At 49.8% G+C, this 56,810-nt stretch overlaps 3 protein-coding genes and 2 long non-coding RNA genes across 9 annotated transcripts; 4 read left to right on the forward strand and 1 right to left on the reverse strand.

Annotated features, from left to right (window-relative positions):
- Window positions 1–4,441: 4,441 nt before the first annotated feature.
- INPP5B (inositol polyphosphate-5-phosphatase B) lies at window positions 4,442–19,856 on the forward strand. 4 transcript variants are annotated; one of them, XM_048327152.1, is made up of 22 exons: window positions 4,442–4,863; window positions 5,281–5,360; window positions 5,755–5,852; window positions 6,228–6,257; window positions 6,733–6,843; window positions 9,672–9,765; window positions 11,143–11,313; window positions 12,020–12,121; window positions 12,500–12,614; window positions 13,225–13,341; window positions 13,658–13,845; window positions 14,375–14,486; window positions 14,648–14,757; window positions 15,628–15,763; window positions 16,266–16,376; window positions 17,010–17,172; window positions 17,317–17,552; window positions 17,743–17,856; window positions 18,216–18,300; window positions 18,648–18,775; window positions 19,026–19,137; window positions 19,435–19,856. In XM_048327152.1, the coding sequence occupies exons 1-22, from the start codon at window positions 4,807–4,809 to the stop codon at window positions 19,554–19,556; spliced, it is 2,592 nt and encodes an 863-aa protein (XP_048183109.1). In that variant the 5' UTR covers window positions 4,442–4,806; the 3' UTR covers window positions 19,557–19,856. The 4 variants fall into 4 exon arrangements, with proteins under 4 accessions (XP_048183109.1, XP_048183110.1, XP_048183111.1 ...); XM_048327153.1 differs by lacking the exon at window positions 6,228–6,257; XM_048327154.1 differs by lacking the exons at window positions 4,442–4,863; window positions 5,281–5,360; window positions 5,755–5,852; window positions 6,228–6,257; window positions 6,733–6,843 and adding an exon at window positions 6,850–7,018.
- Window positions 19,857–19,968: 112 nt separating this feature from the next.
- On the forward strand, window positions 19,969–37,234 carry MTF1 (metal regulatory transcription factor 1). 2 transcript variants are annotated; one of them, XM_048327096.1, is made up of 11 exons: window positions 19,969–20,050; window positions 20,385–20,849; window positions 25,772–26,010; window positions 26,439–26,570; window positions 27,114–27,187; window positions 27,728–27,861; window positions 28,386–28,463; window positions 29,112–29,214; window positions 29,771–30,330; window positions 31,140–31,206; window positions 31,305–37,234. In XM_048327096.1, exons 2-11 carry the CDS (start codon window positions 20,436–20,438, stop codon window positions 31,697–31,699), a joined length of 2,196 nt encoding a protein of 731 aa, XP_048183053.1. In that variant the 5' UTR covers window positions 19,969–20,050; window positions 20,385–20,435; the 3' UTR covers window positions 31,700–37,234. The 2 variants fall into 2 exon arrangements, with proteins under 2 accessions (XP_048183053.1, XP_048183054.1); XM_048327097.1 differs by having other exon boundaries at window positions 29,774–30,330.
- A 468-nt stretch (window positions 37,235–37,702) lies between these two features.
- LOC125337401 lies at window positions 37,703–38,248 on the reverse strand. Its single transcript, XR_007208033.1, has 2 exons — window positions 38,167–38,248; window positions 37,703–38,072 (listed from the first exon to the last, which is right to left on the reverse strand). It is a non-coding gene; the product is annotated as an uncharacterized LOC125337401 (long non-coding RNA).
- A 58-nt stretch (window positions 38,249–38,306) lies between these two features.
- On the forward strand, window positions 38,307–40,854 carry YRDC (yrdC N6-threonylcarbamoyltransferase domain containing). The gene is made up of 6 exons (XM_048326749.1): window positions 38,307–38,448; window positions 38,596–38,791; window positions 38,976–39,090; window positions 39,394–39,513; window positions 39,691–39,833; window positions 40,182–40,854. The coding sequence occupies exons 1-6, from the start codon at window positions 38,307–38,309 to the stop codon at window positions 40,243–40,245; spliced, it is 780 nt and encodes a 259-aa protein (XP_048182706.1). The 3' UTR covers window positions 40,246–40,854.
- A 4,145-nt stretch (window positions 40,855–44,999) lies between these two features.
- LOC125337456 lies at window positions 45,000–49,834 on the forward strand. Its single transcript, XR_007208054.1, has 3 exons — window positions 45,000–45,043; window positions 47,837–47,881; window positions 47,980–49,834. It is a non-coding gene; the product is annotated as an uncharacterized LOC125337456 (long non-coding RNA).
- The last annotated feature ends 6,976 nt before the right edge of the window (window positions 49,835–56,810 follow it).

Here is a 56,810-nt window from a genome sequence, read left to right on the forward strand (position 1 = left end):
TCCTTCTGTACTGTGCCATGGCTCAGAAAGGGATATGGGGCTCACTGAGCACGTTTTTCCTTGGTGTTTCCTTCACCAAGCAGGAGCTTTGTGTTTTTCAGAGCACAGCACAGCTGCCAACACCATGGTGATGGCTACCAAGAACACCTCGGTGGTGGCCACAGCCAACAAGAACACCTCAGTGCCCACAAAGAACGCCTCGGTAGGGGCGGAGACCACCAAGAAGGCCTCATTGGTGGCTGTGGCCACCAAGAACACTTCAGTGACCACCCAGAATGCTGCAGTCATGGTGGTCACCAAGAATGTCATGGTGATGGCCGCTACCAAGAATGCCGCAGTGGTGGCCACTGCCAGCAACACCTTGGTGGCCACCAAGAACACCTCGGTGGTAGACAAGGCCACCAACAATGTGTTGGCAGCCACCAAGAACACCTCAGTGGTGGCCACAGCCATGAAGAACACCTCAGCGGCCACCAAGAATGCCATAGTGCTGGCCTCCGCCAACAATGCCTCTTTGGTGGCCACCAACACCTCTATGAAGGGAGCAGAAGAGACAATGGTAAGGGAAGGAATGGAAAGAGGGGTATTGCTGGGCCATTGCAGCCCTATGGACAGTGTCACTTGCCCAGCTGGTCAGTCACAAGATCCAGGAGTGCCATGGGAGCACCTCCTGTGGTGGAAGGGAGCACAGCGGGTGGCCAGGTGGGGGTGGCCCCTTCAGACAGTGAGGCTGTGGCTGGGGACAGCCCTGCAGTGCTGTGCGAGGAGGCTTTGCTGCAAGGTAACACCCTGCTGTCTCTCCAGCAAACCTGCCAGAGCTTTCAGTGCTCCGGAGAGAGGTGTTACCAGGATGAAGCCCATGCCAATGGAACAATCACCTGCCATAATGAGACTTACTGCGAGGTATGGAGATGCAAGGGGGCTGCAACAGGGAAAGCCTTCCCTTTCTTTATCTCAGGAATCCACAGTGTTCCATTAAGTCTGTGTCCATCTCCATTTCCTATTTCTCTCTGACAGTCTGTCACTTATTTCTGCTCTTTTATGGTGGTACCTCTTCACATTCACTTTATCCTTTGACTCTGCCTGTTGCAGCTTTATCGTTTCTCCAGCACAAACTACACAGCCAGGTGCAGCAGCAGATGTGACGCGGAGCTGTGCAGGACCAACGCCAGTGTGAGCAGGCAGCAGTGTGCCCTGGAGTGCTGCGCTGGCCCGCTCTGCCTGAGGCTCAACGCCAGTGCCTACGGTACCGGCCGAGCTTTGTTCTGCGGCAGAGGTGGGAGATGGGTGGGCAGAACCCATCGTGGAGGGGCTGTGGCTGCACCACTGCATCTCTTCTGCCCTGGGGCTCACTCTGTCCTTGGAGCTGGGTGAGGGGCAGGGTGGCCCTGGCAGCTCTGACCACAGTATGAGCCATGCTGGTGAATCCGGCCCTATGTGACTGTGGAGGGCCCTGTGCAGGCTGTATGCTGGGTGCAGCCTCACAGGGCTCCTCATGTGTTTACAGGTGACCTGCCACCCACCACCGTGTCACTGACGACCACCAGCACCCCTTGGCCTTCCCCCCAAAACGTAGGTACCGCAGGAGCAGAGGCTGCTGCATCCATGGGTTCTGGGCTCTGTGGCTGCCGGGACAGCTGAGCTCCCACCTGAGCAGGGGACAGGAAAAGGTCTCACCTCCACTTGCTTTATGGCATAAAAAGCTGACTCTGGAAGGGCAACAAATCCTGAACAAGCACTGGAAGTAAGGAGTCCATAAGGAGCCCTATCCAGTGGGCCTTATCCCAGTCCATCAGGCCTGTTCCCCAGCCCAGCACTTGCATCAGCTCAGGTAGTTTGACCTGACCACGGGGATGAGCCTTCCTGCAGCTGCACGGAGGGTGCAGGACCCACTGGACTCTGCAGCCCTTTCCTGAGCCTAGTGGTGGGGAATGTGCTTATCTTTGCAGAGCCCTGTTAAGAGGAAGAAAAAAGAGGCTTGAAACTTGTGTGCTCTGCTAGTCTTTCAGTAGTTTCTTGCAGTTTTAGAGTACTCCTTTATCTCTGGATCTAAAATTCTTAAGAGAGCACAAATACCAGAAGAAAGGGGAGGGGGGGGGTGGGGAGGAGGAGGGTGGAGAGGAGCCCTCGGGAGTGAAGGGCTGTCTGAAATGCAGTTTTTGTCCTGGGAGTCTGATGGACATATGGTGTCTCCCTGGTTCTTTCTCTCATAGGGTAAAGTGTGTGCAGTGTTTTCCTGTCATGGGGACAAGTGTTTCAAAGGCAGGAAGACTGTCACTAGATGCATTTTGGGGCAGGACTTCTGTGAGGTATGGCCTGGGCTGCAGAGCACTGTGTTCCTGTAATGCGAATACTAAAGGCTTGGCATGAGCCCCAGGCTAATATCTCTCTCCTTCCAGATGAAGAAGATGGGCTTGAATTACATGGCAGGATGTAGCAAAGCCTGCAAGGCTGCCAAACCAGCCTGTGCTGGTGGGATGAAGGCTGCCTGTTACCAGGAGTGCTGCCTGGCCACCCCAAAAGTCAGCTGTCTGAAACTGGACGGCAAAGTTCACGTCAATAGCGCTGGGCAGGTGACATTGGTCCCACTCCTGAAGGTCATGTCGTGTGGGGTGGTCCTTCTCTTGAATTATGGGGTCTCCACTTCCCTCTGGAGTTAGGCAGCAGTTGGGAGGCTCTGCAGCCTCTCCTGCAGCAGAGCTCTGCAGAACTCAGTAGGATCCTGCTGCTCTCTGACTTTGGCCAAGTTTGCTAGCAAATTCCCTCTGTACTGTCCCTGTCCCACAAACAAGGTGTCTGGGGCCCTCTGCGTCTGCTCATGGGCAGCTGCACACCCTTCAGGGTCCTGTGCAGGGCCCCACTGCTGATCCTATACCCCAGCCTTAAGCTGCTCTCTGAATCCTACACCATCCCAGGATGGGTGAGTCCTGGCATTTCAGTAAATTTTAAATACTTGAAAACAAGATTCCCCCTGTGTATCCAGAGGAAAAGCACTTAATCTATGAACTCAGAAAGCTACGCCAAGGGATTCTGCCCTGTCCAAATCCTGTAGGTCTGAGAGACCTGCCAGCTAATTGTGGATCCTGGGAGTGGTGCAGTGTGTGCTTCTGTGCTGCTGGAATGGGAGACCTCAGGAGATGGAATGAGGGTATTAGTTCTCCTTAAAAACCAGAAAATTCTGCCTTGACTGAGGCACAGGGGCAGCTCTAATCAATGACCTAGTTGTGGCACAGTCTCCCTGCACCCCCTCTGACCTGTTAGTTCCAAAGTGCTCTGGCAACAAAATGCTTCTTGCCTGTGTAGGTAAAATAGTAGCTTTATGTTTCATCTCCCAGTCTTAGGCAGGGAAATGAGATTAAGCTAAAAGTGTCTCATAATTCTGCTTCGCATCTATGGTTCTCTACTGCTTAAGGCAGAGCCCAGAGGTGACCATTAGCCTGGGGCATGAACCACCCCTGGCGCTCCCCCAGCCTGTTCTTGCAGCACACAGAGCACGGGTGGAGCTGGTCAGGCAGAATTACCTGCAGTCAATGCGCTGCCGCTTGAGCACACACGCACGGTGCTGTTCCCTGCCAGCCCTGTCCTCTGCTGCCACTGGTTCCTTAGAGAAAAGATTGCAAAATATTAAAATCTTTGTGTCAGGCCCCTTTGGTGCTGGTGTTTTGAGTGTGGCTGAGCACAGTGTGACCTGTGGGAGGGAGGGAGAGCTGGGCTGGGCGGGTTTGAGCCCTTGGAGCCCTGCGTGCTTTCCCGGCAGGAAGGCTCTGCGGTGCTGGCCCTCATGGAGCACTGCCAGCCCTAACGGGGTGCTGCCGTGCGAGCAGCAGCGGGAGCGGATGTGGGGCTGCATGGAAAACGCGTCATTCTACCACAACCGGCCCTTCCCACGTTGCAGTGTCTGTTCTGGTACAACGAAACCGCAGTTCAGCTTTTGGGGCATGCGTTTAATTTGTTTCAGGCCAGTGTCAGCGTATCCATGTCAAGGGTTCCTCTGTCTCAAAAAACACAGCCCAGCACCACAATTCTTGTAAGGTTTGGTGCTTATAGCAGCTATTTCAGACTGTTCCCTTGTCCGTTGGTGAGCAGAGAGGGACTGGGGAAGTGGTGCAGAGCTGTCACTAGCCAAGACCACTCGGATTTTCCCTGTCTTTTGACCTACATCTCCTACATTTGTGGAAGGAGCTGATTTAGGCCAAACTCCGTCTCTACAGTGCAAAAGGCTCTGGTGATATTTTATAGCACCTACTCCCACACTCCGCATTAATTGATTTGCAGACTAACCCGGCTCCTGTGCTGGGTCGTCTTGAAATTAAAAAAAAAAAAAAAAATTTCAAGGTGCTACTGAAAGTAAGAGCATCTCGCGATTTTCCATGGAAATTAACCTTTCCCATGTCTGCCAACCCGAGAGGTTCCTCCTCTCCGTCTCCCTTTCCTTCCGGGAAGGGCCGACCGGAGGCGCGGGGTTCGGCCGCAGGAGTTGCCGCCGGGTAGGGCCGTGCCGTGCCGTGCCTCCCCCGTCGTTCGCATCCCGCCGTGCAGCATCCTCTCGGCTGCCGTCCCTCCCGGGCGCGACCGTTCCCGCCGGTGGTTCCTGTGGCGGCCCCGTTATTTCCGGCGGCTCCGTGCCCGTCCCGCGGCCGGAGCGGAGCGATAACGGAGCGGCAGCGGGGGCGGCCCTGCTGGGGGGAGCCGCCGCCGCCGCGTTGCATCGTGTCGCGACAGCCGCCCAGAGCGCGCAGCCGCTGCCGGGGAAGCCGCTGGGTGCCGGCCCCGGGGAGCGCCGTCCGGCGCGCTGCCGGGGCGGAGATGGACCAGTCGGTCGCCATCCAGGAGAGCCTAGCGAGGGGGGCGACCTGCCGGATCGTATCCTTTGATCGGCCCCGGTGGCGCGGAGCCGTGCGGGGTGGCGGGGCCCCTCTCCCCGCTCCCGCCCGTCCCCGCGGTGCCGCCGCGCTCCCGCCGGTCTGTCCCCGTCCCCTCCGATTTGTTCCCGATGCTCCCTCCCGTTGTCTCCGCCGCGCTCCCTCCGCTCCGTCCCCGCTCCCTCCGGTTTGTCCCTGCCCCTCCCCCCCGCTCCTTCCCGCCGATCTGTCCCCGTCCCCTCCGATTTGTTCCCGATGCTCCCTCCCGTTGTCCCCGCCGCGCTCCCTCCGCTCCGTCCCCGCTCCCTCCGGTTTGTCCCTGCCCCTCCCCCCCGCTCCTTCCCGCCGATCTTCGCTCCGTCCGCTCTGTCCCCGCTCCCTGCCGCTTGTCCCACCGTTCCTTGACCCGCAGCCGCAGGCGGTGCAGGGCCTGCTGGCGTCGGGGGAGAGTGTGGAGAGCCGGCTGCTGGGCCTGGTGGAGTGCCGCGGGCAGCACGCGTGGGTGCCGGACGGGAGCGCGGGGCGGGCGGGGAGAGCATCTGAGGGAACTCTCCGGGTCTCTCACGAGCCTCGACAGCCGCCTGAGAACCCCCTCCCATCACCAGGGTGCAGTCTTGTAGGGCAGCAGTTTGAGGGCATGGTGCCTTGATGTTATGGGTAGTCAGTGAGAAGCCCCAGGCCCATGAGCTGCTCTGCTCTGCCAGTAATGTGAACACATTATTTAAGCGATGGGGTGAGCAGGTGGGTGGGCACGTGGTTGAGGAGTTACTTTGGGATTTGCATGAGGCTGTGCTAGCAGGTGCTGCTGGGTGGGATGGGGTCTGTGCTTGTCTGTCTACAGACATGCCAGAATTGAGGAGGCTTTACCTCCAAGTCTGCTCTGTGCTTGCAGGATCTATGTGTACACTCACCGGCGGATGGCCATCACAGCTGAGGATGTCTCACTGGAGAGAGTGATCTCCATCAGCGATGGGTTTGCAGTGGAAGAAGGTACTGACACACTGTGGTGGCTCAGCGGCCAGTTCCAAAGAATGGGATGAAGGGGTTTGGAGTCCATATTTTGCTGTTCTACTTCCTGAAAATTGCAATCTATTCTGCCTTCACATTTTTTCTTCAGTTTGTTATCCTTGGTGAAACTTGTGCATCACACGGCATCTCTGGCAGGGCCCTGTGAGGACCAGAGTACCTATGTCCCATCAGGCCCCAGCCACAGCCCCTGCCCAGCAGGTTTGTTCTGCCTGCCTCTGTTCCTGCAAGGAACGTTTGGAGTTTGGAGAAGTTGCTGAGCTCACTAACCTCAAAGTATCAGCGTAGTCTGCAAATCTGTTGCTTAGCTTTCAACTGAACTTTGTCTTACTTTTGCAGTTGTACTTGACAGTGACCTTCATGTCATTGGTGAGTTCTGGGGTTGCTTTAGTGCCTGCATTACAGGTGCTCTGGGCCCTGTGCCAGCTGCACACAGTGGGGCAGGAGTGGAGGGCTCTTGGTCTGGGGGAGTTGACTGGGGAGGGGTTGTGCCCTGTGGCTCCTGGGGCAGTTGCCATGCTGTTGGCCATTGTTAGTTGGTGCTAATGAGCATCGTCACCCCCGTTCAACCAAGGGAACTAATTTTTCATATGCCTTTCAACTGCTGCTGGAAGATTAATTATTGTCACTGAACAAGCAGAATAAAAATTTTTATAAATTATTATTTTTATATTTTAAGTGGCATTCTCATGTAAACTTTTGGAAAGGAACATGGTAAGAAGGCATGGCAAAATGTTGCCAAAGGCTGAGTGCATGCACACACCCACCGTTGTAGAATGAAGAAACGCTGAGTTTGCGAAGGCTTGTCACGACCCACAGGAGCTCTTTCTCCCGATGTCCTCAGGCTCTGACGTGACTGTCCAGATCAGCTCAGCAGACGATCGACTGACAGTGCAGCTGCCCTTCGGCTCCCACACACGCACGTTCCTGCAGGAGGTCAGCAGGTGCAGCCCAGGTACGAGCTCCATGCGTGCGGATGTGACTGTGCATGTACGGGTCTGGCCGGGCAGGTGTTGCGACTGCTCGTCTCTCCTGCGTGTGGAAGAGCAGCGTTGACCTCTCTCTGCTGAAACTCGCCCAGCACTGTCGTGGGTCGCGATTCCCCGTCGTCAGGCAGCTCAGCAGCGATGGTCGGTGTTTTGGGGGGCAGAGGCGGATGCTCTGTGCCGCAGGCAGCGGCTGCTGTGCGGGCCCGAGGCCGAACGGGCGCGGGGCTGCGGCGTTGCGGCTCCCGGGGGCGGGCCGGGGCGGGCCGGGGCGGGCCCTGGGGCCGGGCTGAGGCCGGGGCGGCCGTGGCGCCGAGCTGCGGCGATGTCCGCGGGCGGGCGGGCCCGCCGAGGTGAGCGCGGGGACCCGCCGGGGCGGGTGGGGGGACCGTGCTGCCCGGCCGGCGTCTGTCCCGGGAAGTGAGGCCGGGGCTGGGGCGGGGCTGACCGCCCGCCCGGCGCTCCCGGAGCTCCGCGGCGCGGCGGCGGGCGGGAGGGAGGCGGAGAGGCAGCTCCGTCGCGGCTCCGGCTGCTCCGGCGGCGCTTCGGGGCCGCTCTGTCGCGGGCAGCGGGCGCGGAGCTGCTGCCGGGCGCTGGCTGCCGGGACTCCGGCGGCTTTGCCGCCCGGTGCTCACCCCGTGCGCCCGGGTCGCCTCTGCCGGGCAGGCCGCGCTCTCCCGCCGCCTCCTCCGTGGGTGGGCGCGGGCTGCACCGGCCCCGCCGCTCACGGTGCTTGGTGGCGTTTCCCGCTTTGAAGAGCGCGCGTGTGAGAAGATTCAGAGCTACAGCAGTTCCTGGAAGTCAGTGTGGGATTCAAAACCTGAATGTTGGCATTTTGCTGTACCCTGCTGCGTTTAGGCTGGGCTGCTCTCATTGCATGAAGGCTAATTTAATTCTCCCCTTTGCACGCTAAGCATGAATCCTGTTTTATCCAGGAGATATGATACATTTTCCTGCTGTAGAACAATACTATAATGTCACTGCACATTTTTAACATTAATGCCTTTATTACTGCTTGAATATCATTTAACTACAAATCCTGTGCAATTGAGACCTCCTGTAATCTCTGCATGTTCCTCTGTATTTCTGTGCTCAGTTCAATTATTGAACAAGGTCATTATTCCACTTCAGAGTGTTACCATATAGATTCCTCTGACTACAGAAATCTGTGGCTAGATATAAATTTATCTAAAGAAAACAGCCCTCTTCCAAAGCTAATCTCTTTCTTAGGAGGTTGCTACCTAAAGCTGATTTCCGCCCACGAGGCTAAAATGCATGATGTGATGTATAACTCCGATCTTTGGATCATGTAGCAGTTGTGTCAGCAGCAGGCTCACACGTCTTTCCATTCTGCAATAATGCCTTCTGCATACTGGCGAGTGGCATGGACCCATGTGGGTAATAAAGCCTGGGAATCTGCTCTTGGCACAAAAGTAACCAGTGTCCACTGAGGTGAAGATTCAGGTTGGTTCCTGTCACTCACTCTCAAGGGGATGTTGCATGGCTGTTATCGGGAGAGCTTGCAGAGGTCCAAGGAGTAGTAATTGAGTAATGCCCATGGAGAAACTGCTGTGTCCCAGGTCCCCAGGCCCATACTTCCCAGTGCATCTCTGTGTGCTCCTGGTCAATTCTGCTTGACTTGAGCTGTGTGATCTGCAGTGAGGTTTCAGTCACATGCTCTTCTGCATCCAGGCACTGATAAATCCTCTTACACAGTCTATTCTCAGAGGGCTCTTGGGCAGAGGAGGTTTTCCAGGCTGAGAATTTGGCCACTTCTTGCCAGCTGGTTTGTATCCCAAGGGCCGGGTGAACTACTGCAAGTTCTATTTCTGTTTTGCGCTCTTGTTCTGCAGAATGTTCTGTGACAGCAATAACATCTTAATTTTTTCTGGGCTGTGTTCACTGAAGAAGAAGCTCAGCTGAATGCCTAGAAACCAACAATCTTAACAATTTCTACCTCATCATTAGATTTGTGTGGTAAGGAGCATGATTTTAAGATTGCTGGTTTTGCATCTTAAACACAGAGACCTTCCCTGGAATCCTCTTTTTTAACTGTTATTTTGCAACTTGTAGGAGCAGAATATTGTAACTGAAACAAAATGCTGAAAGACTGGTCAAATTTTGCTAAGGTAGTGTGATGTGTTTAGTGTCACTCCTGTGGTTAGTTTGATTTGTGTGGTAGCAGCCCTGTTATTCTTTTAGGAGTGTGCAGTTTGCATTGAGGCAGGTGTTTCTGCTGAGGTTCAGTGGGTCCGTGGTGTGACTCTGTACGGCCCTTGAGGTGTCTTGAGGGGGGAGACACCTGTGCCTTGCTGGGTATTTACATATAGGTAGAAACCCTTTAAATGCTACTGTGTGGTGTGTTTGTTTCCCCTTTTTTCCCCTTTCTTTATACTTCCTGTCTTGCTTCAGAAAGGAAAAATCTGCTATTAACATACATTTTTCAGATTCCTGGGATAAAGCCCTGGATTTTGTGCTGCTAAGTCCTGCTTCAGCTTAGCTGTAAAGGAGAGCCAGCAGCAAGTGCTCCCACAGCAGACAGTGGTTCTGCTGCTCTCTGTGGCTCCTGTCATTTCTTCCTCTGCAGGGGAAGCTGCATCATCACAAAACAGTTGGGTCAGAGTAAGCTAAATCTGTCAGATAGCTGAAAGAGAGACTGTGGGGTACTTTGTTTTTCCACACAAATCTAAATTATTTTCTGCCCACAGATTTTTGCCAGTGTTTACATAAGCATGTTGATAAATTGAAGAACACTTTGTGGTTAAAGTGAAACTTTTTGTTTTTTTTTTTTTTCCAGAAGCGGTTGGCTCTGAAGGTGTCAAACAAAATGGAAGAAAAGCTGCAGTCAGTCAGAGCTGCAGCCACGACAGCAGTGATAGAAGCGCTCCCAGGTACAGCGTCTCTGTCGTGTTCAGGTTTGGTGCTGCAGCTGAAGTGAGCTGTGCACATCAGCAACTCCTTGTGGAAGGTCAAGTGAGGAGTAAAAGTGGTGGCCACATTTCTGTGCTGGTTTAGTTGTGCCTCCCTCCTCACAGGGTCTCAGTATAGTGACAGTAAACACAGAGACCACCAGCCTTCTGGATCCTGGGTGATTGTGTAAGGATGGAATGAACTGGGTTTGGTAAATGGTTGGTGCTTTGATGTCTAGAGAAAGAATCAGAATGTACAGAGAGCTCTTTGAGCTTCTTGGTGATATGGGTTTTTCTGGTGATGTGAGTTTCCTGGACACTGAGGGGAAGGGAAGGGAGTGTCCCTGGTGCCAGTGGGTGAGCTCTGCACTCACCCGCTACAGCAATCCTGTGGCCATGTTAGCAGTTCCATCTGCTGGTGGCCGTGGTGGGTCAGTGCACAGAGGTGAGGGGGTCAGAGCAGAAGCTGGCAACTTTTTGAGATGAGAATCTGCAGGTTCTAGTTAAGAGAGAAAAAAGTTCAGCATAAGCATACTGTCAAAACATTAGTGGAAATTTCATTCCACTCCCTCAGAGACAATACTGTCAGTCCCCTGTTTGGGCATATTTTGGCTGTTTAGTGGGACGGGACCTGCTAGCACTGTTTATTTTGAATTCAGAGAGCTTTGGCTTACAGCCACTGTGTCTCATAGATACACTCTTAAAATGTTACAGTTTCATTTTCCAGTTCCCAGGACTTTGTGGACCCTGATGCATATAATTCAGAGTCTGTCCATGTGCTGTCCTTGGCACTGGTATGCAGGTTGCTGACCTTAAATTTATACCATCCAATTGCTGGTGGGAATTCCCAAGCTGTGGCATTATTCCTTTGCAAAAGGAGTTTGCAGAGCCAGGAGACACAAAGTAAAACCACCTCTACCTCCACCCACTCTGGGCAGAGCTGGAAGATTTCCACCAGAAGGCTTTACAAACAAACACAGTTCTTCATTTTCTGGCTGAGGTCAGAAGGGCTGAGCAGAGGCAGAGGGAGATGAGATTTCCCTCTCCTTGCTCCAGTAAGCAGGGAAGATGTACAGGTTTTGTTTCATTTTCCAGGTGTGAGTAAGGCCTGCTCTGTGTCAACAGGCTGCAGCACGATGGTGAAAACCATTTGTTGTTTCAGTTAGTTAAACTGGTTTTGTCTGGAGATTTCAACCCTGCTAAGAAATGCTCTTTTCAGTCTTCTTGGCTTATCCCAAATGTTATCTGTCTTTAGTGAACAGACAGAAAAATTTGAATTAAGGCCTCAGTGGCAGAAATGTGCTAGTTAGGGTGTGGGGATAGCCTGGGCTTCATCTGCAGTTTTGCTTTCATTTGCAGGCAAAACAAACTCAAGCCTGAAGTGAGAACTGAACAGGTTCGGGCCTCCCGTGTCATGGCTTCGAACAAGGCCTCAATCTTATCAGAACCAAAGTTTGGACTGAGAGATACTATCATTAAATCTCAGCTTGTACAAATGGAGGACTCCTACACACACATCCGGAACTACAGGTAATGATCGTTCCTGAGAAGAACTTACTTTTGTGGGTTGTAACTTAGCATAGACTGTCAGAATAACTCATCTAGTCCATCCTGTGTCCCCACAAACAGGAATTTCTGTAGAAAAGTATGATCCATACTTTCCAGAATAGTTTTCCTTCCACGTTTAGGCATGAGCAGAGCAGAATTTCATTCATGTCTCTATCAAGACTTGCCTCATGGTTCTTGTGGAGGAAATGGCCTTTTGGAAATCACTTTTTTCTGTGCTTATTTGTGTCTGGAAATGCATCAGCTCTGCACACTCCAGCCTTCTCCCTCTCCATTTTTGTCCACTGCTTATCCATGTAGTTGTTCCAATAAGCTCGTAAGAAAGAGCTTGAGTGAAATATATAATTAGGACCAAAACTTTACTGTGTTTGAAATTGTTTTATGCATTTCATTCTGTGAATTTATAATTTCAAACTGCTACTGCACAGATACCGTCTTATTTTTGTTATTTCTTTAATACTTTGTGTATAACAATGTGTCCTTCTGTAAAAATGTGTCTGTAAAGGTGCAGCTGTAGCTAAATCATTTTAGGGACTTAAACTTTGTCACGTTTCTTAATTTTCCCTGGCAACAGGTTAGTTATATGGAACATTATTTACCTGGTTAATAGCAGTGCTATTTCCTGGGCTCTGCAGTTTGCAGCTCTGGGATTCTGTCACTGTCTTTGCAGGGTTTTTGTCGGGACATACAATGTGAATGGTCAGTCGCCCATGGAGAGCCTCCAGCCTTGGCTGAGGTGTGATGCTGACCCTCCTGACATTTACTGCGTGGGGTGAGTGTCTATCCCTGGCCCATCCTCACAAATCTGGACTGTGCTGGTGGATCTGTCCCACAGAGGAGTTCAGCCAGGACACCACAGGAATGTTGACACTGCTGTAGTGCATTGCACGGCTCCGGGGTGGGTGTGTCCACAGCTGGTAAGGGCTGGTGGTCTGGTAGCGTTTGGCCTCTCAGAGTTACAAAATCCTTAATGCCATTTGATGTAATAATGACAGTAGTTTAGCTTTACATTTAACATACATCTACAATCAATATAACTGAATTTGAGTTTTCAGGTATAAATTTAGTGAATATAAGCTGATTTAGTTCTTCAGGGGTTGGACAGTTACAAACAAATGCATGCATCCATGGGTTCCTTTCTCTAACACAGTTTCCAGGAGCTTGATCTGACTAAAGAAGCCTTCTTTTTCAATGACACACCGAAGGAAGAAGAATGGTTTAAAGCTGTAACTGATAGTCTTCACCCAGATGCCAAATATGCAAAGGTAAATGTGGCTTTTGGGGAGGTTTGAGTGTGGAGTAATTTTCCACTTGGGCCTCTTTTCCCTCTGCTTTCTCTTGTTGTCAGTGACTGTGTCTTCCAGAGGCTCTGCATGTTCTATAGGTAGTGTTTCTGTGCAGGGTGCTGAGGCAGGGGCAGGATGGGAAACAGAGCCAGGCTTCCCCACTCAAAGGGAGCTTCTGCTGTCTTGGGGAAGGAGAATAGGAAATTTTGTACCTTCTTCCATGCCTGCCTACGATGCATGGGGGAATGAATTGTGAAGGTATTTTGTTAGGAATACTGCTTATGTTTTAGCTCCTGCTCTACAGGTCTGCTTCATCTCTTGTCTCTGCTGTTGAAGGGAAGCTCCTTCCATGGGCTTATGCATGTGCTGTGGCTCTTGCTTTGGGCTTCAACTTCCTTTACTGATGTTGCTCCCAGGTCCTTCCTGGGCTGTGCTGCTGAGGGCCTGTGCACTGTGAGCCCTGCTGGTGCACTGGATGATCTTGAAACTTTCTTTTTGGTGACCCATGTTATGGATGGGGGGCAATGTGCCTTCTCTCAGCAAAACTTCTTCCATTACAGCATTGAATGGACCAGGGTCTGTTTTTCAGGTGAAACTTGTGCGTCTGGTGGGGATCATGCTCCTGTTGTATGTGAAGGCAGACCTTGCTTTGAACATCTCTGAGGTAGAAGCTGAGACTGTGGGAACTGGAATCATGGGGAGGATGGTAAGAATGGTAACTGCATGAGAAGGGGTGAGATTTGGAAGAGCCCCTCTCCTTGGATGCAACGGTTATTCCTCCAGCTAAGGCTGTGGCTGCCTCTAGAAGCAGATAGTCCTATCCCCATGCCAGCTCAGGGCACTGCAAGAGGGACTGCCAGGTGCTTGCTAATGTTCAATGCAGTAATCACTAATTAGGATTTTCAGCCTATTCCTTCCTCTGGAATAAACAGTCTGTCTCAAAGTCTTCTGGCTTGTCCAGTGCTCGTAACTCATCTGCAGTGTAGAAGCTTCTGACCAATGTCTTTGTCTTTATCTTTCAGGGTAACAAAGGTGGTGTTGCCATCAGGTTTAAATTCCATAACACCAGCATGTGCATTGTGAATTCTCACCTCGCAGCTCACACGGAGGAATATGAGCGGAGGAACCAGGACTTCAAAGACATCTGCTCTCGGATGCAGTTCTGCCAGTCGGATCCAAATTTGCCCCCTCTCACTATTGGCAAACACGAGTATGCTTCCCATCTGGCTGTGGGAATTATGGCATGTGCAAGGGAGCACCTTGTGAATGTGCCAGGGACGAGGAGGGGGGCTCAGTGGCATAACATCAGCTGGAAGAGCTGGAAATGCTTTACCTGGTTTGGACAGGGCTCACCCACATAGTTCTGACAGGTTGCTTGTCGCCTTATGCTCTCCCAAGCCTTGTTTTATTCTCAAGCCTGGAGTGGGAATGGGGCAGGAATAAGCACTGACTTCCCCAGCTGTGGAATTCAGTCACCATGGAATAATAACAGCGCCAGTTATTAAGAGATAGTGACAAACATGCAGAACAGTGATTAATAACATCAGAAATAGAAACGGTAGCTTCTCTTTCAAGTTTTCACTCTTGTTATTCCTGATAAGAGCAGCTATGGCTGCTCTCATCAGAGGGGTTGTGATGGGGAGAGCCCCAGAGCTGCATAGTGGAGCTGCTGCCCACGGCCAGCTGCACCCTGGGGCAGCTTCAGGCCTCTGCACATTCTGGTGTATGTTCTCTTTCAGTGTGATCCTATGGCTGGGGGACCTCAATTATCGGCTGGAGGAACTGGATGTGGCAAAAGTGAAGCAGCTTGTAGAGGAGAAAGCATTTCTAGAGCTTTGCCAGTATGACCAGGTACTGATGTCTCACCTACCTGCACATGGTGTTAAGGCTGCTTGGTACAAACCACACAACTCCTTGGCCTTTTCTGTGCTCAGTGTCTCCTTTTTACTCCATATGGAAATTGTGCTTGAGCTTCTCTAAAATTAAAGTTTTCATCTTTTCTTCTTTTGTAGCTGAAGAGGCAAATGAAGGCAAATGCAGCCTTTGAAGGCTTCACAGAGGGAGAGATCTCTTTCCAGCCAACATACAAGTATGATGCTGGCTGTGATGACTGGGACACAAGGTACAGTGATTGTCTCAGATGTGATGCTACAAATGGCTGGTCTTATCACTGAGGGAAGTAAAAACAAGGCTAAAAAAAATTGCAGGTCTAATGCTGTAAATAGGAACAGTTCTGAGATTATTTCTGGTTGTCTCCCTTCGCTCCAAAATTCATCTCCTGTTTTTGTCTATTTACGTTGTTTTTCTCCCACAACTATTTGTCAGATATTCCCAATATTTTTTTCCCAGTAATAATCCTATTAGGTTTCCTCTTAGAGGTGTACAAAGTTAATTAATCCTTTTAGCCAGTTAAATTCTCTTTTGTCTGGTTTGTTGGTTTTTTTCCCAAGCAAAATTTTTAGGATCTCATTTTTGCTGATCTCTCCTGTACCTGTTCAGGTGAGACCAGTCAGGGTTGACATGGAGTCAGCTGTGCTGTTCTTCAAAAGCCTACGAGAACCATCTTTCTTGTAATGCTCTATACACAGAGCAGCTCCTCTAGTCTTAGCAAACCAGGAACTTCAGTTGCAAGTGCAGAAATTAAATCTGTGCAGCTGTCAGTGAAAACAATAAATGCAAACTTTAAATGTAGAGCCTGAGTTTTTATTTTTCATGGCTCTTATGGTCAAAAATACCTGAGTATTGCTTTGTACGTTAATTGTATCTTGCACCTTTGAAGAAGTAGGAAGTAAAGCGTGCACTGGAGATACCTTATAGTAGAAACTCAAGCTTTTTATATCTATGTAAAGAAATTGTTAAAAACACACTTTGATAGAGAATGAGCTCCAGGCCATGGCAGGAAACCCTGATCTCTGGGCAAGCAGTGTTCTGCCCCGTGTTGTTACTGCACTTGAACTGTGCCTGGAAACGGTGATTTTTCCCTCTGTTTTAGTGAGAAGTGTCGTGTTCCAGCGTGGTGTGATCGAATACTCTGGAAAGGGCAGAACATTGCCCAGCTGAGCTATCGCAGCCACATGGCTCTGAAGCTCAGTGACCACAAGCCAGTGAGCTCTGTGTTTGATATTGGGGTAAGTATGTCAATGCTGGATGAAGTAACTCTGCTGACCTCATCCCCTGGGTGCTGATTTCTCTCTCCTGCTTTTATGGCATTCGCAGAAAACAATGGCTTGAAAGGTGGGCTGGATCATATATGGAGATGGGATTGTTGATCATAGTAAGCAAGGGTTGTGTAAATGATACTGCAGTTAAGATGGATGAGGCCTGAGTATCTGTTGGTGTTCTTTGGGAACACAGTAGTGTGTTGTCAAACTTCTGATTTCTTCTGAGGGGAAAAAATAAAAGGTTAATCTAGTACTGACTGAGTGACTCTTGCTGGTATGGCAAGGTCCTTTACTGTTGGATCATGAGAAGATCTTGGAGATTAGTGCTCCAAGCAGCTCTGCCCATTCCCTGTGTTGTATACTCCAGTGTGCTGCTAAAATCAAATTACTTCCCATGTTTCCAGCTGTGTTCCAGCTGTTCTGCAGAGGCACAACAAATGCTAGCTGTTGCAGTGTGTGTCCTTTTCAGGTGAAGGTTGTGAATGAGGAGCTCTATCGAAAAGCCTTTGAGGAAATAGTCCGCTCCCTGGATAAGCTGGAGAATGCCAACATTCCCTCGGTGACACTGTCCTGCAGAGAGGTAGGGCATGGTCATGTGCCAGCACTCCCTGAAGGAACTGAGAAACCCTAGACCCCAGCAGTAGAAGATGGATTCTAGGCCCTGGGGTCTGGTTCCAAAAAGTAGAATATTTTGACTTTCAGCTGCTCTCTGTTTGCAAGCCCCGGGAATCTTTGTTCCTGTTTAGATGCCAGTGAATTCCATTCACAGTCCAAGGCTGAAACACAGGGTGTGTCATTCCCTGAGGTGGGAAGAGAGAAAGTAAAAAGGTGGTTTGTGACCCTTGCTCTGACTTGTGCTTTCAAACATAGAATGTAAAATCATAAGGATCTGGAGAAGGTCACAAACCAGCGCTTGCTTTGTGTGTTGGGACTATAAAGATAAGCCTAGGAGACACTTGAGGCTACAGCTATCTTGTTCTCAATTTTATTGTAGTTATTTGAGGGGAGCATTTGTTTTAAAGGGCCCGCTGATGCAAAGGACTTCGGCATTCAGAGTAAGCAAGTGTGATCCAATGCAGTCCTGGAAGAGATGGGATGTGGGAGCAAGGGGTTAATCTAGTTGTCTTGCTGCTTAATAATTAAACCATAGGACAGGAATTGCTGCTCAGCAAGGTGGAATCGGCTGATGATGTTGACTGATATTTGTTTCTAGATCCATTTCAAGGATGTTAAATACATGCAGCTGCACGTAGAGAGGTTTACAATCCGCAATGGCCAAGTGCCCTGCCAGTTCGAATTTATCAGCAAACCAGATGAGGAAACCTACTGCAAGGAGTGGCTGACTGCTAATCCCAGTAAGGGCTTCTTGCTCTCAGGTGAGCTCCTCCTTGTTTGTCTCATGTTAATATTGTCCCCTTCTGGCTTAGTTTCCTCTACACTTCTGAGAGTGCTGTGCCTGTTTGCAGGCTGTTGGTTTAATACTGGTTGTAACTGAGTCTGGGTTTTTTATCATCTGGCAGATGCTGAGATCACAGTTGAGCTGGAGGTGTTTGTTAATAAATCAACAGCTACTCGCTTAAACTCTGGAGAGGAAAAACTTGAAGATATCTTAGTCTTACATCTTGTCAGAGGGAAAGATTATTTTCTCTCCATAACAGGCAACTATTTGCCAAGTTGCTTTGGGTCTCCCATCCATACACTGTGTTACATGAGGGAACCAATCCAGGACATGTCAGCAGAATCCATTCGGAAACTTGTGAGTTAAAGACAAGATTCCCTTCCAAACACACAAGAGCATTAAAACTAGATGCTAAGGCCTGCCTATTTTTATTAAAAAGTTTCAGTTCTCAGGTATAAGCTTTGTGAAGTATTTTTGCCAGGTTGAATAAGAACTTGGCTAGCTACGTTTTGTTTGTCTCCTTCCTGCCCACACTGCCCTCCCTCAGACCCTGATGCCAGTAGACATGAGTGATGATCCTGCCCAAGATGAAAAGCCTACAGACATCCCAAAAGAGCTGTGGATGATGGTGGATCACTTGAATCGCAACGCTTCCCAGCAGGTTGGCACTGGAAACACAGAATGAGATGTTAGCATTAGGTTAAGTTTTGAAGAAGATACTGGTAATACCAATCACTGCGAGCTGAGTGTGTTTGGTCAAAGGCCATGAGAGATAAGTGATCCCGATGCCCCAGGCTGTAGTGTTTGGTGCTGGTGACTGTGTCTATGTGTCCAGGCATCAGCAGTGTCCTCCTGCACTGCTCTCACTGCAGTGCCACAGCCTTCCTAGAGCTGTTTGTGCTGAAACTTGGGTGATAACCACCAATTTGGAAAGATTTTCCAGGCAGATTATAAGGACACTGTTCTATTTACTCAAAATTCTTCTATTTTCCTTGGACTGATAAAGGCTTGTCTTTGCAGGAGGACCTGTTTCAGCAGCCAGGCCTCAGATCCGAATTTGAGCAAATCCGAGACTGTTTGGACAAGGGAATGTATGATACTTTCCGTATCCTTTTAGACTGATGTCCAGGAGGGCTCACTATGCCAGAGTGACCAAAATTGAGAGAGGTTTTTAAGTTGCTGTCTCTCCTCCTGGGGTAACTGAGCTCTGCATTTCCTCGTGGCTTCGAGCCATCGCCCCGAAAGCCTCTGTTGAGTCCTGGCAATGTCAGTGAGTTACACAAGTGTCCGACTGCCAACAGCAACAGCTTGTCTGGAGGCCAGGGGATTAACCCAAAGCTGTGAGCTGTAGACAGAGTTCTGGGACACCTAACCAAAAGTTCATTCATTTTTCGGCAGAAATAGGACCAGCCTAGATCGTGCTGTGCTCTTCCTTAACCATGTTTGGATCAGTGGGCAGCAACCACTCAGTGGCAGAGGCCCTGCTACTCTTCCTGGAGAGCCTGCCCGAGCCTGTCATCTGCTGCAGGTTCTACAGCTCCTGTCTGGAGAGTGCCAGCAACTACGGGCTGAGCTGCCAGGTATTGCTGGCTTCCCTGAGGGACCAGCTCCAATTCCAGAGGGAGAGGAGGCAAACTGTCCTCTGCTAAACCCAGTCACTGGGTTTTGCTCTCAGTAACTTAATCATCTGTTGATAGAAAGGATCTGGAACTGGTGCTTCTGGGTTATGAAGAGCTGTGGGCACCTGCAGACAGGGGGATGTTGGGAGCAGGTGCAGCTGGAAGCCACTGCTGTGTCTGCAATATAAATGTTGGCGTTTTCCCTCCTCAGATTATCTCTGACCTACCAGTGTGCCATAAAAATGTATTTGAATATCTGATGGCATTTCTACGAGAACTACTGAAGAATTCAGGGAAAAACCATTTGGATGTGAATATTCTTGGTAAGGCAAGCAAAATAACCCTCTATTCAGGGGGCTGCACAGTTAGGGCAATAAAACACTTAATACCCGAGTGCAGTCATGGCTTGTACTGCTTTGAACCTTTTATTTTAAGTGAATAGTACATAGAAAAGCAGGAGCCTGGGAAAGTGACCCAGAGCTATGGGGATCATCAGCATTATTCTACCTCATTCCAAAGCCAGGCACCCTTTCCTGGGATTGGGGTTGGTGGAATGCCCCGTGATATCCTGCTGCTACCACTGGGCTCTCACTGTGTGTCTGTGTGGCTTTTCCCTGCAGCCAGTGTATTTGGTGGCTTGTTACTCCGACCTCCTCCTGGACATCCCACGCCTGACATAGCTGAGAAGAGGAAAGCTCAGCAATTTATCCATCAGTTCCTTGTGAGAGATGATTTACCATGAATATCAGATGCATTTAATCTGACTTTTAGACATTGAATTACTGTAAAAATATTTTTTGTACATTATACTGGCACTTTTTTTGATATCACAATATTTTATACAATCTATTGCTTTTGAAGGCAGAGATCAGGCATTTTGACACCTGATTACGCTGTAAAGTATATAAAGTTTCTCAATAAGCTGTATGTAGACAAGTAAAAAATATGACAGCTGATATTTACACTATATTTTATTTAACTTGCTAAAAAACCTGAGAATGTTTAAGTTCCTGCTCTATAAATAAAAACATCTGGAGCCTTTTCCCGGCCTCTGCCCGGTGTCGGTGGCGGCCGTCAGTCGCGTGCGGCCGCACGGGGGCGCTGTGCTCCGCCTCCTCCCGTGAGCTCCCGCGGCGGGCGCGGTGCTCCCGGCGGGCCGCGCGCGGCCGGAAGCGGAAGTGGGTCGCGGCGATCATGGTGCCGCTGGGGCGGGGAAGGAGCTGCCGCCGGCACCCGGTGAGCGGGGGGGGGGAGGGGGGGCGAGGGGGACAGGGGAAGGAGGAAGGACGGGCCGAGCCGAGCCGAGCCGAGCCGGACCAGGCCAGGCCAGGCCAGGCCAGGCCAGGCCAGGCCAGGCCATAGCAGACCAGTGAGGCTCGTGCAGCCACCAGTAGTGGCTCTCCGCGGGACCGGGCCGGGCGGGGGTAGTGCCGCGCTCGGGGCGGGACCACGGCGCTCGGCCCGGCCCGGCCCCGCCGCCACCGGCTACCCTGGGGCTGGGCCTGTGAGTGGAGCGGGGCCCGGGCCCGGCCGAGCCGCCTGACCCCCCCCGCCCGTCCTTGTGTTGCAGATGAGCCGTTCCGGCCGGAGCTCCCGGTAGCGCGGTGAGAGGCGCGGAGCCATGGGCGAGAACAGCCCCGAGGGCAACGTCATCTACTATGAAGTGGAGGAAGACGACTTAGCCCAAGATGACAATATGATGAGGTTTGCTGACAAAAACGGGCTGGTGTCCTCCTCGTCCGGGACGGTCTATGACAGGACAACTGTGCTCATAGAGCAGGACCACAGTGTGCTGGAAGATGAGGAGGATGAAGGACAGTGTGGTGATCACTTGCCTTTTTTACCAGAGGGTCATGAAGAAGGATTTCATTTAATAGCAGATCATGAAGGAATGTCACAGGGTTATGTGCAACATATTATTTCTCCAGATCAGATTCATCTAACAATAAATCCTGGTTCAACTCCCATGCCAAGAAACATCGAAGGAGCAACGCTCACTTTGCAGTCTGAGTGCCCAGAAACCAAGCGTAAGGAAGTGAGTAGCTAAACGTGATTGCGGGTTTTATGCACTCTTCTGACCTTAAAGGCATTGAAAATGTGCTTTGCCAAGGCTGTTTTTCAGGAGATGTGCAGTAGTTTTGCTTGTTTTCCAGGGGTTTTGTGTAACGTAGTGAATTGCCCTCCACTAAATCTGCTCTCCTCACCTCCAGCTTCGCTGTGTGCTGGGGAGAACCAAGTCCCAGCAGAGCTGCCAGGAGCATCCCTTTTCCCTCTGACACCACCTGCTGCCCTAGGAGCCTGCCAGAAGGCACTTTGTGGCACTGGATGGCAGGAGGGTGTGGCACTGTCACGTGTTTGTGCCAGTGACGTGTGTAATTTTAGCAATCTTCTGGTTTTCTTCTGGTTGGGTCATTATTCTGTGAGTTCAGAGGTAGCTGAAAACCTGAGCTGTTAACTCTGGGATTGGCCACATTCTCAAGAAAAGCACATTCAGGTCACAGTTAAGGTCCAGGCCACTGCTGGGAGCTGAAGATGCCAAACTTTAAATTACTTGTAGTTTTATTGTGTCACAGAGAAAATGTGAGAGAAGAGGGAAGCTTTAAGCTGCTATTTGATGTATTTTGAAAGCTCAGGTCAGCCTGCATGGTTAAAATTAAGGAGTTTACTCTTAATTCTGTTTCCCTGGTGAATTCTATCTGGACACACAGTGGAGAGGGCTTGTCCTGGGCCTCTTCTTCTTGGGTGCAAGAGCAAAGGGAAGTTGACTGTGACACCAGCTCAGGGACAGCTTAGTGCTCTTTTTTTGGCCCTCCTGAGTTATGTGAGGGGTGATGAGTCCAAGTGTCTGCACCAGTGTCAGCAGTAGCAGCATCAACTACTTGTGTAACTGAGAGGGAGAGCGCTGCAGCCCTGAGCCCTGGCTGTGACACTAAATCCTGTCCCTTGGCAGAGAACTGTCACCATCATGGCTGGGTGGGGGGAGCGGGGTGTCATCTCTGCAGCTGGGCAACTTCTGGACTAAAGTGTGTTCAGTGAGCCTGTTTGAGTCTCCTTTTGTCAGTTACTCATGTTAGCAGCTGCTGCAGCCTGTACCTGCTGAAGTAATTCACTTTTTCTGTCAGTCATGTATGTACTTTCTCTCTTCTTTGTGGGACCCTGAGCCGCTCCCAGAGCAGCGGGTGGGAGCTAAACAGGGTCAATGGCTGCACGTGCAATTAAACTGGAAAGGGCGCCTTTATTTTTCATCCTTGCTTTTTAGAGAAGGCTTGTGAGATGTGGAATTTCCTAATGAAATCCTTTATATGAATTTATTTTCCATTTCTGGAATTAATATCCCAGAGTAGAGGGCAATGATACCATAATGTGAAAGCAGCGGCGCTGAGACCTGAGCACGTGTGAAACTTCTATCTTGTGAAATGCCTTTTTGTCTGCTGTTTCAAAGGTCTGATAAGTTGTCTGGAGGTGGGGAAAGGAAAGTTCTAAAGCTCCCAAACATCTGGCTTATCTCTGAAAATCAGCAACTCCATTCTTTGGTACTTCCAAAATATCTGCAGCAGTTTTAACACTTGAGATAACGGTTTTAAAGTCTTAAATTTTCAAGTCAGTCTTAAGACATTTATGAAGCTAAAAAGGGGTTTTTGCACTTTAGTGACGTTTGGCTTTTTTTTGTTCTATTGTATGTCTCTCACTGTAATTGTGTTGGTAAGAACAAACATGATTACAGTATTTCAAATTCAGTTATTCTTTGTTCAGTGATGACACAGAAAAATTAGCCATTTAGGGGGAATATTGTAAGCTCAGGAGGAGTTAAAGGCAAATGGAGCAGTTACTTTAGACTTTGAACCAGGGTGTGAGGCTCCGCTTCCTCCAGCCCTGTTGGCTATTGCACAATGAGTTCCCGTTTCTGAGGTAAGTGCTGGATTACGGCTCTTCCAGCGTCCCCCTGGCAGAGGCAGCAGCTCACTGTCCCTGGCCAAAAGCCACAGTCTCGAAGCACCTGGGCCCTGTCCTGCCTGTCTGGGGCTTCGCCCCTGCTGCCTTGTTTGTTTTCTGTTGTGCTTGGGTGCTGTGGCAGCCTGGAGCTCTTGCTGCTGTACCTGTGAGGCTTTCAAATCAGTCTCTGATGGTTTTGTGTATATAAGCAGTGCTGTTTGTGTGTATAAGCAATGTGCAGTGTGTTGATGTGCTGATGTGAAAAGGGAATTAAATGCTGTGATGCTTCACAGAAAGATTTGTTTTGCTCAAAATGTGGTGGTGTTATTGCTGCTGTCTGTGGTGTGCTCAGAAGGATTTGTGAAATAAAGCTTTGACCTTTATTTGGCCTTTAGAGGGAACGGAGCACTGCAAGACGATTGTTAAGAGTTCAGGCCATTAAACTGATGTTGCTACTGCCACCCTCCCTTACACATAGGCAGTGACAGCTGGGAACCAAACAGCTTAATCTGTAATTAATAGTGTCCTTTTTCTTCTAGACCTACATGTAAACACCTAGAAAGCTTTACAGAACCCTCCCTTCATTTTCAGGTAGTTCCTGCCTGTGTCAGATCCCTTGTGTACCGTGGGAATTATTGGGGAGAATGTTCTGTAAAGTGTTAATTTCCAACTGCCTTAAAGCTGTAACAGGGAACATTTACTTCAGCACTGATACGCGAATTGTACTGGATCTGCTGACCCCAGGGGAGGATGAGGTACCCTCCTCATGTAATAAAATGTGCTTTCTGATGTTGGTGTGTTACTGGTCTGTGCTCCCACGTTGTGGCTGGCTCAGCACAACCAAACTTCCTAACTGCATTGTAACCATGCTGTAATTCTTGGGCATTTAGTGGTAACTTCTGCCTGATTTGAACTGTAAATTAAGGGCAAATTGCTTTAGAGTGAAATTACTGTTTCCTTCTCTGAGAATGCTGAGTGACTAGTTGAAAATGTGAAGGGATGAATTCCCTGCTTCCCCTGGCAGGCAGAAGCTCAGCCATGCCCAGGACAGCTGGGCTCCAGCAGGCCTAACAGAGACTGGGGAACACAAAATGTTTCCCCTTCCTCATCCTTCCCCAGCTCTCTATACTGAACATGACATCACATGGTCTGGGATATCCCTGGATCAGTCAGGGTCAGCTGTCCCAGCCGTGTCCCCTCCCCACTCCCTGTGTACCCTTAGCCCCTTACTGGTGGGGCAGAATGAGAAGCAGTAAAAAAATCCGTCTCTATATCATCAGCCCTGTGTTGAGCACAAATCCAGAACATGCCCCATATGTCTGAAGATGAACTCTACCACAGCCAAACCCAGCATATTATGGTATTTCTGTGCTCTGTGTAAAGGTTTCTTGTATATCTCACATGCTTTAATGTTCTCCAAATAGGAAGGTTTTATTGAGGCCAGGCGAAGGTGAATGCTAGCCTGTTGTGGGAGCAACAAGAGACCATGGATTGAGATACACAAAAGATCACTCAACTTTATAGAATTTTCTTAAAGAGGCCCTGCTGGCAGCTTTTTCCCCTGCAAAGCAGGTTGGAAGTAACCAAGAAACTATTTCTCTTTTGTTATGGAGAACTGTCTAGAACCTGATTTATAGCTGGTGTGACTTGCCAAGTCCTCTCTTGGGCTCTTCAATCATCTTTAGGTGTTGAGGTTTCTGAACTGTGACAGTCAAATGAAAGTCATCAGTTTGGTAGTTAATGGTAGAGGATAACTTTATTCAGGCAGATTAGGTGGTGTATTCCTTGTGCTTCACAAGAGAGGATGAGATTTCATTAGGTGTTACCACTTGCACACTGGAAGCTTCTAAACGATCCCTTGTGCCTGTTGCAGAAGTGGGGAAGGTACCAAATCTAATTCCATGTGAAATTGTCCTAGGGATCTCGATGGCTTACTGAGAAATCTGTGACACCTGTATTTGGATGTCCTTGTAACCTGATGTGATCCATTACACTTCAGGCACTGGCTGTTTCAGTAACCACAGAAGGAAAGAGCAAGGCTCAATGAAGGCTGCTTTGGGATAAAGTGAAGTAATGAATGGACTGGTGGTTAGACCATGGGAGATGGTAAAAACTATTTCGCTCAAGGTGTTGATGGGAATTCAGCACACAGGGCAGTGAATTTGAGCGTTGTGACTGCATTTTCCTTTGTCTCCCTGCTCCACAAGTAAGTAGCTCTGCTAGAAGCATTGGACTGAAGTGCAGGTGCTACACATGTGGGTAGTGGACAGGTTTTGATGCCTTAGGTTTTAACTTTTATATTTTTCAAATCCTGCACTGCCCAGTGTGTAACTCTGAAGTTTCTTGTAGCCTGTTAATTTCTGTTCTCTCGTGCTAGGTAGACATAACAAAGCCTCTCCGGGCCTGCTCTTCAAGGACACTCAGACCGTCCTAGACCCAAAAAGTATAAGCCAAAAGCCTCTAAAGGAGGGCAAGCTGAGGGGAATTACATCATTAAACTGAAGCTTTAATTGGAGAATTAACCCTGCTGTGCAAATGAACCAAACCTATAAAAGTGTGAAGAACTCGTGCCCTGCCGTCCACCTTGGGGTCCATCTTGGCAGTGGCCTCTGGCTCCCCAGGGGTACCTTTGAAGGCTTTTCAAATAAATACCTGCCTTTATTCCCTTACTCCTGTCTAGTCTCTGTTTCTAGGAGGCCTCTCAAAGCATCAGTTTGATGGCTCCTCAATGTTCTTTCCAACTGTTTTATCAGATTTTTAGCTAGAAAAATTTCGGATTATGTTTTTCCTTTTTCCCCTTCTGTTAGACTCCTGTTCTGCAAGGCCAACTGCTTTCTCATGTGCCACTCCTTCCTTGCAGAGTGCAGCAGAAATGTTGTCAGAGAATTAAGCGGCAGTAAATTTTTTTGGAGGCTTTGGGGTCAAAATCTGTTGCATTGTCTTTGATGTCTGACTGCAGTTCTACCCAGTCTGGATTCTAGAAATGATTAAAAGTTATTAAGCAGGCAGCATTTTGTCCCTTAGGTTAAGCGCTACCAGTGCACCTTCGAGGGCTGTCCCCGCACCTACAGCACCGCTGGCAACCTGCGCACGCACCAGAAAACCCACCGTGGGGAGTACACGTTCGTCTGCAACCAGGAGGGCTGTGGCAAGGCCTTCCTCACCTCCTACAGCCTCAAAATCCATGTGCGGGTGCATACCAAGGAGAAACCATTTGAGTGCGACGTGCAGGGCTGTGAGAAGGCGTTCAATACACTGTACAGGTGAGAAGGTGCTCACCACTGTATACGTGGGATGGCTCTGGCGAGTTTTCTTGTAGGTATGGCTGTTGCTGTTCTGCAAGTTGCATCTACTTTGTGTTTGTGTTTGAATACAATTGTTTTGCTTCTTCTGTGTACACCCCTCAAGTGTGGCAATGCTGTCCACAGGGTAGGATGACAGAACTGTGGTGACATGCTTAACTTCTTAATATTCCAATAGCATTGAAGGTGGTGAATAAGCACAAGCGTCTCTCGGACTTGTTGGAGGACTTTGGAACTGACAGCAGTTTCATGAGCTCATTACCTTCTGCTCAGGATATGTTAAGCCTTTGATCCTGTCCTGCACATTTGAAAGAATGGCTTGCTTGCCTCAGGCCAGGGCTTTCTTACCCTGCCAGTTCTAAGAGGGATTTTTTTGGCATGTTTTTTAGGTTGAAAGCACATCAAAGGCTTCACACAGGGAAAACATTTAACTGTGAATCAGAAGGCTGCAGCAAATACTTCACAACGCACAGTGACCTGAGGAAGCACATTCGAACACACACAGGAGAAAAGCCATTTCGGTGAGTTGCTGGGTGGCAGTTCTGGCTTCTGTGGCTCAGGTAATGAGGCACCTGTGCCAAAAAGCGGCTGTTATTGCTCTGAATGGAATGGTGTTCTCCTGAGAAATAAGTGAACGTGGCTGGCTGGCGTTGGAGCATGTTTGTTCTTGAGCTCCCACAGCAGCCTTTAACAGAGGGTGCAGTGATTGTCCTAAAAGACAAGAACAGTCAAGGTATTTTTTAAAACGTAAACCTGTGCCACGATGAGCATCTTTTAAAACACATTGCTGCTCTCTGCTGGGATGCAATGTGTATTCCATGAAGGAGGCTCCCCCAAATACTGCCTAATACTGCCTTCGTGCTTGGATTTTAAAGTCCTACTCAGAGCCCTGCTGCGATCTGTGTAGCATGCACAGCAGCTTCTGGGAGATATCTGGTTGCTAACAGAGCTTAGCTTTGGGCGTGCTTTTTAGAGTCCTGGGACTATTGCAAAGCATGATCTAAGGTTGTAGCTAATGCATCAAAGGGGGCTGATGCTGACTCTTCCTGTGATGCCTCATTCAGGTGTGAGCATGATGGCTGTGGGAAGGCTTTTGCTGCAAGCCACCACCTCAAAACACATGTTAGAACACATACTGGTAAGTTCTATGGGGTTTTTTCAAAATTTTCTTTAATTGAGCTTATGTAGTTTATACTAACTCTCAGAATCCTAGTGTGAACTTAGTTACATGTGATATGGGAGTGACACCAAGCTGAGTGGCTCAGGCAACACATGTGAGGGAGGGGATGGCATCCAGAGAGACCTTTGCAGGCTGGAGGAGTGTGCCCCTGTGAGCCTCATGAGTTTAAAAAGGCCAAGTGCAAACTCCTGCACCTACGTCAAGCCAGTCCACATTTTCCATTTACGCAGTTATATTTATGCTTGACCGGTCTTGAATTCAATGAATGTGTTTTCACAAATGTATCGGTAATGATGCATAACCATGAAATATTGTGTTGTGTGTCAGTTCCCATGGTGAAATGGAAGCATTCACCTGCGGGACTCCCAGGAATAGTGAATGCATGAAGGGGCATTAAACATCTTGTTTGTATGAAATACTGCTCTCCCATGTGCTTTAAAAGTGTGTGTCTGATAGTATGTTTTTAAGTCTGTTAAATGTGTTTTGTGCTGCCTCTAGGGGAGAAACCCTTCTTCTGTCCCAGCAATGGTTGTGAGAAGACTTTCAGTACCCAGTACAGTCTCAAGAGTCACATGAAAGGTCATGAGAAGGGACATACCTATAATGCACTTCCCAATAACAATGTGTCTGAGGTTAGTAGCGCTTCTGCCTAATGCTCCCCAACCATACCTTGGGGAAGAAATCATTTGGTTTGCAGCTTGTTCTTAAGGTGTAACATTTAAGACTGGGATTTTCAAAGGGAGTTGTAAGTGCTCACTTTGCCACGTGTGCATGTGGGCAGTTGTATCCATCAGGCTGCTTTCTTTGTGTGTGCTTCAGTCGGAATCACTACTGTGGGATAAACATGTGAAGTAAAATAGATACCAACTAAAAACACTAACTGTGAAGGTTTAATTTTTTAATTTTCTAAAAGTTGATTTGTTCCTATGCTAATTTAAAATTCTGGGTTTATATGACTTTGTGGAAGTACTTTGACAGAGATGTTAAGAATCCTTGATAGCTACTAAATATCCTTTGCTTAAAAATCTTGCTCCTTTGATTTTAGAACTGAGACCTGGGTCCCATATAAGCAGAGTGTGGACTCTAAAAGGTCATTTAAAACATTTATGACGTTATTCTTTTAATATATAATTCAAATTGTTTTTCTTTTTTACAGGATACAAGTCACTCACTTTGTCTTAGTGATTTAAGCCTCATATCAACAGATTCAGAATTGCGGGAGAGCTCTAATCCAGTGAGTTACTGTCCTGGAATTGCCTCATCCTCATTGGAGTTTTGATTTTGTCCTCCAAAATGTGTAGTGCTTAGTTCAACCTGCTGTTGAAGGCTCTGCATCTGATTTTACAATAACAATGTTGTTGCTTCTTGATAAGTGTTGACTGAGCTTAAATTTTACATAGAGGAAAATTAGATGCTGAGGAGACTGTGTTGTTCTTTGTGCTGTGGTGCCGGGAGCAGGGCGCAGCTTTTGTATATATTCTGCTCTTCGAGCAGTGTGGGTGACTAGAATTGCATAGTCCAGGATATAGTCTATATGGAGCTCCTTTTTTCTGCTCCAGAAAAGGTTCTGCAAGCATTAATGTCTGTTTCTGTTTCTGACTGAGTACTGCAAGAAATAAGGGTTAAACAAAGTATGGATGCAGAGGAATATATTTTACTTTTGAAGAAGTTACTTATTTTTGTAGGGATTTGCTCATTATGTTGGTAAATTTGATTACTGGTAATAAAACTAAGCATATAAGTAATATATGTTGCCATTCCTGAAGGTGGCTGGTTCATTGGAGGAGGTTTCTGACATGCACACGCTGCTTGACTGGGGTTTGTGCAGTTTGATACCTGAGAGCACTGTCTGATGTCTTCCTCTTTGTTTTCTGTTTGTCAGACTCATGGACAGGACCTCAGCACAATCTCACCAGCAAGCATCTTTGAGTCTATGTTTCAGAGCCCAGACCACACTGCAAATCAGGATGACTCTCAGCAGACAGGTACCAGTTGTATCTGCACTGCTATTAAAGACAACTTTGTGACAGCTCTGCATGCATGTACTGAGTTCAGCATTTCAGACTGAAGCTTAATGCCCAACGTAACTCCTAAGAAGCAAAAAGAACTTTACCTTCAGTGTTGAAATTCATTGATGTTGGGATGCATGGTGTGCACAGACCATGTGACACTCAGTGAGAGGGGAGGTGACCCAGCACACTGTCCTGCAGTACTGCCATTGGAGCTCTCAAGCAGTCCACATCATCCTGTTTTCAAGGTTCTCTCTTGAAGTTGCTGCACAACCTGGCTGATAAAAGGCTTATTAGAGAGAGCTGATGAGCCTGATCAGGCTCAGTGTAGAGCCCAGTGTTACCAACTTCCTGAATTTGCAGCTACTTTTAGATTTCACTGCCTAGGGTTGTTTTTGAGCACTAGTCTGAAGTTAGGAATGTGGTAATGCTTTACTTGGCAAAAATCCATCAGCTAGCTGGTAAGTTCATTGAAAAAGCAGTTTATTCAGACCTAATGAGAACTGATACATTTTTTCTGTTTCTTTTTCAGCAGCTGCCTTGATTGAAGGGTTTAATGGCGACACGGACTCGGTTGCTGCACTCCCGCCCCCAGCAGGAGACGCAACCTCATTGTCCCTCCCCCTGGTCCTGCAGCTTGGCCTCCCTGAGCCTGCGCAGGCAGCACTGCAAGCCTCAGCAGCACCTGCTGCTCCCTCTTCCATAGCACCCAGCTCACAGCCAGCTGCGTTTGGGAATCCTGCAACTGTTTTACAATCCCCAGAAGTGCCTGTTCCTCGCAGCACACCATTTGCAGCCAGTCACCAAGACTTCCTGCAGCACACCCAGCCTCCACCGCAGCCCATTGTACAGGGACTGTCAGTGGTTGCTGGGGCTCCTGCCCCGACAGCCCCGAGTGCCGCTGATCCCCTGCCAGCTGTAGTTCAGACTGTGCCTGTTGGTGCAAACCCTGTTTTGACCAGTAACCCCACTATAACCATTACTCCTTCTCCGAGCACCGCCATTCTGCAGTCCAGCATTGTCATGGGAGAGCAGAACTTACAATGGATCTTAAATGGTGCCACTGGTTCCCCACAAAGCCAAGAACAAATGGTCAGTACATCCAGTACAGGCTTTGGAACAGCTTGAACCATTCCTCCTAAAGCCCTTGCTTTTGAAAAGGGAGGGAGTTGAACCTGTAAGATAAACCCCAGGATGTAGTGTGGTATAATGCTTGTCATTTTAGTGTGTATACATGTCACCAGTGCAGCCCCTGGAATAGACAGGGAAGTAAATACAGCACAGAGAAATCCAGGGTGCAGAAAGATGTTGCTTTCTTCTTTCCACCAGTGGTGGACTTCTGCCAGCAGGTATCAGTGTGTTTATCCAGGATGGCACCACCAGGCCTGAGGATATACGTGGGCCTTAATCTATTACTTTTAATGCATAGAAGCACAAAAGACTTGTAAAGGCTGTGTTTAGGCATTTTGTAATCTTTGTCTCTGCCTAATTTAGACTGATAATGAAAAGAGTTTTTTTGAAAAGAGAATGTTTGTGGTTTTCCATTGAATCTGGATAGCTGAAGCTTCAAGAGTTTTCTCTTTGACAATATTGGTGCCACTTTAGGCTCTCAGCTGCAGGTGGACACGAGTGAGTGGCTGCAGGTACAGGCAGTGGGACCACACACAGCAGTGTTTAAGAATTCAGTCATTGAATTGTCAAAACCCACAAGCTGAGTTAGCCAACAAATAATGCAGGGGATATTATGCCCAATCTCTAGGACCACTGAAACAATACTTTGAGCCCAGTTTTCCTGTGTGTCTTTTTGGAATATGTGTATAGCTGTTTAGAATTTGAGCAATAGAAATTTGATTGGAGTCAATTCACACTTTTTTCTTGTTTGTTTGTTTTTTTCTTTAAAGCCACAAGTTCCAAAAGTAGTAGAAAAGGTGTTTTTTACCACTGCATTACCAGTAGCTGGTAGCACAGGTAAGCATGATGCTGAACTAATTTAACAAGGCTAATTTCTCTCTCCCTGCTGTGAAATTATGTAGCTCCATTGTGTTTTGTTTTTCTTTCACCTTCAGGAAACCCTGTTCAGCAGATTGGTCTCAGCGTTCCTGTTATTATTATAAAGCAGGAGGAGGCCTGCCAGTGCCAGTGTGCCTGCCGAGACTCTGCCAAGGACAAAGCCACCACCACCGTTAAGAAGGAATGTTCTTCACCTGATTCAAAAGCTTTGGAGCAGCCAGCTCCCCAGCTGCAGCCTCAGACCTTTCCTTCCTCCTCTGCTCCTCCTTCTTGTGGGCAGAGCAGTCAGATAGTTAACCCTTCAGACTCCCAGACTGAAACATTAAGTGCCATGGATGTATCGGACTTCCTGTCCCTCCAAAGTCCTGAAACCCCATCTAATATAATTCCAATCGAAGCACTACTGCAGGGTGAGGAAGAAATTGGTTTGAGTAGCAGCTTCTCTAAGTGAAGATGTTCCAGATTTTCCTTTGCACCTGGAGGGTATAAAACCTTCTCCTTAGAAGCAGAAACTGAAGGATCGATTCTTATTCCTTCCTCTTTGGAAATTTTGTGGCTTATTTCTGCTTCACAGATGTCATCTTAGTCACGTCCCAGGTACATCCACCTTTGATATTCTATCTAAAAAAGAAAAGGTAAAAAAAAAAAAGAAATAGCTAAGTTATATATGAACTGTTTTGGCTGCACTGTCTGTCACTTTTGCTTGTCATATGTGAACACAGAAATTAAGGTTACTTGTGTGCAAAAAGATTTTTAAAAGCAAAAGGGGGGTTACTTTGTCTCCAATTGCACATCACTTATGTTTGGGATTAAGGTACTGGCAGCAAGTGGGTCTTTGTTACAACTTCTTGGGTCTCTAATTTTCTCCTGTCTGTCATGTCTGTACTAACCATGCACTAAAGGGGAGCCCAGGAAAGGAGGCTGCGGGGGAAGGAAATGGCATAGCTGTAGGAGAGGATTTATCTGCAGTGTGATTTGGATGCGATTGTCACATACCTGATGAGGAGCATGTGGTGAGCACTGTGCCTGGTTTTGCTGTATACTAATGCTCTTAATAAAGCCTCCAGGAGCTTTGGGGGGGGTTTATTTCAGCAGGGCACAAGTACCTTGTGCCCCTGATAGATCTGTTCATTTAATTCCACTAGGACTCAAGTGTGTTGCAGACATTGTGTCACAACATGGAAGCACAGTCAGAGCCGCTGCTGGCTCTGGCTCCAGAATCTGTTTTCTTGGCCTCTCCGAAGGGTACAGTGAGTCCCAGGTGTGGTCAGGTTGGTGCCTGCTGCTCTTTCGATTTCTTAGGCTCTGTTCAGCAACAAGTCATCATCCTAACCCTGGGACTGTTGAATTGGGAGCATGGTGCCTTTGCTGGTTACTCTCATCTTTTGTGAAGAACAACTCTTACGAAAATTTTCAGAAAGATTCAACATAAATTCAGAATTTGAATTTGAATTCAGTGAGTCTGTCCTTCAGTTGTCCATACATGCTTCTTTTTTTTCCTGTGAGCTATATAATTTCTGCCTGACTCTGCCTCCAGCCTACTGCAATGCCAGCTTTTTGTGCACGGGGCTATTTCTTGACTAAAAGATGTTACGCAGCAGAGTAGTTTTTCATATCAAACTGAGAGTCTATATTCTAACCTACTCAGGGTAAATCAAATCCAAACCCCCCCCCTTCCACCAAAAAGCCTGTAATGTTGCAATAAATGCAGTCTCATTCTAAATGGTTTATTTATGCTGCATTATTTTGAAAGATGTAATTTTATAGTTTTTATCCATCTTTCTGGCTTTGGCTGTCAGTCTTCTTGTGTTAAAGGAAAGAATATTAAATAGTCTTTATTCAGTTTACAGTGTTGTCATTAGTGAGATACAAAGATATTGACTAAAGCCAATTAGTAGGGAGTGTCCCTGCACTCAGTTTAGAAATGCAAACTGTAGTGGATAGAGATCTTTTCACTTTTTATGTTTGATCAGAGCTGTTGTCTGTACCTCCAAGGAGGGGAGAACCCTGTGAGTGCTGCCTGGTGATCAGCAGGTGTTTAACCCTCCTGTGACATGCTCAGTGTAGCCTGACCAACACTGAGACTGGCTTCAGCGACCTCTCATGCTGTTCCCTTGAGAATGCGCTGCCCAGCCATGGATGGAAAGGGACTGAAGGGAACTGGTCTTCCCTTCTTGGACAGCTTGCTTTCAGTCAAGTGCAGAAGGGAAAAACAGTGTCCTGTGAGGGCAGATGGTTGTGCCAGGAATGCTCCGTGCCTGGGACACGCCATACGTCTGTGCCAGGGCAGAGAGCTCGGTGTTGACAGTTGCAGGGATGAACTTGAGGGCAGCACACATGCTGGTGTTGTTTCCTCTGGGTGTGTGGCAGGGCTGTGCAGGGCTGTTGTATAGCAGGGCTGCAAGTCCTGCAGCAACAGGGTTTGGAATCCACAAAACAGGTTAACAAAGCATTTCTTGTTTTGTTTTTGTAATGGCAATCCTTGGAGGGCAGCAAGGTGGTAGCCCCTTTGCTTTTCTCCTACAGCTTCATTTTGTGCTGCAGTTGGGTTGCATGGCAGCAAGAACTGCTTCAAACACAAACAAAATAGTCCCAAGCCTCCATGGCTAGGACTGTCCTCACAGAGGAGTCTCCTGCCAGCTATTCTGCATAGAGCTCTATTTGGGAGGGGATTGAGCACTGCCTGGAGCTGCTTGGAGGTCCCTCTGGTGCCTCTCACTGTGGCCTCGGGCATTTTCTTTGGCAAAGTGCAGCTGTGGTGTTTGAGTGTGAGTGGGTGTGGATGTGTGCCTGTGGGAGGCTGCTGATGCAGGAGTGTGAAGATTCCCCTGGAGTTGTGGAACCTCTTATGGGGACAAGGGTCCCAGATGTGGCCTGCACTGTGACAGCTGGGCAATTTAGCAACTGCTTTTGAGCCTTCACAGCCTTCAGGGAGGCTTTTTTACCTTTTGCTACTTATGACTCAGTCAACCTAAAACATGCTTCTGGTTGGACCAGAGAGCATCTTCAGAAATTTTTTTGTGACTGAAATGAGTAGAAGAAACTACCAAAGTCTCTGAACTGGGAGGCTCAATGTGGAGCCGTGGTGATGGGCAGCAGTGTCCAGGGTCGATCTGCTGTTTCTCTTCACAGCTACTGGGTTTGTTTAATGTGTTCCAGGAAAAACACTATGTCCTGTTGATTCTTTGGTGCACTGGGTTTGCCATTGCCCCCTTATATGTGCATCAGGCAGGCTGCAATTCAGGTGGGACTGGTAAGAGCTTGTACTGAGGCAGGAGTGTGTGATTCTGTGAGCACATGGGCTGTGCATCCACTGTGTTTTACAGGTGTGTGCTTTTGTTGTTTATCATTCATCTGCTTTCCCGAGTGTTTGTGTTGCGTGTGTCTGAGATGTTTTCACATTTGCGTCAACTCCAGTGCTGTGTGATCAGACTCTGCTCCAGGGCAGTCTGTGCCATGCTGGGATGGGAGGAGATCAAAGGGTAGCTGCAGCAAAGCTCTGAGATTCTGCAAGGCCAGGGATTTTCGTGTCCTTTCCTTGCTGCCCCAGCATTTAGCATATTCACTATTACATGGTTTATTAAAGGGAGAGTTTCTGCCCTTACAGATCTGGTGAGATGTTGGATTCCCAGAAAAGAGTTCATGTGCTGGAGCCTCTGGGAACAGCATGCCTGCCTCCACAAAGTCTGCATGAACCCTTTCAATTATCAGAGAGCAAAACTGCGCTGCTCTAGGTCACTTGTTTTGTGCTAGTGGGGGTTTACTTGTAGTTTCTAGATGAGTGTAGAAGCCTAAACATGTAGAGGGGGTCAAGTTACTGACTTTGGTAGCTCTGGTCACCAAGTAAAGGACCCAAACGAGCAGACCTGGCATGCAGCTGAAGGCTGGAGAAATTGCTTTTTGTGCTTGTAGGTTTGTAGGGGGGGTCAGGGGGAGAGAATCAGCACTGATTGAATGCTGGTACTGAAGTACATGGAACAAAGTACGAGTTGGACACTTGTGTAATGCTGAGTGTACCCAGGAAGACAAGTTTGCAGAACCTCATACTGGTATCTAAAATGCACTTTAGGTTATTTTATCTTTAACCCAATTGCTGCAATTTCTTTTGTATATACTTTCACAAAGTTTATTTTTGCTCTGAGTAAAAGTTAACAGGGGTGTGCAAAGATGAGCACTTAACTTGGTGCAATACCTGTAGCTAAAGATCCTTGTCCCGTGTGGTCCGTGTGTCTGTCTGACAGAACAGGTGTGGTGGGTGTTGTGCTGCCCTTCCCCCATGCCCCAGACAAATTATGCATTGTTAGCAAACGTCCAATCTATGCAAATAACCCTCTGAGAGCACTGTGCTTCAGCAGCCTTTTCTCTCACACTTTCTGGGGGCTGCTTGTCACCCTGTTGGACATGCTGTGTCTCTTGATGTGTGTCCTTCTTCCCCTGTCCTCGTTCTGTCACCCGCGTGGGAACACAAGTGACAAGCTGCTCTCAAACAGGCATGTTGCACCTTTGAAAATTGTCTTCAAGATGGTTTCTGATGTCCTGTTACTGCCTTATTTCTTGGGGGTGGCCGTAGCCATCCACAACATTGTCCTTGATCTGCATCAATGCTGTGAACTGTTTACAGCACTCCTACTCCAAGATAAACTGGGTTCAGAGCTGGAGCCAGCCAGGCCCTTGGTGTAGAGCTGCAGGGAGAGCTGAGCTGAGGGTAGCTGTCCTTGGAGATGATTGGAGATGAGCAGCTGTTCCTGGGTTGGTTCCTGAGCTGAGGCAGCCGAGTCAGTGGGGCAGAGGAGATGAGATCTGGTGTCACGTTCTCGCTTCCACCGCTGGCTGGGAGACACCGGGCAAGGCACAGAACCTCGCCGTGCCTCAGATCCTCCCCATGGAACAAGGACAGGGTGTTGTCTCTGTGAAATGATTTGAGATCTGTGGGTGAAAAGTTCTTGGCAGGAGTTATGTGAGCTAGCTGGGCAGAACTGTTGGAGTCAGTTTGGATTGTAAGGCAAAAAAGAAGAGCATGTCTTTAATAAACCCCTGAATTTCTGACTGCAGAGTTTTTAATTGTATACTATTTTTTCCGTAACATATTTTGGAAGCAATGTCAAATTTTTATAAATGTTATCTGTAGTCAATTCTCATGGACAGGGCTGAACTTTTAACTTTTTTGTGTCTTATCTTGATATCTATCACATGTTCTAGAAGGTGGATTCTGTGTCTGCACTGAGAAATGCAAATTAAACTGGATATTTATGTAGTAGTGTACATAGTCTGAGTGTGTGTGTTTTTGGAACTAGGTGAAACCCCACACCATGCTGCAGTGGTGTGCAAGCTGGCCAAAATTTGGTTCATTATGGAGTGTACACTTCCTCAAATAAATGCAGTTTCTACTTTTTCTTAAAGATTTTTTTCACATGACTTTTTCCAGCAGACTTGAGGGTGTGCTTGCAGTGCTGTAGTTGCAGTCGCTGGTGTTCCTGGTTTGTGACTCTGTTGTCCTCCTGCTGCTCGGGCTGACCCTGCTCTGTTCTGCCTCACCCAGCCGAGCGCTGGCAAACCCCAGCCTGGCTCCACACCGGGGGCAGCTCCAGCGGAGCTGTCGGGACTGGGGGGGCTGCACTGCCTGGGGCTTTGGAGACGGCTGAACTAAACCCCAGTTTCTCAAGAATGTGTGTATGGTAATAAAGGAATTTATTTAACTCTGAAACATGGGAACAAATGTGCTTACATTGAGCAATGTGAAGATGTTAGTTACAGGTACAGTACTTCCAAAGGAAGAGCATCTCCAAAACCCAAAAGAGTAAATATGCATTTGTATTTTTTGAAGAATGTGAAATAATGGTGTTTGCTTAATTGCTCATTTTGTATGAAGTTAATATTGTACTTTGAAATATCTGCAAAGAAGTGGAAATTAACCTTTTTGGAATTGAAAGCAATATTAATACTAATGGAATCCTAATTAAATGCTTATTTAAACATTGTGTTATAATAGTTTTTCCTGAGAGTATTCTGTGGCAGAGGAGTGTGAGCGTCCTGCCCTGTCCCCTTAGGAAGACGAATTCCAACCTTGAAAGGTGGCGTTCGCCTTTTCACCCTACTCCCTCTCCCATCACTGGCCCAATTTTGCCACTCTGGTGCCGTGGGGTGTAGGTGGGAGTTGAAACCCAGAACCGGGGCATCTCCCACCCCAGACCTCCAACCTCGTCCCGTAGCTGGTTCGTGCTCAGGTCATGCCTGACTCCAGGACTGGCTCTCGGCAGGAGTTGAGCAGGGGCCTTAGAACAACACAGGGTTTGTGCCTCTGCAGCCTCTCCAGCGTCGGCTCGGGTTGGTCCTGATCCCAGAGCAGCCAGGGAAGAATCAACCTGTGGAACACACGGGCGCTGGGGGCGGCTGTGCCTCCTCCTTACGAGCAGACGGCGAGGGTGTGGGGAGATACAAACCAAGCCCCTCTCACTTTATTTTGAAGTGTAAATTTAATGGGATAAAGCACAAGCGCAGGCAGACCAAGCGAGATCCAAGGCCACGGCGGGGGAGCCCGGCGGTGCCGTCGTCACCGGTCCCTGTGTTCCCTCGGTACCGACCGGGCGTTCCCGGAGCCCCAAGCGATCGCGCCCCTCCGTCCCTTCCGCGAGGCCCATCCTCGGTCCCGCCGCCGCTCCCGGGGCTCCTCAGGGCCTCGCGCTGCTCGCCGCCGGGCCGGGACTCAGCGCCGCCCGCAGCGCGGCCATCGCCGCCGTCAGCTCCTCGCAGGCGGCGATGCGGGACCTCAGGTGCCGCTGCCGGAGCTCCAGCAGCTCCCGCAGCCTCTGCGGGTCGTCTGGAACCTGCAGGGAGACGGCGGGGAGCGCGGTCACGGCCGGAGCCGCGGGTACCCCGGACCCCCCAATGCCCCTTGGCTGTCCCGTTCCCCCTCCGCACCCGCCGCTCCCGCTCCGTCTCCGGCCGGCCTGCGCGCGACTCCTGCGCGCCCCCGGTCGCCATGGGAACCAGCGAGCCGCCCCGCCCCGCCCCCCGGATGTTGTGTCATCGCTCGGCGCCGCGGGCGGAAGTCGCGCCGCATGGCGCGGGCGGCGAGGGCGCTGGCGCTGGCGCGGGCGGCGGAGGGAGCGGCGGGGCCGGGGCCGGGGCCGGGGCCGGGGCCGGGTCGCGCCCGCCTGGTGCTGCTGCCGCCCGGCGGCGGGGCCTGGCCCGACCCTCACGGTGCGCGCGGGGAACCAGCGGAGGGGGGAGGCTGGGCCGGCGGCGGGAGGCCCCCAGTCGAGCTGGGCTGGGCCGGACCGGAGGGTGGAGGCCCCGGCCGGCGAAGGCAGGTGCCCGGTCGCCCTGCTGACGCCTGGTGTCGCGCAGGTTGGAGGGAGGCGGTGGCGGCCGCGGCCAGTGCCTTGCAGGCAGGCGGGCTGGTGGCGGTGCCCACGGACACGGTGTACGGCGTGGCCTGCCTGGCCCAGGACTCGGCCGCCGTGCGCAGCATCTACAGCCTGAAGGGGCGGAACGGTGCGAAGCCGCTCGCCATCTGCCTCGGGGATGTGGAGCGGCTCTACAGGTGAGCGCGGCCGGGCCGTGGAGCCCGCGGGGCTGCCCGGAGATCCCGGCGGGCTGCAGCACCTCCTCTCGCGGACCCGGAGCCCCACGGAAGGGATGGGAGGGTATTGCTGGAGCTGCCTGAGGTCCAGTCGCCCGGCCGACACCGTGTGCACATCCTGATCCAGCTGTCTCTGGCCCTGCAGGTACTGCCACGTGAATGTTCCCGACGAGCTGCTGCGGGACTTGCTGCCGGGACCAGTGACCCTGGTCTTACAGCGTTCAGAAGAGCTAAATAAAGACTTGAATCCGTTCACATCAGTAAGTCTTGGCTACAGGATTGATCTCAGGGCTTCGGGGGCAGGGGGCTGGTTTTGTGTTGCTGCTGTAACATTTGTCCTTACTTGTCCCCAGAAGTGGTCCCTGTGTTGTCCTGCTCCCTGTGACTGACCTGGACATGGCATAAACCAGCATTAGGGCCTGATTTAAGTCTTGGGTTATTGCTGGTTCAGCAGATGTAGATCTGTCAGTTCTCTAGAGCTTCAGCTTTAAGTCAAGAGAACTTTAGGCAATGCAAATTAAAACCAGTTGCTGTGTGTAAAACCCTCCTCTCTTTCGCTGCAGCTGGTTGGTGTTCGCATTCCAAACCACCCCTTCATGAGAGACCTGGCACGTGCCTGCTCGGGACCGCTGGCTTTGACAAGCGCCAACATCAGCTCCCACGGCAGCACCCTGACCGTGTTGGTGAGGTTCTTTCATCCCTCAGGGACGTCACTGGGGCAGTTTGGCAGAGCCCCAGGCTCTCTCAGTTGAACTCAGCTTTAGCAATAAACCAAGAGTTGCTCTGTTGCTATATTTTTATTTTATTTAAATGATACTCACAAACCACTGTCAGGACTGTTACCCACAGCTCTCTTGCAGGAATTCCAGGACTTGTGGCCTCAGTTGTCCTTGGTCATTGATGGAGGCCCCATAGGAGACATCCAGAGCCCAGAGTGTCGCTTGGGGTCGACTGTGGTTGACTTATCTGTGTCGGGGAAATTCTCCATCATCCGGCCTGGCTGGTGAGTGTAGCTGGGGCTTTTCCCTTGCTTTAAATGAAACAAAGCTTTTGGATAGGGTTGGGTCATGCATTACTTTGCTTTGTTTTGTTCTGCTTTGTTTGCTTTGCTTTGCTTCCCACAGCAGTTCCACCTTTCCATTAATGTTAACTTAATTACGAGCACGTACAGAATTCCTCAAGAGCTCTCAAATTCCCCTTTCTCAAGGCTTCTATGTGAAGCCGTAGTTTCTGGAGTTCAGGCTCTCCTTAGTTCTAAGTGCAATCCTGTGTCTCACCAATTACTCTTCCCCAGAAAATGCAGTTTAATGCTCCAAACCCTTTGTTCTGATGGCTCTGTTTCTCCCTGCAGTGCACTAACACCCACAGTTGACATCTTGAAGAAGAAGTATGGCTTGCTACCAGAATCTTCCTAACCCTTGGGACTGGGAGCTGGTGGAGCTGGGCACTGTGTGCCTGTGCACTCAGGAGTGGGTGATCATGGCCTTGTTTAATAAGGTCAATGGGTTATGTCAAGGTAAATAAAAAAAAGTCTAGAAAACCCTTTCTGACCTCTTTGTGCTGCTGTATTGTTCCCAAATGTCTGTTCTGTTATCCTGATCAGGCTTTGTGAATACAGTGATTATGAAAGTTAAACTGTTGTCAGGATGGTGTGGGGAAGAACTGTGTGCCCCACCCACTTCTGAGTGCTCATCCCATGCCATCTGCACTGGAAGGAAAGCAAACATGGAGTAGAGGGGTTTGGAGCTTTGAGGGTGTTACAGCTGTGGTGTTCTCTGGCTGCTTTTCTCTGTTCTAAATGCAATTGAAACCTACTACTGAGATAAAACTGTCAGTGCTTCTGAAAATCCACAGTATTCAGAAAACCTAGGCTAGAGCTGCTCAGAGCAACCTGCTTCCTCCTAATGCAGAGAATGAAATAAGCTCTTGGCGTGATGATCTTCCTTTGTTTAAATGTAGAATTCTCTCTTGATTTTGCTCTAAAATGGTGCTAAGCTGAAGTAAACAGGGAATGGATGAAAGTGTCCACTGGTATTTGTCATTGATTGAAAAGTAAAGTTGTTGGGAAGCAGGGAGGGGGTGGCATGGGATGTGGAGTCAGGATCCTTTCCCTGGGTGGAACAGCTCCACTGGGGTCTCCAGCGCTGCCTGTGGGACGTGAGTGGGGCCTGTGCCAGGGCCACTCCCCTGCCTGCACCCAGCCCTTGCACAGCCTGTGCTGGGATGGTTTTTCTCAATGTCTTGAGGACCATGGAGGAGTTTTCTGTTGTTACTGCTCAGAAGCAGCTATTTCAGGCACTGCCAATGGATTGTACTACACACACAGCTGACCCCAGAGTCAGCATTGCCTGTCTGGAGCTTCTGCTATAAAATTCCCAAAGCACCAGGCTGGGTGAGTTACTGTCATTTGTAGAGCGAGAGCATGAGGGATCTCTGGCTGTTTCCCCTTCTCTGCATCTCTGCTCTTACCCTGCCTTTCCCAGTCAAGTATCCTCGGGCATGGAGGCGCTGAGGGAAATCAGAGGGGTCACTTCCTTTTGCGTGCGGAGGACCACTTGTTCTGCCCGCCTGTCCCTACAGTGCTGGCAGACACTGCTCTGAGCAGAGGGTCTGGTGTAGTAGAGGGGGCAGAGTGGGGCACTGAGAGTCCCTCTGTGGGCCCTGGTGGGTAGTAAATCTGGGCAGTGACTCTCCACATCCCTCAGTTCACACCGGCACTGAGCAGAGCCAGAACTGCTGCCCTTGTGCCCCCGTGCCTGTGGGGGTGTGTAAAGGCTGTTTGGGGGCTTGCTGTAACCTCCCACCACAGTGAGCAATTTCCCTGCTGGATTTGCACAGTGGGCAGCCCCTGCGTCATTCCTCAGCTCATCAGCTATTCATCCATCCTTGCTGGGCTACTCCAGTGCTCATCCATCACTCGCACCTGCCATCCACTTTCCAAATGTTTCTTATTTTCCCAGTGCTGTATTTCCCTGCTCAGACAAGCTGATCTTGCACCATCAATAACCAGGTGCAGCTGTGCCCCTGCCCTCTGTGCTTGCAGAGGCACACGGCTCTGCTGTGTGCCAGTGGAGCAGCTGAGCCATGGTCACCGATTGAACCATGCAGCTGAGGGGCCTCTAGGAGCCTGCTTCTCTGGCTGTGGGGGCTCTGCTGCAGCAAGGTCCTCCTCCTTCCCTTAGGGACTCGGAAACATGCAGGTGGAGCTGGTGCCCTCACAGCCAGGAAGGGCTCCTTTCCTACAGCTGGGTGGGGAGTGATGCTCCCCCAAGTGAGCCACAGCCTTAAGGAAGAGCAGGCTTGCCTGAATGGGACTGGCTCTGGCATCTGCTCTGGGATGCCTGGAGCACCTCATCTTGGCCACAACCTGATGTGGCATTTGCGAGTAGCCTTGGTGGGCAGAAAACTGGGGAAGTGTATCACCATCTCAGCTGCTGCCTCTGCTCATGGCTCATTCCCTGCTGCTGGTGTTCAGTGTCCCTGCAAGTGACAGCTTTATTTATACCACCAGCATCAAGAGGATGAGCCATGCATCAGGCATGGGTGAAAGGGCTAGTGCTGTCGTTCTCTTGCAGAAGCTGCAGGCACTATAAATTCCCTCTTTCCTCTGGCTTCTGGCTGTCTGTGGGGCACTGTGCTGTCAGCATGATGTGCTGGGCACCAGCTGAAGTGACAAGCCTGTATATCAGCATTGGGGCACTGTCAGCACCTCTGGAATGCACCAGCATGAAGCAAACCCGGGATTTGTTGCTTATTCACGTGTCCTTGGTACTTCCCAAACTGGGACCCTGCTGCTACACCGAGTGACTGCAGAGCCCTGTGTGCTGTGGGCAGGGGACATGGTAGTGGGTCCAGCAGCCATAGTGAGTCATCAGGACACAGTGACCTGTCTGCTGGGACATGGTGAAAATATACCCCAGCCCAGCCAGGACATGGGGATCAGACACAGCTTCTGCTGGAATGGGAAGGTACCTTTGGAAATCTGGTAGGTGGGACTATAAACACATTCATAAATGTACTCACAGACCAGGGTGTCCCTAGTGTTTGCAGCCCTTGTAGAAGTCACATTGGCGTGAGCACTCAGAGAAGAAGTTACATGGTTTGCATTTTAATTAGCACTTGCCCTGCAAACAAAAGTGCATCTGTAGAACCTCACTAGTGGAGCCAGTTCAAACTCGTGGAGCAATGGCTCAAACGAGCAACACCAGGCCAGGCTGCCTGGGCCAGGGTTGGATTGGAGGCGAAGCTGCTCGATGTCTGACCCTTTCCAGCCCTGTTGGAGCTATTGGGAATGCTGCTGTCTGAGGCATCCAAGAGCCCTAACCAGGGAGAGGTTTTACTCCATCACTGCAACCAGAGATCTGTAATGCTGCTGCTACTGCCCTCGTTCTGCTTCCCAATGAAATTAAAACTAGACTTGGGCTAATTAAGCTGGAAACACAAAATTGCAATTTGCAGCTGATTAAGTCTTTAAAAGAATATTTATGTTAATCTTCTTCTGATTTATTTTCTTGTAATGTCTTGACTAGGAGATAGCTTGGTAAGATGATTCTAGATGGAGCCCAGCCTGCCCTGCCAGATGCTGGGAGCTCAGAGTGGGGTTTTTTCACTCACTGTGGTTACAGGCAGGAAAAATGATCTTGTCTGTCTGGGCCAGGCCTGTATGCAGCAGGGTATGCTGAGTTGCAGCTCTTGGTTTTGCTGCAGGAGTGAGTCCATCTGTGTCAGGAGAGGGCTGTGAAACAGTGCGTGGAAAGGGGCATCCACTGGACAGCCAACTTTGGCTGGGGCAGTTCTGCCTCTCCTGCAGCTCCCAGACATGGCTTTGCTGTTGCACAAGGAGGCTGCTGTGAAATGCTCTTTTGAGTTTATCCTCCCAGACTACAAAGGCCTATTGTAAAAACCCAGTTTCCTTCTGCACACTGTGCGTGCATATCCACTTACACTGTCCTCCAGCTCCAGAGCTGGCAGAATGCTGGGCAAGTTTCCGCAGGATACCGGTTTAAGGAATTAGTCTGCAGAAGTGTAAATGATAAAGACAGAAGGGACCTTGAAGTCATCTGGAGAGTCTTTCTCAGACAGCATTCCTGCTTCCAGATCACCCCAGGTACATTAGTCAGATTTGCTCTCAGCTCCCTTTTCTGGAGGATGTTCTGCCTGACTGCTCTTCTTCCTATTTTCCGGTTCCTTAAAAAAAATATTTATTTGGACTGGAATTTTTCAGGGGCTTAAAGGTAACACGGTCTGAGTTCATCCACCTCTTCTCCATTTTTTTCCCTTTTCAGAATGGCTGTGGTTTACCCACCCTGGTCTTGACGCCTTGGGGATGGCTGCAGGGAGTCCCTGGGGAGGGGGCTCTGGGCAGCACAGGTTGAGGTGGGGAAGTGCTGGCATGCCATGGGATGTCACCGCTGCAGTCCCTGCGTGCAGGGAGAAGAGGTCCAGAGGTCAAGGGCTTTTCACTGTGGAATTGTTAAATTAACTATTAATTTAGTTTTGATTAAATTAAAACTTTTTTTTTTTACCAGCAAATGATTCTCTGCGTAATTAATGCTGGCTGAGACTGCTGATTCACTTGCTGCTGCTGTGGGACAGAGCATTCATTGCAGTCCAAGACATGCTGGGTTCCAGGGGCAGTCCTGTAGGAAAGCCATGTGCGGCCCTAGGGAGAACTTTGGTGCCCGGGACAGGGAAAGCACTGGATTAGATCCCCCATTGCAATGAAACTATTAATTTTTATTGGTGAGCCCACTCTCCCCAGGGTCTGGGGTGATGCTCCCCATTAACTCTGCCTACAGGGGCTGGGAGTGGCCCGGCTGCAGCTCTGTCAGGTGCAAGTTGTCATCAGCCACAGCTTGATTGGATGAGATTTCTGGGGAACGAGAAGCTCCCAAGCTTCTGGCAGTTACCTGCCCAATGTGAGCAGAGGAGAATTTTCAGGTTTTTTTCCTTGTTGTATAGCTGTACCCTCTAAACACCCTTCAAACGCTGATAGGCTTCCCAAGGTGTGGAGAGAGCGCTTCCCTGCCTCCACATGTCTGAAAGCAAAAGAAATGGTGAGTCACAGGGATTTGCAGTTTTAATAATGAAATATCATCTTTTAAAACCTGCAGTGAGCAGGGCAGTTGGTTTCATTATTCTGAGCATGTTTGGCCAAAATCCTCTGCTGGTTACCAGACATCCATTCCCCTCTGCTGTGTGGCTGCAGCTGTGGTGAGATGAGTGGTGGGGCAGGGATCAATGGTGGAGCAGCGATGGAGGTGGGATGGGGATCGCTGGCAGGGCAGTAACCACCACACCTGGCTGATGTGGGAGTCCCAGGGCTGGCAGAGAGAGCGGTCAGTGGGGCTCTGTGGTGCCTGGCTGAGGATGGCTGGGATTGCAGTAAAACTAAACTTAGCATCCAGGATGTTCCTGAGGGACACTGTCAAGGTGCCACTGGTGTTTGGAACAGGCTGGTCCTGCAGCCAGCTGGGAACGCTGGCGAGATGAACATTCAGTGCAGAGACCGTGTTTGCTCTACTTGTGCCCTCCCTGGTTAATGCTCTGCAAATAACTTGGCAATGACTACAGTTAGGCCAGGACATCTCCCTGTAATCTGGATCCCTGTTGTGCTGTCAGACTCAATTCAAATTTAATTTGCTAAAGGTGTATATCAGGCAGCTTTTTTTCCTTAACACAAAACTGAGGGGGAAGATAATATTGATGGAAAAATAATACAAGTTCATATTCTTCTAACCTTAAGGAAGGAAAAGAGATGCCAGAAAACTTGGCTAAATTTACATTTTAATGGGAAATGTTCTGACTGCCTGCTCTGAGAAACACAAATTGCTTTCCAGATGGGACCCTCACTTTATACCAAAGTGCAGGGAATTAAATCCAGCAGCCTCTGATGAGATGAAAGGGATATCTGGAGCCACAATCCCCACAATCAGCAAGTGGCAAGGACAAGCCAGGCTCTGGTGGTGAGGCCAGGCTGTTGTCCCACCAAGACCAGGGGCACAGGCCAGGCGGCTGCTGGGACTAAGGGACGTGGCTCCTGACTCCAGCGTCTGGAGGTGTCATGCCAGTGAGTGGAGGGCTGTTTGCTATGTGTTTCAAACCCTGGGTGACCATGACCCTGCCCCTGCTGGTGTACCCCAGCCCATTTTGGGGGCACTGACAGAGGGAGGGCTGGCTCAGAGGGGTCTGTCCTCATATGTGGCAAGGTGGGGTCTCAGTAGTGGTAACTGCACTGGCACAAGTGCCACTTCAGCCATTCTTACTGGCAGCTGCAGTGGGAGCCTCCCAAGAGCCTGTGCCCAAGGCAGCTGTGCTCTCTGGGGTGTCTCTGCCCTCTTGTCTGTTCCTTGCCAGAGCAGCTCAAACTTGCAGACAGGCTCCAGCAGTCTCTCTGTGGTGCCAGCCTGGTGTCTCGGACCCCCATACAGCCAAAAGCCATGCCCAGGACAAGCTGCCGTTAATTTCTTTGCATCTTAAAGCTCTTTGAAGATGAAAGCACGGCACAGTGCTGCATAGTCTTATCTCTGGCAGGGCCTGTCACCTGCAGACATTTCTGGCATATTCACGAGCACAGCAAAGACTCATCCCTGCTGGGACTGAGTTCCTGGCGTGTGTCCCCACCCCATATGGTCCTTTTCCAGTTGTCAGAGCAGTTGTGTGCAGTGGATGGGATGTAAATTCAGTGTCGTATGGCAAACGCATCACTCAGACAAGGAGACAACATGCTTATTGGGGATGCTTCCAATCCAATAAAATAAGCAAAATCATCCATGTTAGAGGCTCAGTCAGAGCAGATGCGCTGGCACCCACAAGGCTGCTTCCCTGGGGGAAACAGTGTCACTGTCTGGAAACCAAGGCAGTGATAAATCATAGGTGACCTTCAGTAATTTGTTACTGCCTTGTGCAAAACACTGCTGCTCCTCTGGGCCAGTCCTGGGTATCTGCCTGGGATCACAATGATTCCGATCTTTACTATCATAATGGGTTTGTCATGGGTTAGATAATGACAAAAGGCTGCGGATGCAGGAGAACACAGACGTGGAGCTGCTGCAAGCAGAGCACAGTGTGGACCAGTGGCAGGTACCACTGGTGTTTGCTGCTGTGGGAAGAGCCATCCCCAGCTGCTGGGTCTGCAGGGCTGAGCAGGGTTGCTCAGAGGCCCCGGTGGCTCTTGTGTGCTGGGACAGAGAGAGATGGTTTCTCATGTTTCCAGATTGCCAGGCATCAGCAGGCTCAGTCCTGCCTCACACTCCATTGGTAGCAGCAGGACTAATGCTGTTAGTGGAACCGTCGGGAGAATCGCAGAGCACTCGCAGTGTGTGTGGCATGGCAGATGTTCTGGTAAAGAGATGGAGCAGCTCAGGGCGAGTTCTGGAGATTTGGGGTTCGCAGTGATGTGCTGAACTCCTGCCCAAAAGTGGAGCCAAGCTGGAAGGTGGTGGGGTGGGAGCCTTGGAGTTTGTTGGCCACAGACAGGGGCTGTTGGGGTGAAACTGTGGGCTGGAGCTGCATACGGGGCTGTGGTGGAGGAGAGGGTGTTGGGCCCTTCAAAAACATCAGTGGGCACCTAGTTGGGCCCAAATGACAGGTTTCAGTGCTTCTCCTTGGAGAGGCAGTCTTGCACTGTTCTCCCTGGCAGCAGGGTGCTCTGCACCAAAATACAGTGGGGGCTGGGACCCCTCCTGCCACGCTGGTGTGAGTGGCTAGTGGTGCTCATGGGGTTGACTCGGGAGCCACACCAGTGTTGAAGAGAATTCTGAGGACTCCCTGCAATGACTCAGGCCAGACCCAGAAGCAGGTGCCTGAGTTTAACCAGCAAGTTTGTGTCACAAGGATTCTGTGGGCTTGGCTGGAGTGAATGTTATTTCCCCCCAAAAGTCACAGGGAGACAAAACACCTACTAAAAACAAAGCTTCCCTTGATACTTCAATTGCGAAGCAAAATTTATGTTTTGATTTTGGAAATCAATGGCAATTCACAAATTATTCTCCTGTGCTGCTACAGGTCACCCGTCAGCATTGGTCTCTGCTTGACAGGAGCTATTATGAGGTTTGTTTGTTTGTTTGTTTGATATTAGTGGTTCAGCTGCTCTCCAGGTTGGTATGGTAATGACAAATTACAGACTCATGGGCTTTTTTTCCAAACAGTTTTAGAAAATGCAGCTGGATGACATCATCACAGTGCCACTGAGCACACCAGCAGCAACACCTGGGATGAAGCAGTGTTGAGAAGGGCATGTCCCCATGCAGGTGAGCACCAGGTGAGTCTGGTGTGGGGCAGCAGGCTGCAGCTCCAGAGACATGGCTCAGACACACTGCTGCCCCTGTGTCCCTTCATCTTTCCCAGATTGTTTATCCCTGTGCCCATTGACAGTCTGGAGGGACCAGAACATTTCAGGATCACTGCTGCTTCCTCACTCTGTCCCACCCATTGCCCACTGTGTTGGGATCCTGGCTGTGTTGGGATCACCTTTGCTGGTGATTCTTTAAGTGACCTTAAAACAGTCCTTCATGACATGTGTCGCAATGTCTTGGAGGTCCTGGGTGGTAGTGGGATGCACTGAGTGCTGTTGTGTGGCCATTTTTGGGGATGGAGCAGCAGTTCAGAGCCCATGGGGACACAAAGGGGTCCCAAGCTGGGATGGGTGTCCCTCAGGAAGGGTCTGTGATGCTGGCACTGGAGCCATCCCAGACCTGCTGGGCTCTGCAGGCGTGGAGCTCTTTGCCAGCACCAGGCCTGTGCTATTATGGGCAAATAACCTGCAGAATGCTTTTTTAATCTTGAGAGAAATAACTTGATTAGTAATTATTGGTGCAGAACACTTGGGGAGTCTCTGCAGAGGGAGAGGACAGGCTGTTTCACTGGAGCTGCCTGTCAGTTTTGTCACCTAATTATAAGACTGTTCTGTGCCAAGACTCGGGACAGACAGGAAAAAACCCTCAGTGTAATTGTATTGGTCATATTTTATAGCCACTAATTACTTGCTTCGCAATTAGCATTTCTCTGGCTGGCTGAGGAGCTGTCACAGCCCTGGCTCATGATACATAGCTCAGTGCTTCCCATGGCACAGCTTCCCAGGGCTGGCAGGGAAGGGGGCTCAGGCCCTGTGTCTGCAGCCCAACAGCACAGGAGGGAAAGGGAGGCTGACTGTCACTGGGGTGCGGGTGAGGGATGTGATGGTGTCCATATCTGGGACAAGATGCTGGGTCTGGGCTTGATGGCTCCACCTGAGCTCAGTGTGATCATGAATCAAAATTCTGATGTGAACTTTAGCTGCATCCATAAGCTCTTCATTTATCATTATTAAAGATATGTCAATGTTCAAACTCTGGTTTACAGCTGTAAATTTATATTGTATGTTGTCTCTGATACAGTATTCTTGTCCAAAGCCCATCAGGCAGTTTTCTACTTATTAGGAATTAATGACTCATAAAACAGAGCCAGAACAGGCTGTTGGTGTGAATGAAGGGAATGCTGTGGCTATTGGGTTTCCCTCCTGAAGAATTATGAAGGGACCCCAATTAGCAGGTAATTGGGTCAATCCACCCTCTGAGCAGGTCCTGGGCTGAGCTGTGAGTTGCAGAGGATCCTGGCCCTCTGTGGGATGTGGGGGCTCAGCCATCCCAGCCCTGTCAGGCTGCACTGCCAGGTACTCTCCTCTTACATCTTACAATACATATGTTAACCCTCTGGTTCTCTCTGCACTGGCAAATCTTCAAAATCCTTCACCTCCAGGAAAGACCATCTGCTGCTGCAGCACCATAAAAACAGCTTTTGGCAAGCGAAAACTTCAGTTTATCATTTTAATTCAGCCCAATGCCAAAAGTTCTGTAATTTATTGTGCCTTTTGCAAGGTTTTTCTCTAAGTGTCTGTATGGTTGGTGTTTGTTTGGGACGTTTTAGGGATCTTATGTTTGTGTGAGTGTCTCAGGGTTGTCATGACATGGCGAGAGAACTTGTCTGGTCTGAAACTGCCCTGGGCTGCTGTGCTGACACTCTTCCATAAACACCAGTCCTAAACGAAAACTCTTCTAACAACTAAATTAAATGGAATCAAAGATAAATCAGCAGTTAAATGCATTTGTGGATGCCTGGTGTGGTGCTACCGGTGGACTGGGGATGATGTGGCAGTGGGAGCTGCAGCCTGGCATGTCCTCCTGGAGCTCAGAGGAGGAACAGCTCTGAGAGGGGTTGTACTGAATTGTTTGTCCATTTGTTGCTTCCTTTTGGCATTGCAGAGGAACTTTTGCATCCCAGTGCCTGATTTGTAGGACCTTTGCTCACTCACTGGGACAAACTTGTATTTTGGTTAAAGCATTACAGAGGGATACAGTGTGATAGAACGGGCAACGTTATCTCTAAGAAGCAATTATACTTCATAATATGCATTAATTAAAATGTTACACTTAAACCAAGTAGCCAATTACAGATCTTTTAGCTTGATAGAGTGTGGGAAGGGATAATATAAATGGTAATTATTGAGTTAAGCAGAATGTAATGTGCATCCAGGGCTCACCTGGGACATCTCAGTCAATACTCAGTTACTTCACTCTCTCTGAAGTCTACGTGCCACCTGAAAGCTCATGCTTGCCTCCTGTGACATCATCAGTACTGTGATGTGCCTGGGCTGGCGGGTGAGCAGTGCCAGGGCCAGAGAATGTGTCTCATGAGGCTGATGTGCTTTGGCAGCCAGCTCTCAGTCCATGTCTGACCTGCCCACCGTGGCCCAGCCATCTGGCCTGTGGCACGTGCTGGTGGTCCGGCTCGGCCCAGCTCCTTCCTGTGGCCTTTGCACAACGCTGGGTTCCAGCTGTGGACTTTGCTGCTTCTCAGCTTGGCAGAACTCCTTGAGGTTTCTGCCATTGCTCCCTGTCACTGCAGGGAGGCAGAAGTGTTACGTTGTGTGGGTCTGTGCCACTGGCAGTGCCTCCGGGTCCATGCAGTGTGCCCTGCCAAGACCCTGTGCTTCTTCAGCATGCCTTGACTGAGCATCATTCCTGGCATTGCACAGCCCTTACAGTAACACAGAGGAGAAATTCATTTAGCAAGGCTTAAGGTCAGATTCTGAGAGTTAACAGTTGCGAGGTCAGGAACAGAGAGTTACAGGAGGAAACAAAACACAAACCACAGCCCTACACCGATTGCAGGGGACAGGCTGCTCCCTCGGCTCCGGTCGCAGTGCTGCAGGGCTCCAGCAGCATGCGGCCCCAAGTTAGTTACGTTTGTGGCCAGCAAAAACAGAGGCAATGCTCCTCATGCCTTCCTGTCAGATGGGAATGGATGGGAAGCCATCCCAGACCAACTGCCACATTCCCTTCTGGGGATGTCTGGTGAAGTAACCCTTTCTGCAGGTGTGGGGTAGCCCTGGAGAACTGTCAGCACTGACCACAGCCATCCTGGCACTGCAACAACGTCCCGACAGCTGATGTGAGCTTAATGACTGGATGTGAATGTACTGACTGGCAAGCACTGGGACTTGCTGGCTGGGGAACTGGAACTTGACACAAAGCCAGGTGTCTGGCTGGAAAATTCTGGCTTGTTTGGGAAAGGTCACTGTGATGCTTCAACACTTGAGCTAGTTGGATTATGAACAGCTCCAAAAACCCAGCAGTGAATGGAAAGTGGGATAAGATGTCCCGTGGATTTCTTGGCAGGTGATGTGGGCAGGCCGGCCTGTGCACACTGTGGCAAGGCCAGCACTGACAGAGGGCACGATCCGAACTATACCCACTGCAGGCTGAGGTGAGACAAGCTGTTGGCCAAAAACACAGTGAGCTCAGATGAGAGTGAGAAAGGGCTGGGTAAGGACGGCAGCTGCAGGCAGCTCCAGGGCCTTTGGGCTTGCTGTGGTGAGGGCTCGGTCCTGTCCCTGGCATGGCTGTGGCTGGGAGAGGTGCTCGGAGGGATTGTGGCAGGAGAGACCCTCTGGCTGCTGACGTGGTGGGGACAGGTCCTGCTGGCTCCCAGTTCTGCAGCAGAAGGTAGCACTGCCTCCTCCCCTTCAAAGGCAAAATGCTAATTTCTGTCTGAGCAAGAAGAGTCACAAATTGTACATCAGCTCCTTCATCTGTGTGCTCCATGCAGCACCTCTGCAAAGGGTTTGAACAGGGATGAAAAGCCCCTGTTAAGAAGGGAGGCTGGTTAAGTACCTGAGTACGGTGCTGGCTGGCAGCTGCTCCAGGCCCATGGTGAGTATCTCAAAGCCTGGGGTGCCATCAAGGGTCCCCAAACATCTGCAAGGGAAGAGCTTCTTTAGAATTACTAACAGCGGCATCCTGTGTCCTCTTTGGTCCAAGCTGATGTTTGCTGAAGGATATTGGAAGAATTTGTAGAGATATTTCTCTTTAATCCTGTCCAAAGTGACAGCAAAATCAAACTAAAAGGCAGGAGATCATGTGCTGTTGTTTTAGGCAAGAGCCCAGTGGTGTTAATGAAGGGTTTTATCACTATGGGGGCTGTTTGATTTAGAGAACAAAATACCCAAAGTAACAAAGCTGGATGAATTAAAAGCCTAACAGCATAAAAATGTATTATAGCCCTACAAATTCTTCAGGGAACTTGTCTGGGCTATCCCACTCCTCCTTGAGACCAGTGACACTGCCAGCCAGCCCTGTCCTTCCCTCTGGGGCTGTTCAGTACTTGGTTGCTGGATTTACCAGCAAATCCAAGGAAAGAGGTTTTAGGGGCAGGCAGACGGTGGCTTTTGGCAGGGATGCAGCCTTGTGTGGTTGTTGGGGGTTTCAAAGAGCCAGGATACCATTTCTCACTGTTTAAGGTTTGACTTTTATTTGATGAGTCAAGGGATATAAATAAATGGACTGTGTTTGCAAGGGCGATGCTTCTGCATCTCTGACTGGCGTGAACAAGGGCTGGGGGGGGAATAGTGGGTAGGGATGTTTCTGAGAATCTTCTTCAGTCTTTGCTCTGCTTTCCTGGCAATATCAGCAAGCTCTCCAGCACTGCTGCTCTCTAATCTAATCAGACCTAGGGAAAGAAGATTCGCTGCAGTGTCTGACCACTTAGATAGCCACCAGCAGAGTAAATACCAGACATGTTCTGTGAGAATGGCCAAAAGCTATTCCAGCCCTTTTTAATGCAGAGACAAGATCTCTTGAACCTGGACCTCTCCCTGCTTTGGGCTGCTGCTCCAAATTCCACTACTGCTGGCCTTTAGCAAGACTCAGCAGGTAGGTTCATCGATACAGAGGAGGATCTGTGTCTTGGTTTGAAAAACAGGTGTCTGTTAAGGAAGGCAGGAGGCTCCTTTGGAATGGAGAATATGACTTCTTTCTCTCCAAATTGTTATAAACTTTGAAATTAAGGGGCTTTCAGGCAAAGATACGAGAAAGGGAATAACAGTTCTTTACTCGTATGTATAACAAGGCAAACAAACAACAACAATGGCAGCAACAACAAACAAAACCAGAAACCCGGCGCCAGCCTCTCTCGACTGCAGGTGCTTTCCCATCGGTGCAGTTCCGGTCACAGCCGGCAGGGGCGCTGTGGGCCCGCCGCGCTCGCTGCCCGGGGCCGGTGGCGAGCGCAGGCGGCAAGGAGCGATGGAGAAGGGGCTCTTTCAGCAGCCCCCTGCGGCAGTCGGTCTCAGTGTTCTCCCAGGATAGCAAAAGGAGCTGTAGTACGAACCTCCGGAGAAGCAAGTTGGAATGGCAGGACTTCCCCGCAGGCAGAGGGTGAAAAGTTACAGTATAGCACAAACCCGGAGCAAGGGCGGAGGTACGGCGGGGGTTGGGCAGCAGCAGCCCGGCTCTGGAACACGGCAGGGAAAAGGGCCCCCCGGACTTTTTCACTGGTGTTGGCTGGAAGCTGGGTCCAGGCTATGCGAAGGGGGGCAGCCCTTGGCGGGAAGTGGGGTCTTCTCGGGTTCTGGCAGGCACGCACTGGCTCTGCGCTTCCTGACAGCCAAGCAGCAAAAGAAGTCGAGCCAGCAAGCTCAGTCACAGTGCCGAAGCAAAAGAAAAACCTAAAAGAAGCAGGCAAAACCCACGGAAACAGCAGGAGCTGTGGTCTGAGATACTGGCGCTTGTGTCCAGTTGAACTGCCCGCGCTGGAAGAGAGGGGCTGCCTCTCTTTTCGCCTTCAATTTCTTCTGGAAACCTTGGCCTGGCTGCCATTCATCACGGTAGCCCCGGAGCCAGGGAGGATGGGGCGTGGGGCAGTGACAGCCGCCACCCCGGGCACAAAACAAAACAGATCAAAACCTCCCAAAATGGGATGGGATAATAAACCATCCCCAAGACAATCTGTACATGGGGAACTCAGAACAGGGGGTATGCAGTCCCTTCCTTCTCATGAGCATTTACGGGTGTCTTCCAAAATGTTTATGACTCTTGATTAGTAGATAAAAGACCACTTCTTCTTTTAATGGAGTCTCTGATGTTAATGGTCTCCTTCCAATCAGATTAAGGTGTTTTGGCCTGTGGAGGGCCATCTAATGGAGGATGATTGAGAAATATCTGGTTCACAGCTAGCTCCTTGCACTCTCACTGTGCTGTGCTGCTGCCACTGAGACGCTGCCGGGAATTAAAAAAAAAAAAAAAAAAGGCTGGAGGAGTTCACCCCCTCCCTTCACAGGGGCTTCAGCACTCCCTCCTACCAGGCTCTTCTGCGCCGTGGGCACATTCTGGGACCATTCCAAGAAGCACATGGAGAATAGGGGGCTGTGCTCACCCTACTGAGCTCCTGGGGCAGCTGGTGCTGCAGCGACTGCCCTCCCCTCATGCAGTGGCAGCTGTGCTCCCTGCCTGGTCCTGCCCTCCCTGCCAGCCCTCCCTGCCAGCCTCTGCCATGTGCTACATACAAGGGCAAAGCAAAGCGCTGGAGTCTGCTGGATAATCACAGCTATTAGATGCACTCGTGTGTGCAAGAGGGTGTGAAATGCAGATGGATGGAGGACCCTGGGGAGCAGGAGAGAACAAGTGGGGACGTGCCCATGTCTGCGCTGAGGCCAGGATGGAGCACTGGCTGTGGTTGCTGGCCTGGGGGTCCTGGTGTCCCTGAGCCCTACTCAGCCATGGGCATCTCTGACTTGCACAGAGCAACTCCCCAGGTTGGTCCCATTGTATTAACAAGGCACCACTTCTGCATTTTAAGTGTGTGCTCCTTGATATTGTCCTGCCTCTAAATGATCCTGGAAATGCATTGTCTACTTAACTACTTTTTAATTAAAATTCAGGGATATTAGAAAAGAGAAATCAATTCTTGTCACAATTAAGACTTGGTTCGAACAATTGCAGCATGTTTCAGTGAAGGATCCTCTCTGGGCTTATTGATCTGTATTGTCATAATGTCTAGGTTATTGCCATGGCTCAGACAGTCTTAAATTAATATTTTACCTGAATTATGTATATTTTCTGGCAGGCAGAGGAGGCTGCCTCCTGCCACCCAGAGCCTGCAGAGCTCCCTGGGCCCCCGTGCCTGCTGACTGAGGCCTGGGCTGGGATAAGCACCTTGTCTCCTACAGTGTCAGGCTCCTCTGGGAGCCTGGTGATTGCACCCAGGGCCTGGTGACTGGTTGGGCAAGTCAGGTAGTCTTGGGGTTTGCAGCCACAGGGCAGCCAGTGGCACCAGCTGAGCAGGAACTGGCAACTGGCAGTGCCCACGGAGCATCCTGCACCCGGCGCAATGCTGTGTCTCCCTGCTAACGGGAGCTGGAGCAGGACGAGGAGGGCAGGCTAGCACAGGAACCTTCCCCATAGGTGGCTGTGGCTCCTCCAACCACCGAAGTCTGTCTCCCTCTCCTCCTCCCTTTCCCTCTCTTTCTCTTCCTCCCTCTCCCTCTGCAGAGCGAGGTTGGTGGGAGGTCTCCAGTGCTTTCCACAGTGACAGTGGACAGAAGGGTAGAAGGCTGATTAATCAAAATCTAATATGATGAAGGACCTTTTTAAAGGTAGAAGATGTCCCAGTTATGGTTTGTCTGCCCTTTAAAAGTTCTTGAAAACTAGGGGGTCTTGGAGGAAAGAAAATTGATTTCTCATGGTTTCTCTTGTACCTTGGGGCAGAAAGTAAATTCAAAGGGGCCCTGCCATGAAAGGTCAGAGTCTACTGCTGTGGCTGATAATGAGATCTCTCAGAGATAAATCAAAACACCTGGACTTCACCACAGAGCAGCTACTGGTTTAACCCAAGATTTGGAATCAGGAAGAAGAGAGGGCACATCCTAAACCTTGCCTGCTGTGGAAGCAGAGGTGGCAGCAGTAATGCTGCAGCCCCCATTATGCTGGTGCCAGGGCTGTTCTCTCCTGCCTGGTGGTGCCTGGCACATCCAGCAGCTCCCCACAGTTTGTGCGGAGCTTCTGGCCCCCACCAATGTACCTTTCATGTCATCACTGCTCCCTTACATGCAGTGGCACATCAGCAGCAGCTCCCACAGCTGTGCTCCCTTCTCCCTGTGCTCCCCCACATTCTCCAGACATGGGGGGCTGGGGAAAGAGAACCCTGATGGCCTTGACAACACTCTTTGTTACCCAATGGCCGTGGCTTCCAAGGCTGCAGCCCACTAGATCCCATTTACTTTGTGGTAAGTAGGATTCACATAATAACTTCTGGCTTGTATTAATGCTTTTAATCAGCAGACCTCAGAAAGAGATGAGCCAGAGAAAACCAGGAGAGAGATGCTCAGAAAAAAAGAAAAGAAGCAGAGAAAAGTGAGTAGGATGAACTCTTTACCTCTCAATCCCATTAGTATGTTTGCCGTGGATTGCAAAATCCTGTTAGGCACAGGCAGCCTGCAGATCTCGAGGCAGCACAGAGCCTGCAGTATTAGTGCTGGCTTTGCAGCAGTGCCAGGGCTCTCCTCGAATGCTGGCTGCCCTCAGGGTGTTGGGGAGGGCTCCAGCACAGCCTGCCCCTGGCTCCAAGTGCCTCCCCCTCACTGGGACTCCCTGGCTCCGATATTTGGAGCTCTTGGTTTTGGGTTCAGTGACCCTCAGGCTCTGTGTTCGTGCCTTTGCTGTGTGAC

The sequence above is a fragment of the Corvus hawaiiensis genome, chromosome 23, assembly GCF_020740725.1.
Source record: "Corvus hawaiiensis isolate bCorHaw1 chromosome 23, bCorHaw1.pri.cur, whole genome shotgun sequence".
In the NCBI taxonomy this organism is placed as follows: Eukaryota; Metazoa; Chordata; class Aves; order Passeriformes; family Corvidae; genus Corvus; species Corvus hawaiiensis.

What these genes read in the sequence shown, in the direction of transcription:
- INPP5B (XM_048327152.1), top strand. Translation starts at nt 4,807, where the DNA reads ATGGACCAGTCGGTCGCCATCCAGGAGAGCCTAGCGAGGGGGGCGACC. An exon ending in TGGGTTTGCAGTGGAAGAAG is followed by an intron (nt 5,853 to 6,227) that starts GTACTGACACAC and finishes TTACTTTTGCAG; the next exon opens with TTGTACTTGACAGTGACCTT. An exon ending in CCTGACATTTACTGCGTGGG is followed by an intron (nt 12,122 to 12,499) that starts GTGAGTGTCTAT and finishes TCTCTAACACAG; the next exon opens with TTTCCAGGAGCTTGATCTGA.
- MTF1 (XM_048327096.1), top strand. Translation starts at nt 20,436, where the DNA reads ATGGGCGAGAACAGCCCCGAGGGCAACGTCATCTACTATGAAGTGGAG. An exon ending in GCGTTCAATACACTGTACAG is followed by an intron (nt 26,011 to 26,438) that starts GTGAGAAGGTGC and finishes CATGTTTTTTAG; the next exon opens with GTTGAAAGCACATCAAAGGC. An exon ending in TGCGGGAGAGCTCTAATCCA is followed by an intron (nt 28,464 to 29,111) that starts GTGAGTTACTGT and finishes TCTGTTTGTCAG; the next exon opens with ACTCATGGACAGGACCTCAG.
- YRDC (XM_048326749.1), top strand. Translation starts at nt 38,307, where the DNA reads ATGGCGCGGGCGGCGAGGGCGCTGGCGCTGGCGCGGGCGGCGGAGGGA. An exon ending in GGCCTGGCCCGACCCTCACG is followed by an intron (nt 38,449 to 38,595) that starts GTGCGCGCGGGG and finishes GGTGTCGCGCAG; the next exon opens with GTTGGAGGGAGGCGGTGGCG. An exon ending in ACTTGAATCCGTTCACATCA is followed by an intron (nt 39,091 to 39,393) that starts GTAAGTCTTGGC and finishes CTTTCGCTGCAG; the next exon opens with CTGGTTGGTGTTCGCATTCC.